At 38.6% G+C, this 72,089-nt stretch overlaps 1 pseudogene; it reads left to right on the forward strand.

The window, feature by feature from the left end:
• The first annotated feature begins 23,232 nt into the window (after positions 1-23,232).
• On the forward strand, positions 23,233-23,634 carry LOC104654638 (annotated as a pseudogene).
• Positions 23,635-72,089: the final 48,455 nt, after the last annotated feature.

The raw sequence follows: 72,089 nt of genomic DNA on the forward strand, positions 1-72,089 counted from the left end.
TAGCTATAGAGTTTTTGAATATTTATTTTTCTTCATTCCTTTATGATTCCTATTTTAACTTTATCTGTGTCCACCCTTTTCTTCTCCTGTTATAACCCCCAAAGTGGAAAGAGGTGAAAAGAAGACAGTGAAAGAATCTGTGAGAAACAATAGAAAAAAAAGTTATAAATTGGCAGAAGGAAAGAAATTTTAAAAGATTAAAGAGAAGAGAAAATACAATGATGGTATCCCAAAGGAGCATGAATAAAGAAGCTATGGGTCAATGCAAAGGGAAAAGGGTGGGAGGTGCTGGATAGAGAAAGTGAGCGCATTGAGGGTGATGAAGAAATAGCAGAACAACATCCTTGGTGCCTACTGGGTGCTGGACGTACATAGTCCTAGGTACTTTTCAACCTTACTTCCGATGTAGCCTCAACAAATGCACGGACTGTGAGTAAGTATTCCATTTGGTAAATCAATTAAGTCAGATAAGTGAAATAACTCATCCAAGATCGGAAGAGTCAGTAAAAACCAGAGCCAAAATTCACCCCAAATCTGTGTGCTTTCACCAAAAACTGGGGCAGACTCGGAAAGGTCACTCTGCACCCTCGCTGGAGCGGAGGCCAGATGCCCTACCTCTTTCTTATTTTCTTTGCCAGCTAATTACATCTCTGATTAGTGTGGGACAAAGGAAAATGCACAGAAGAGAAGCCTGACAGGGGTGAGAAGGGAATGGCTAGGAGAAAGGAAGATGATTCATTTATAAGCTCTTTGTCCTCTAGAAACGCAATAGGCCTCCTAGGAGGAAAATCTGTGTCTATGGAGACAAGTTGGGCCTTGAAGAAAGCGTCACCCAGAGGCAAAAGGGAACAGAGGAGGTGCAGCCTTTTCAGACCTCCCTACCTCAGCAAGCCACAAAAGAAGTCATAAAAGCCCTTCAGATTTCTTCCTCTTCATTCGCGGCATTGCATACTGGCCTGTCCGGTATTGCCCTGTCAGACCCTGCCTCTTTTGAGAGCAGCATATTAACTAGCCAGGGTTTCTTGAGCCTCTGAGAGGTGCATAGGACTCTGTGTCACATCTTGTTTAAGACCAGAACAACTGAAATAGGGTGTGGGCAATGCTCACCAAAAGACTGGTATCAGGCAGCAATTAAAAACAAAACAAAACAAAAACAAAAACAAATACCCTTTTCCCATGGATGATACGAAGTATCATGTAAAACAAATGCCCTTTTCCCATGGATGATACAAAGTATCATGTCTCCACGTTGCTAGTAGTGGGATGAAAGTCATGTCCTGTACATGGTGAGGGAAACTTACCTTGTCATTAAAGTTCAAAAGTCAAAATCCCCTTCCTTTTTAAGAAAAATATTTTAAAACATTCTTGCTACTTTTTTTTTTTTTCAAATCACCATTTTCATTGTGTGATTTTTTTTTTCCAGAGATGGAAGTAAAGGTCATTTTTAATTCCAAAATTCTAGTTTAGTGTTATCTCAAATCAACTCTTGATAAATCCATCATTTAAAATGGTCTATTCTAATTAGATACCAGTTTGAGGCTTTTAACCGGCTCTGTCTTAGGTGCATGTAAAGCCTGCTAAATATTTCAGAGGGTGGGTGAACTTCCCTTTACAAATCTTAACTTGTTTATACTTTTGAACTCCCCTTCCCTTTCAAGGCTACCTAGGTTAAAAATTAAGCCCCTATGGAGAAGGGCACCTGTATTTGCTCACACTATTATGCAGCTATCCTGAAATGCATTGCAGCTGTCTAAATTAGCATAATTAAATCCACATCAATTAAAAACCTCAATCACCTCTCTCCCCTTCACATGTAGATGATGACATTTGTCTAAGGTGGGAAGTAACAAAGAAACTTTTTACCCGTTGAAGACCTGGCTGAAAAGGAGAGTAATCGGATTGAGCTATTGTCCCAGGTTTACCTTAATGCTAGGAGAAGTGTCAATGAATGCTGCCCGGCCAAAGTAGGATGTAGTTTGCATTTCAATGCCACTTGCACGCAGGGCCGGCCATTGGAGATGCGCATTTTACAACAGGCCTCTCCACTAGTGCTCTTTAGCCTCCAGTAATGAAGATAAACAAAGCACCATTATGACTTTGGTGGTGCTAGTTGTTATTTTTAAACTGGGGAAGCCTAGTGACCTCAGGATAGTGACAAGACTACACCGTGTGGTGCTGGCAAAGAAAATTCCAGGAGATGAAAACTGACGTGGGGTCCAGGGGTTAATTTCTGGAACAGACAAATTTGCATACAAATGAAAAATGATGGGATTTCTGTTCTCCTAAATTTTCAATGTCATCAGCATCAAACAGCAGCCTGTGCTCCCTTGCCGTTTGAAGAATATTCATTACTTTAGAAGAAGGGGCACCTTGTTTGGTGTTCAACTCAGTGTGGGTCAATGAGTTAATTTGTGCAACGTCTTGGAGACTGTGAGGTTTCTGTGCATCTTTGTAATTCTTCTAAATATGGCTTGAGCATATTTATTTTTATAGTCATAGACTTTTCTGAATAAACACTAACGCGTGGTTGACTTCTTTCGAACATTCACCTTTTTCATCCTCAGGAGGTGTTTAACGACATGTAGCTGACTTTTTCTTTGTACGAGATTGCAGAGGAGGACAGGTTGGTCTATGTTAAAAGTTACTAGATACAAGAGATATAGGACACCACAATGCTTATGATTTTCCCCAAAGCATATGAAATTTCTTCATACTGACTTTTAGTTATTGGTGCTTTTTTGATGACACAATTCGTACCTGCTCATTTTTTATAATTTTAGTGTCAAAAGACAAAATTATAACAAATTTGGAGATCAAATTGTCTTTCATTAGTCATTCATTAATCCAGCTTCATTCCATCTAAATAGTTAGAAAGGTGCTCCAAGCAGAGGAAGTTGGCTTTAGACACAGAAAAGGGCTGAAGAAAGCAGACACAGAAACAGAAATGGGTTGGTCATTTCGAAGTTACTTTCCTTAGTGCTGAAACAGAGGGCATGTTCTTATCATGCTGGCCTAGGTAAATTAGGTTCATTCTGATTGGTTGCTGTTGCTGTGAAGTTGCTGTTTTTTTGCTTGTTTTTTTTTTTTTTTTTTTTTTTTTTTTTTTTTTTTTTGAAAACTGACTCCTTTAAAGTTTCAGTTCGATTGTGTGACACCTAGTATGAGTTTGGTCTGGTCTGCTAGGGCCTAGTGCAGGAGCTCCATTCAAAACAATGGTCTCCCCTAAATGTCATTTAACATTAGAAAAATATAAATATGAAGAAAGAAGAGAATAAAAATCCTTGAGTGCCAGTAACCTGAGATGACTGCCAGGTAACAAGTTTTAGTGTGTATTCTTTCTCATCCCCTTTTCCCATCTGGTATTGCTTTTAAGTATCAGCCCATTGAAGGCAGGGAGGTGGTCTGCTGTGCTCTGAGCTAAGGCTGTCCTCAAGGAAATGGTGCTGGTGGCAACTTTTAATGAGTCAGGCCCTCTCTCCCACTTCTCCATGGTAGCAATAGTTATCTATGAAACCCTAGAGAACTTTCTGAAACCCCTCAATGTTCTTTTCTGAAATACAGATCACTCTAGATGCTGCTATAAATTAATGATTGTATCATACATGAACTTTAGAAAATGTACAAAAGGAGAAACTCTGACTTTCAGCATCTGAAACGTTTAAAAAATCCCTTAAAGAAATAGTATTGAGGCAGCTAAATTGCTATGATGTATAAACCATAAAGGTAATATAATAATGTGTAGAACAGTAAAATGTATTTACTTTAACCTAGAACTTCACATGCGTATATAGTGGATCATATATATCTCTGGCCCAGTAACTACCTTTAACATATACGTGAAGAATTGATGCCATAAAGTTTTTCATCAGTTAAATTATTTTTACTCTTATTATGACTTGCCAAAGGGGGATTTGAAGCTAACAAGCAAAATATTTCAAAGTCCAGATGTCCTGTTGAGACAAGGCATTTTATAGTGATTCCAGTCTGTTTTCACCTAACCTCATGTAGTCAATATCACAAAGATATAATAGAAAATTGGGTACAATATTTAGCCCTGGTCGCTGTGTGATGGAATTGTTTGACTGCTGAGTAACTGAAGTGTGTTTGCATCCCAGTGTGTTGTGAAGGCAAACTTCAAAGAAAATATTCTATCTCCCAACTCCAGCTCCCGAGTGTCTTGGAAGTATAATACAGCAAGACTTAAAACTCCCCGCTAAGGAAAGGGAAATTTGACACTGAAACTACTGTTGAATTGTTATTGAAACACTGGTTTGCAAAAGAGTTCTTATTAGATAAATATAGTTAAAGCCTTAAAAAGCAGGGGGAAAATACACCCAAGTCATAGGGAAAAAAATGGGGGAGAGAAGTCTTTAAAGTTGGACAGTATGTGTTGACAAAATTTGGAGATTTTAAAACATGTATCTACACATTTATTTTATAAATTGTACATAAGACTGGCTCCTTTTCCAGTGCAAAATCAAATATTTAGATTTGCACAAACCTATGGAAGCCAGATTTTAGACAAAAAGGGATTTTTTTGTCAGACTGTCAGTCTCTGAATTTCATCACAATCTGTTCAGCTGTTTTTGTTGCAGGCAGGCGTAAAACGTACTGGGTAAGCGTGTGTTTGTATTTATTATTAAAATGGGGATGCTAAATCCTGCTTTCGAAGTCTTCACATTCTTTAAGTCTGTACTGGTCTAGAGAAGCAGAATCATGATGTGTGTGTGTGAAAGTCATATATGAAGGTGAGGGAGCGGGTGCAACGGCAAATACCCATGAACAGTGACTCTTCGCAAAATAAGTTTCTCAGCATTTAAAAAATGACCCTGGCATTTTGCCTCAATAACTTTTCCTGCACCTACAAGTACTGATTCTTGCCTTGAAGAGGGATGGGGAAATGATGTGTTGGTGGCAGATCTGAATATGTTTTATTTAATGTCATGATTCCTTTATCCCATCCTCTGCACTAATCTAAAAATAATAGCTGGGATTGACAGTTTCAACAGCATTTAGTGTACATGTACGACTGTATGCAAAGATTGCCTAAAAGAATATTGGCAATAGAACTTGAACCTCCAGTAGGTGAGACATTACAGTAAAAAACAAACACATGTCAAATCATATAGAATTTTGTTTTTGAAGCGAGTTCTTCCTTCAGCCAGGGCTTTTTGATACATAGCACTTGATGTGCAGGACCTCACCTATTGGAAATGAGATGAAGCTATTATTTCCCTTGATATTTCCTGTGGTGACTCACACCTGAAATCCCAGCACTTTGGGAGGCTGATGCAGGTGGGTTCCTTGGACCCAGGAGCTTGAGACCAGCCTGGGCAATGTGGCAAGACCCCATCTGTACAAAAAAATACAAAAATTAGCCAGTCTGGTGGTGCATGCCTGTAGTTCCAGCTACTTGGGAGGCTAAGGTGGGAGATCATCCGAGCCCAGGTAGTTGAGGCTGCAGTGAGCTGTAATTGAGTCACTATACTACAGCCTGACAGAGTGAGACCTCATCTCAATAAAAAAAAAATTAGAAAAGATATTACCCTTCATAAATGAAGCACTTTTGCAAAAAGATGATAATACAGTTGTTCCTAATCGGATTTTCTAAGACAATGTGAACATTTGTCTATTTTCATGTTTTAAAGATCTACAATAGAAATTTTACCTTTAACTTAGGGCAGTAGTAGTCATCTATGGCTTTCATAATAAAATATCATGGACTGGGTGACTTAATCAGCAGAAATTTATTTCCTCACAGTCTGGAGGCTGGAGGTCTAAGCACTCCTGGTTTGAAGACAGCACATTCTCGCTGTGTTGTCACAGGACCTTGTCTCGTGTGAGCAGAGGGAATATCTCTGGTGTGTCTCTTCCTCTTCTTATAAGGACAGTTGTCCCATAGGATTAGGGTCCCACCAAATGACCTCACTTATTCTTAATTACCCCCATTCAGGGCCTATCTCCAAATCCAGAGACATTGGGGGTTCGAGCTTCAATACACGCGTTTTGTAGGGTACAATTCAGTTTATAACACTGACATAAACCTACAGGCTCACTGGAGCTCTGAGTCTCTGCTTCTGGCCAGCTTTAGATCAACTCAGTGTAAGAGTCTTCTCCACATTCTGATCAGAAGGTCTGATTTGAATTTTTTTATGTTTATGATTAATAACATACGGGAAAAAATGAATGCTTGTTACTCTATAAATGTGGTTTGGTCGACAAATTATTTCTAAACATAGGGTCTTTCAAGAAAAAATAATTAAAGGAATTCTTGGTGGTTAAAAGGGGTTGGGAGTCACTGGAGAGTCTACTAGCAGCCTTCAGAGGTAGATGTAACCAGGGAGACACTTGAGATTACATTCAGCTTTCAGAGCTTAGAGTCTATGTCTGAGAGGAAAAAAACAGACTGTTTCTTCTCTGCTGTCACACCACAGCAATCAACACAGACGACCTCTGGGACCAAATGTGTGTGGGGTTCCCCCTCACCCCTCTACACCAAGCAAGCCATCAGTTCTACAGGGGACATCAGCCAGGTGTCCTCTAATTCAATTCAGTCCCAGCACTGTCAACCTGGAGACAGTGACAGATCCCACAGGGTGAGGGTGCTCCCGCAACACTGCTGCCACTTCCAATGCCAACTGCAAGCCCCAGGTTATTTTACCTGTGCTTCAGACCCACTGGCTATAAATTGGGGTTCCTACAACCCCCTCTTTGGATTCAATTAATTTGCTAGAGTGGCTCACAGGACTCAGGAAACACTTTACTTCATTCACTGGTTTATAAGAAAGGATATTATAAATAATATAGATGAAGACAGGCGTAAGGGGTAAGGTGAAGTATGGGGGTGGGGTGTGCAGCTTCCATGCCCTGTCCAGTGACACCAGCCTCCAGGAACCTGCATGTGTTCAGCTGTCTGGAAGCTTTCTAAACCCTTTAGTTTTGAGTTGTTATGATGGCTTCATTACCTAGGCATGATGCATTAAACGAATGTCCATTGGCCACTGGGGATCAACAGGCAGCCACAGTAAACGCAATAACATACTTTGGAGATTCTAAGGATTTTAGGAGTTGTATGTCAGGAAATGAGGTTGAGGAAAATATATATGATTTGCAATATCAAACTATGAATTCAGGTTGTACTTACAATTATATCTAAAGAACGAAGAATTATATGGCATAGAGAACCCATTGAAATAGTACAACAAAGTAGTTCTCCCTCCAAGATTTTAAAGAAGTGACTATTGCTACCAGATTTACAAAGAATAGTAAAATTCCCAAGCCTGGCTGTGTACTCGAAGACTGGTTGTCTGGATGCTCACCAATCCCATTTCCTCTTCTGGGGCACACGGGGAGACACCATTTCCCAGGCTCCTTCAGTCTGGGCCATGTGATTAAGTCCTGGCCAATTGGAAGTGGATGGAAATGATGTACGACAGTTCTAGGACTGGCTATAAAACTGTGGGATTTTTCATAGTCTTTCTTCTCCTTCAATAGCAACAATGGAGGCCATGTATTGAAATCATATGACACGAAAAGCCTGAATTTTATAGTTATCACCTGAAAGAAGAATTCAGAAAAGCTCTCTGATTTTGGGGGGAGCAAAAAATAAACTTTATTTTCAATATACTGAAATTTGGGGATTGTTTGTTACAGCAGATAACATTAATTGTCTTTACTAATATAATACTAAGAAAAAAATTTAAGAATTTTTGACAGCAACCTAAGTTTTGTCTATTGAAAGATACATACTGTTTAAGAAATACTGTTCAAAAATACAGAATGTCCATTTGCCTAATCATCTTAAGAAGTCGAATGTAGTTGCTATCATGGGATCACTTTTGTTTCCCACAGCAAGATTCTGGTCAGAATCTTTCTAAATTGACTATTAGTTAATATTTTCTCTAGGCACACTCACAAATCACAACAGAGCTTCAGACTTCATCCTGTTTCCATCTTCAATACTATCAAATGCTGGGAAAATTGATTTAAAGTTCCTGATTAGATGCCACCTATACTTTCCCCTTTCCCCTAAATTATGCCCTGCTGAAAACTCTATATCTTCTGAATTCCATATGTCTAGGAAAATCACTGTGTATCTCAGGTTGTGCCTGATGTACCTACCCTATGAGTTTGCAGTGGCTACTGAGGGTGCTGCGTTGTGAAGGACTCAGAGGTGGTGACTGAGTTCATTGGAATTCTCTTTGTCTGCCAAGGGCCAGAGAGTGGGTAGTAAAGGCTGGTATATCACATCGTTGCCCACTGATGGCTAACCCTGCGTTTCAGAATATTAAACACAGCATCTACCTTGGTTAGGGTCCAGTCCTGTTGAAAATGGTGAAACCCATCTAAGGCCATACCCTTGATCCAATAAGTACCGTTCTATTGTGCAGCAGTTGGTTGCTATTTTTGGAGCTGTGTTCATTTAGATTAGACAAACACTAATTTGTTGGACTCATCTCCAATCACCATTGAAGATGGCATTGTATAATATCTGCTACATAGAGTTTAGAGTTCACGAACATGCTAACGGATTCTGTGCCTTCTATTAGAATGCCAAAGATGATGGTAGGTGGTTTTAGTAAGTGAGCATTGTCATAGACTGTTGATGGGGCTGTACACTGCTATAAATTATCTGTAGTACAATCTAGTTATGTGCACCAAAATGTAAAATATATCTACACTTTGACTCAGTAACTGTACTTTTTGGACTTTATCCTAAAAATACAAGTGGATGTTTACATATAAGGATATCAACTACAGCCTTATTTTTAGTACCAATATTCATCATTAAAGGACTGGTAGAATAAGTTATAATATAGTCATATAATGGCACACTAGGCAGTCTTTGAATTAGATACGGCAGACCAATGTGGCATGAAGAGCTATTCTTGATGCAATGTAAAATAAAGAATGCAGGTTGTAGAACAGTTTGCACAGTATTAATTTGTCTATGTGCAGCTCATAGAGAAGTGCATATTATTATTCTATCTAGTGTATTTATAAAAGCCTTTTATGATAAAAATATCATAAATAGTAAATGCTGGAAGTACATATTCCGTATGTTAAAAACAGATTACATTTGTAGGATAGAATGGAAGCAAGGAAAGTGGCATGGTTGAGGCAGCTGAACATTACATACTTCTGCATTGTTTAATTTTTTTCAATTACCTTTTTATCAGCAAAAGCAATATAATTATTTTATTCTGAGAAGAATAAAAAAATCAGAACCTAGTAATTCCTCCATTTTCTTTAAGATAAAATCCTAATACAAGAATTCAAAACCCTATAGAAGATGCATAGATTCTCCTAATATATATATTGAAGTTTACCTTTACAGGAAAACAATCAATCTAAAGAAATTGGAAGCAATCGGCTGGGTGCGGTGGCTCACGCCTGTAATCCCAGCACTTTGGGAGGCTGAGGTGGGCAGATCATGAGGTCAGGAGTTCAAGACCAGCCTGACCAATATGGTAAAACCCTATCTCTACTAAAAATACAAAAATTAACTAGGTGTGGTGGTGCGCACCTGTAGTCCCAGCTACTCAGGAGGCTGAGGGAGGAGACTCACTTGAACCCGGGAGGTGGAGGTTGCAGTGAGCCGAGATGACGCCACTGCACTCCAGCCTGGGCAACAGAGCGACACTCCATCTCAAAAAAAAAAAAAAAAAAAAAAAAAAAAAAAAAAAAAAACCCAGAAAATAAAATGGAAGCAATCATGGTATGCACTGGGAAGTCTGGTTTTATATCCAAATTTTTGTGAAAGTTTCCTGTTTCTGGAGAATACTAGATGATGTATCAAATGAGAAGAAAATGCAACAAAAAGTAGAGAACCCAATCAAGAAGGTCAGTGTGTGTAGTGGGTGGCACAGCTATAGATTTTTACCTGCCTGGATTCTGTTTTCCCTTCTTCTGGTAATAGACATAATAATGCCAGCTGCTTCCTGTATTTGAGTGGTTCAGCGGGCCCTGCTCTATTCTGGCCAGTGGGTAGCCATGGGACTGAAGTTACATCCATGAATCTCTACTAAGAACTGAACTTTTGTACACAATTACACAGGGCATAGTTAGAGCTTCTTACATCCCCAGAAGTCTAGTTTTGTTTTGTTCTGTTTATTTGCATTTTAACTTTTCCAAGGCCTTGTCATCTGCTTATTCAACAAGTATTTATTTATGCCCAGTTACTTGGCAAAATAGTAAAATATCCTTGTCCTAATATTCTACAGAAGACAGCCAATTATAAATACAAACCAGCTAGCATAAAGTCTACAAGGCAATCATAAGTGCAAAGGAGAAAAAATAAAGGAGGGCAGGAGATAAGTTCACTGTTGGGTTAGGATTGACATTTTAAGTAGGCATCAATGAAGGCCTCTCTGAGAAGGTGACGTGTGAGAAAAGACCAGAAGTGGGTGTAGGAGTGAACCACGCAGAGATCTGAGGGAAGCTCTGGAAATGCAGAGGTCTGAGGTGCACCAGGCAGGTGTGAGTGGAACAGAGGGAAGGAGGAAGGGTAGCAGGTGGCAAGGTCAGAGAGGTCTAGGGCTGGGGGCAGATCACGTAGGGCCACATAAGACAGAGTAAAGATATGAGCTTCACCTCTGCAAGAGATGAGAGCCGCTGATAGGTTTCAGTGGAAACATGACATTATTTGACCAACATTTAAACATGATCTATCTCCATTATGTTGAAAATAGCCCGAAGAAGAGCTGGGGCAGAAGTGGAGGGACCAGTTAGGAAGCTCCCACATTCATCCAGGTGAGGGATGACAGTGGCTTGGAACAGAGCAGCAGACGTGGAGGTGATGAGTAACAGTGGGATTCTGGAAATGCTGTTGACCTTTGAACAACATGGGTCTGAACTGCGTGGGTCCATTTATATACGGATTTTTTCAGCCAAACACAGATGGAGGGATGAGAAATGTAATATATATTTCTATACAGAGGACTGACTTTTGGTATACATGGTTCCACAGGGCCACAGCAGGACTTGAGTGTGCATGGATTTGAGTGTATGTGGGGGTCCTGGAACCAATCCCCTGAGTATACAGAAGGAAGGCTATGTTGCGTTTATCAGTTTTCCTTTGACTCTACCAGAAACTCATGTACTTTCTATTTTTCTTTTTAAAGCTAGACATTTTGGATTTTTATTCTTGCAACCCAAGAACACCAACAGATTCAGAATGTCCATAAATAATGGAAAAACAAGACACTTTTACTAACTCTGTGACCCTTGGTAAATTGCTTAACCTCTCTGCATCTCATTTCTTCATCTGTAAAACAGGAAAGTAATAACAGATTGAACCATATGAAATTGTCGTTTTGGCAGGTCAGAAATGGTCAAATATTAGCACTTTCATATGGCTTACCTCTAAGCCCTACCATATTTATTGTTGTCAGGATTAAATAAACTAATACAAGTAAAACACTTAGAACCATGTCTAGTGCATTGTAAGAGCTAAGTAAGTGTTAGTTGTTACTGCTCTTATTATTATCAGTGCTTTACATTTCCAACATTTTTTCACATTCCTTTTCTAATTCAGTCCTTGTGACAGCTTAGTGGGACAGGCAGGGCAGGCAGCATCACCTACATGCTCAAAAGAGCCTTCTGCAGCACTTTAGAAGGTGTCTTCACGCATCATGCCGTTTGATTCTCAGAACAACCCCATGTTGTATGTAGCACATGTATTCAAGTCTGCTTTGTGTATTTAAATAATGAAATAATAAGAACATAAGTAATTCATATATGTTTGATTTACTTCCCCCAATAATAGGAATAAAATTGTTATGTGCTACCCTCACATGGATATTTTAATTGATGAGATGCATGAAAGCAGAGTTCAGAGCTCTTGATCTTTAAGATCCAGTTCAGTGATCATGTCCTGCAGGCTCCAGAGCTCTTTGCTCCCATCTGTTAGTAGAGGGCACCGCTCTGTGAACAGTACATGTGGTGTTCCTTCCTTTCTGTTTGTGTGTCCTACCGCCTCTGCTTGGACCCCTGTTTTTCTCTGATTTCTGCATGTTCGTAGAGTATCAGACACAAAGTGGCTGGCCAATAAATGGTTAAAAAATGAATAAGGAACTAAGTGAAGGAATGAATGAATGATTATTTGGTTTATTTATTAGGAAACCAAGACCCTAATGTGAAGTGAATTGCTTAATTTCAACACAACTACTAAATGAATTAGTCGAGAGTCATGCCCAGGTGGTGGAAAATCATGTCCAGAATGCCATCCAATGTGGCATGAAACTTCAGACCAAAATGAAGCCGTAGGTGTGCTCAGCCTGGAGTGTGCCTACAGACGAAAACCCACCCCAGATGGCATATCCAATTTAATCAACATCACCTGTGAGCCAAACTGAACAGTAAATGTTAAGACAGGATCACTAATAATGGGGACCTGGAATGTAGCCAGAATTAAAACAATGATCTGCTTAACAATCCCTCTGGGCTGGATGCATGTGGAGAACGGATAAATGCTGGATATCGAAACAGCTGCTCTATGGCAAACTGAAATGGGGCAATCATAGATAGCAAAGGGAGAAGAAACACTTGAAAGTTGTCTTAAATAAAGTAGTGCTTTAAATAATGTGTGACCTAGCTGTGGCCTTTTGAGAAGCAACCACCACACACAAACTACCCTGGCATGCATCTCTAGAGAATGAGGTGGCTTTGGGTGAACAAAGCCTATGGAAGTAGAAAAGGCAATGATGGCTGGTGCCACCTGTGCCAATACACAGATTGTATTAATCCAAACTAGCACTGGGAATCACCTCAGAACATGAAGGCCAGTGCTCTAAATGAATATCCCATGGGTCACCACTTCCTGAACTTTCCATCTTAAATATGACCATTTTCTGCAAATGTCTTGTAGTCATTGTGTGAAATCCCATGTCTTTCATATACTGTCTGTTGTCTAATTGTTTTGAAATTATAATTACATGGTGTCTTCTCATCAGGATCACAAATTGCCTTAGAACATAAATCAAAGTTGATGTTCAAAATAAGTAATCACCAGCATGGTACAGGCCAAGACCAACCAGAATGCTAGTTTGTAACACCATCCTGGCTGGTCCAGCCATTGCCCCCCTTCTTTTGGGTTGATGACTTTAAACTAGGAAGTATACTAGGACTGTAAACAAAGGACTTCCTGATTGATTGATTCCCCATGTTCATTTTTATACTTGTCTGTCATTGGGGGAAATCCCATATCAGTGTATAATTTATCATCCATACAACTGTATTAAAATAAGCATGCTAATTACAGACCTAGGAGTAGGGACTGAAAAATAAGCAGGCAAACAAGTAAAGAATCAGTTGTTCAAAATAAAATTTTCATGTATTTATTAGTCATTTTGAAATACATACTCTGTTACTGTGCTTACTCTTGGGAATACAGATAGAATATATTTACTTACAGAAGATATAGATGAGTAGAAATACACATTTCACCACTGCTACCATCAACTATAATGTGTCCAAATGTTTTAAGAATAAGTTGTTATAATCTTTTTTATTGGTACATAATATTTGGACACATTTATGGGGTACATGTGATATTTTGTTACATGTACTGAAGATGTAATGATCAAGTCAGGGTATCTGGAATATCCACCACCTCAGGTACTTATCATTTCTATTTGTTGGGGATATTTCATGTCCCCTCTTCTAGCTATTCTGAAATATACAATACATTGTGGTTAACTATAATCATCCCCTATTCTAATATGAAACATTATTTCTTCAATGGAACTGTATATTTGGACCCATTAACCAACTTTTTTCATCTCTCCCCCATTGTAATTATTTTAACAGCTGCAAGATCACTATAGAGTCGGTAAGCATAGTTGAATTTCACATATATAAACATTGGGTTGTCTCCTCCAAACTTCCCTGTGCAGGATTCCTTTCACAGCTTCCCTGAGAGGAGATTAGCAGATCTGGCTATTCACAATACTTGGGATAGGGGCTACTGCCTCGTGAAGGAAGCTACATGTTTTTAATAAAAAGAATGTTCATATTTTTAAAAAGCAGTTTGCAGTATATTCTATAATTGTGGATTTTCCCTACATGCCCTTCTCTAAACCATATACTATGAATTTAGGTAAACTGCCTCTTCAGATCCAAGAGGTTTTTAACATCTAACCAAAATGTCTTCTGATTTTGATCCTTAAATAGGAAAGAGTTATCAAGTGTAAGTTTCACTAAATCTCAATAGCCATAGGATTACATCTGATGAAAGGGCATTTATTTGTTTATTTGTTTAGATATGGAATCTCACTCTGTCGCCCAGGCTGGAGTACAGTGGCGCCATCTCAGCTCACTGCAACCTCTGCCTTCTGGGTTCAAGCGATTCTCCTACCTCAGCCTTGCGAGTAGCTGAGACCACAGGCGTGTGACACTACGCCCGGCTGATTTTTTGTATTTTTAGTAGAGATGGGGTTTCACGGTGTTAGCCAGGATGGTCTCGATCTCCTGACCTCATGATCCTCCTGCCTTGGCCTCCTAAAGTGCTGGGACTACAGGCGTGAGCCACTGCGTCCCGCCACGAAAGGGTATTTATATAGCAGAAAACCTTCAGGGAAGCAAAGGAAATTGTCATCCATCTCCCCTTGTCCTCATTTATTTCAGTCTTTTGAACCCAGTTGGTAAGTTGTTCACTAACCAGTTCATTTAGCTTATTACAACAAACTTTTTGCATTTTTTAACAATTTTGACTTGGGTAAACATTTTTTTGGGTATTTACTGAAATCTGTCTTGGAATAGATTCAGGCCTACTATCCCAACTCTCAAAGAATGGTAGAAATGTAAGCAAATAAGAGCAAAACAGTGTTGTAAACACTTGCCAGAAGGCATGAGCAGGAATCAATGGGCACCACCAAGAAAGGTGTGGCCAGTTCTCTTTTTCCATGTGCACTGGCCTTTGCCAAGATACTCATGTTCTGATGAGAGGAGAAAATAATTTTTTTTTAACCTATGAGGCAGGCATCTCTGGGACATAGCCTGTATGTAGATCCTTGTAGGTAGATCTTTTAATTAGGATGTTTTTTTCTGTAGCTTTCCCATGGATATTTTAGGATTCATAGTGATAGTTTGAGTATGTTCCTGAAGAACAATCTCTACTAGATTTCCAGCAATTCCTAAGGTCTCAATGGGTAAACTGTTGAAAATCACCTAAGTTACCATAACATAGCATTTACATCTTTGGGACTATTTCTGATATATCTGTATCTATAAATCTTTGTCTGTGGAGAGGCACTTCATCCTTTGAAGAAAAAACAGATGACAAGATGAGAGTGATCACAAATACTTTCCTCCACCACCACCACCACCACCACCACCACATTCCAGGTTATTTGTTTTGAGCCTGGTCTCTGAGATACCTTCTAGGTGACCAAAATAAATTCTCTTGTCTCTCTGACATTGTTTGGTGTTGCTACCCATTAAACTCCAACTGTAAAGCAGCTTTGTAAGAACACTGCAGTGCCACATTACAGAGAACAGATGTCAAAATAAAGGTTCACTAATTTGAAGCAACTTACATAAATAGAACCTTCAGGTATGTCTGTGACCACAAGAGGAGAAGAAGCAATTGTATTTGTGCAGTTGAATGGTACCAAGGACAGGCTCTTTCCTTGATATGCCAACAGAGAGAATTTTGTTAGCGGTATTCTGTGAACAAAACACTTAAGAGAATGTATGTATACAATAGTTTTGAAAAAAAGGGTTACTGACACAGATGCCAATTTGGTGGGGCATATGGAACATTTACACTTGCCTTTTTCTTTCTTGCTTGCTACAGCTGGTGCTGATTTAGTATGTGAAATTTTACTAGCAGGAGTGCTAATCAAGACAGAGATTCTGTAAGGATTTAGTCATTTATGTAGGGGAAACAACGGGTATCATTAAAAAGTAGAAGATCATCTTATGGAAAAACATTATCATTATCAACCTCATTTTTAAACCAAACAGACACAATGGTACTGTAAGTATCACTTTAGCAGTCGAAAAAGTCAGAATGTTTTCCTTATAATGTTCTAAGAGGATTGCACTCACAGTTTTAAGTTTTGGTAGAGGCACGTTAAAGTTTGGTGTGTCAGAGTAATGCAAAAGGGTGAGCAATTTAACAGTTAGTTGTTTAACTTTTCTGTGCAGTGTTTCGGCAAAACTGTTTGTTGGAAACATCAGTTTTTTTAAGGAATAAAATTTAGTTATGATAATATAGAAGGTGAATGCGTTTTTCTGAATCATTTCGGGGAAGTTGTGGGAAGGGGAAAAACGTGGAGGGTTTGATTTGATTTTTTTTCTTCTGTATTTGAATACAAAGTTTTGCAACATGAGGCCTGATTTTATCTAATAATCCCACTGACCATACAGGAGTTCAGAGAAAAATTTTAAAAAATCTTTTCTAAGTAGCAACAAAATCATTGTCGGTACATTAAATATGTTGTACAGGTGGCTTGGTAGAGTTGCAGACCTGAACGGCAGCTACAAGACATCTGCTGCCTGGGGAAACTTGCAATGTGGCGAAGTGGTGTTTGTAGCTCCCTATGGAAAGGTGCCAGCTGCCCAGGCCTTCGCTTCTGCAGATGAGCGGAGAGTCTTGTGGGGGCTTCAGTTGAAGCCGCGCGTCGTCCCATCCTCTTCTGTCTGAGAATTTAAAGGACAACGAGGACCTGCTGTGAAAAACCAGTGAGACGGTGTTGGGCGAGTTGTATATCACCTTTCGAATATTCCCCAAGGGCTTTGCCCATCAGTGTGAAAATGAGCACACGCCTGCAAGGAAACCATTTTAATTCTAGTTTTAGGTTGAATATCTAGGACCTATTGCAAATTTTTTATTATTATTGTGATTCATGTCTTAAAAGTCCTCAGAAGAGATATTTGAAGAAAAGTAAAGTTTGCTAAAATGGAAGCAATAAAATATTTTATTATGAAATAATTAATGGTTATAAATGTCTTAGATGTTTGGTTTGTTTTCCATTTTGACATAAATATGGCACTCTTAAAAAAAGAATACACGTTATAACTTATAAATTACTATTAGTGACTTACTAACTGGCCAATTAAAATTCATTTATGGAGTCCCACCACAGGCCAAGCACTATGTTAAAAGCACGAGGGACAAAGACTGTGTAACACAACCCACAGCCGTTGCTCATAATCTAGAATATTTAAAAATTAATTAGCAAATATCTTATCTTATTTACTCAGGTTTTAATGACATTTTTTACTATAAATAAGCTTGACCATTTGAGCTATGTCATTGAAACTGGAAAAGTTGAAGACCTATCCTTAAATACACGAAGATAAAAGGCTGAGTAGGTTTGTACTGTGTCAAAATTTAAAACAACAAATACTGATTTCTTCCTCTTTCCATGAAAAATTTCTTCCATCCATAATATTGCCTAAGAAATGACGTTTTAAGAAAGAAAAGGACAGGGCCACCAGTTAATGGGATATGTGATTACTTAAACACACTAGACAAAAGAGAATAATGAATTTTTTTAAGGTAAAAAATTAGATTAAAAAAGTATTTTTAGCCTTATGTTTACACACACACACACACACGCACACACATACACTTTAAATTGTAGTGACTTCTGAGCACTAATAAATTCCCTTTAAAAATTATGTTAGGTTATGTTCAAGGAAATGTTTGTTTCTGAAATTGTAACTGATGAATATCGTTTGAGAATTTCCTCAGTGAGGCAATCATTTAAATGGAAACCATTCGTGATAGGTCCTGGGGGAAAACCCATTCTTTCTCCCTAAAACTACCTGAGATTGGCTGTTAATCATTTATTTTGCTGTCCATACTTATGAGTAATAAGGAAAAATAAAATGTCATGTTTGAAAAAGGAACAGGTATTCGTTTTCTTTAAAATACATTGGCTTAGTCAGCTGAAGAATAAATTAGGATGGTCTACAAACTGTTAACAGTGACAGCAAGCATATGGCAAATTTGAACTGTCTGCAGGTCAACTTTTATTTTTGCTTTCCAAATGTCTGTCAGTCATTGTTAGGATCTAAACACACGTGTTAATGGATGAAATTCAGCAATACAAAATCGTTTAGCAAATTCTCGGAGCAAGGGATTTTTTTTTAATCTTTGTCTCTCAAATATACCTTCCTTGATCGCAGTCTTACAAGATTTTACTCAGAAAGAACAAACTCTTTGAAAGGTATTGTTGCCTTTTCTTTGTTCAGTTAGGAAAAAGACAAACAGTATTGTCATATGGCGTGTGTGTGTGAGTGAGTGAATGTGATATGTGCACATTGATTTCTCCAAGAACCAGTAAGGTGCCCAGGTTGGTGCCTTTGCCATCATTATGACTGTCCCTGTCACTGTAATTGTACCTTTCACTGTGGCAATGGAGAGCCATCTTTTAATTTCTCTCTTTCTATCAGAGCACCCTTGCTTTCTAAAGTCAGTCATGTTTATGGCCGTGGAGACCAACGACAGTTTGACCATAGTGGAGTGTTCTGCCAAAGGTAATGATAAGAGGACAAGCATATGCAGCTGGGATGAAAATTGAAGTGGAACTCCTGGGATAGATTGGAAGCAGGTTAGAGAAAAAGACATGAGAGAAAGAAAAGGAGGAACAGAAAAGAAGACTTGGAATAGAAAAGTCTTGAAAAGGCAATCCAGCAAATATCCAAAAGGATGAAGGTGCTGACCTCAACAAGTTTTCTTGCATGAGTATGAGAAAATGGATGGACTGCAAGGGGTGGGAGCTGCCTAGGTTTTGAAACACTTTCTTCAGAGCAAGTCCTGTGCTGCCTCTGAAAAGATTATGGAGTAAAGTGTGGGAAGCAAGAAATGCTATTCATTTCTCCAGGGCCAGAAGAATTCTGATCATATTTTTAAAATTGCTTGTCAAAATAACAGGGATGCATTGCTTTTTAAGATACCAGAGTTTTCAAGAAGCTAAGTGGTGGAATGTTCTTTGTACGTAGGGGCTAATGGTAGGAGATTCTATAAGAGAACTGAGCTCCCTACTAGCAATGGGGATGATTGGATCCTTGAAGAGCAGAAGTCAGGTGGTAGCACTTAAGTGTCAGAAGCAAAGTACAGAATTACCACACCAGGTAACAAGGTCATAATGGAGGCCAGAGGAGACCACAGCCCCTGCAGCAGCAGTTGCCCTGAGGTATGTCAATCTTCTTTGCTTGGTGGGTGTAATTTGAGCACAATAACCTTAGAAGCAGGGCTGCTGCTACGCAATGTGGAATATGTTGCTTCTCAGGCCCACTGTGACTGTAAAAGAGCGATCACAGTAACTAGGTCTGAGAAGGACATGGAAACAGAGCCTAGAGATGAGAACCTGGGTCAACACACTAGGCAAGCAGCACAAACCAGAAAAAGTGCTAACCGAAAGAGAGACTCTACCATGGGTGGTGCTATGGTTTGGGTATTTATCCCCTCCAAACATCATTTGATCCCGTGTTGGGGATGCTGGAGATGGGGTCTAGTGAGAGGTGTCTGTGTCATGGGGTTGGATCCCTTATGAATGGCTTAGTGTCATCCTCATGGTAATGAGTGAGTTCTGGCTCCCTTTGTTCCCATGACAACTGATTGTTAAAAAGAGCCTGGCACCTGCCTCCCCTCTCTCTTGTCATGTGGTGTCTGCTCCCCTTGCTTTCTACCATGAGTGCAAGCAGCCTGAGGCCCTCAGCAGAAGCAAATTCTTGTGTCATGCTTCCTGTGCAGCCTGCAGAACCACGAGCCAAATAAACCTCTATTCCTCAAGTATTCCTTCATAGCAATGCAAAGTGGACTCAGATGGGTGATTTTAAGGAGAGAGGATGAATGTCAGCTATTGCCTTGAAGTCAACTGCTGCAGTGGGGGCTGTAGTCTGTCCCCTTCCTCTTGCAAAGGTTTCCTGAAAATTCCGACCAACCAGAATCCTGAAAAAGCTACGCCTAAGTGGAAATATTTAGTCATCCATAGAAATGACATTTCCTGGTATAAAGGATTTTATGATTTCTCCTTTCTACCGCCTAAGGTTTTTCTTTTTTTGAGGCGGAGTCTCAGGCTGGAGTGCAGTGGCACCATCTCGGCTCACTGCAAGCTCCACCTCCTGAGTTCACACCATTCTCCTGCCTCAGCCTCCCGAGTAGCTGGGACTACAGGCGCCACACCTGGCTAATTTTTTGTATTTTGTTTTTTTAGTAGAGATGGAGTTTCACCGTGTTAGCCAGGATGGTCTCGATCTCCTGACCTTGTGATCCGCCCACCTCGGCCTCCCAAAGTGCTGGGATTACAAGCGTGAGCCGCTGTGCCTGCCCTGCCTAAGGTTTTTAATAGACCTCTGACTAGTTAGCCTAAACCTACGTGTCTGTAGGTCTTAGATGTGATGACATTTACAACCTTGATAGCTGCTTCATGGTAGCCAAGGTTGCTGGAGTAGGTCATGAATGCTGCCAGCTGGCTTCTCCTACAAATTCATGCCATCCGACCTCAGCTATGGACCCTCCTTGTGGGGAGTCTTTTTGTCTCTGTTTTTTTTTTTTTTTTTTTTTTTTTTTTCCCTGCTGTATTTCCCACAGCTGCTATTCCAAAACCTTTCCATTGTCCTCAAGTTCAGAAAACTATTCCTATACATTTTGTATCAGCAGAGGGCCTCAAAACATACTTCTCAGTGATTGAAGTTATCCAGTCCAAACGCTAGCTTTTTAATCCTCACTTGGCTTTTGGGACGCTGTTCTCCTGTGGGTGTCATTCTACCTTTCCATTGCTTGCTCCTATTTCTCTTCCCACCTCTCAATTAGGGGCTTTCCTACAGTTCTCTTTGGTCATCATAACCATCCTCCTAATAATATGCCAGGCACAAATTACATTAGTGTCATTGCATCCATTCTATCAGCAATTCTGTTAATTATATGTTGGCAGGTTTCTCTTTAAATCTGTGTTTGGCACTGCCCAGATTAGAATCTAATTTTCTCCCTTCTAGATAGTAGTCTGTCTTCTTTATGTCAATCAGAATAATCTTTCTAAAATATAGACTTGATTAATTTTCCTGACTCAGATTTTGTTTTCACTTTTTATTATAAATAAAATGCATACTATTTTATTGTGAATATAATACTTTCTTTTGTGAAATACAGCATATTAGAAGAATATATATATGATATGTAAATAGCATCTAAAAATAATAAAATTCAGCTTAACAAATAATTCAGCTTAACAAATAAAATACTACTTAACAAATAAAATACTACTTTTACTTTTGAAAGCCTTTGTTTTGTGAGTTCCTGCCCAATTGCACCCCCTTCCTCTATCCCATTACATCCTCTCTCCTTTATCTAAAGTAATCAGCATCTGGACTTATGTTTATTTATTTGTTTCTCTTAAAGTTTGCCATATATGTATATATATTAATCTATGTAGAGATTATATGCGTATGTTTAAATAAAAATGTTACAGTGTTGTTTCATTTTGCCTGTTTTTGAACTTTGTATAAAAGAAATTATATTATTCTACAACTTGCTATTTTCCCTCATATGTCTTTGAGAACTTATTTATGTTGATGTATATGTCTGTAATTTTTGTATTTTCACTCTTGCATGTTATTCCATTTCAAGAATGTATCCCAATTAATTTTTTTATTCTTCTTTTATTGGATATTTGGATTGATTTATTATCACAAAAATGTTACTATAAATCTTCTTGCATAGGTTTCCTCGTGTTCATGTATTCAAGTGTTTTTCTAAGATGTATACCTAGAAGTGGTTTTGGGTATGCACAAATTCACTACTTCCAAATAATTCCAGCTTGTTCTCCAAAGTGGTTTTACCAATTTACTCCATACAAGCAGTGTATTGGAGTTTCCCTTGGTCTGTATGTTAGTTTGGTGCAAAGGTAATTGTGGTTTTTGACATTAAAAGTAATGGTTAAAAACTACAATTACTTTTGCACCAACCAACCAACCTTACAAATACCTGGCATTTTTAGACTTTAATTTTTGTGGTCTATTTAGATGTGACATTGTATTTCATGGTAGAATTAATACACATTTCCTTCATCACAATTGACATTGAGAATTCTCATGTTTACTCTCTCTTCATCTCCTGTGAAAAACTATTCATTTTATCTTTTTTCATTTTTAGTGAGAAAAATGTTTGAATTTTTTTTTCCTGGCTAATTTTTGTATTTTTTGTAGAGATAGGTTTTCCCCATGTTGGCCTGGCTGGTCTTGAACTCCTGAGCTCAAGCAATCTGCCTGCCTTTACCTCCCCAAATGCTAGGATTACAGGCATGAGTCACTGCACCCGGCAGGTTGTTTGACTTTTAAATTTTAATTCACAGGATTTAAAAACTGATTTCAGATAGTAATCCCTTACCAGTATTTTCTGTTTTGGTTTGTGCTTTCTGTTTGCTTTAAAATTATTTATTACCCTGAAGTGATAAATATGTTTTCTTATGTTGCCTTTTAAAGTTCAAGTCTTTCTTTTCTTATTTAAGTTATTGATCCATCTAGAATTAATTGTTTATAGGGTGGAAGATACTACTACATTTTTTTCCATATGTATAATCAATTGTACCAGCATAGTTTATTGATAAATTTGTCCCATGGGCACTGATTTGAAATGCTAATTCTTTCATTTATCAGATTTCTGTCTAGGTGCATAGATCTGATTCTGGGATCTCTGTCCTGTTCCACTGGTCTAGGGTTTATCTCCACACTGCTGGCTTTTATGTTTACTATATGGCTTTCTTTACTGTTGTTCTTTATTTTTTTCATATGGCTTCAAGTTACTTTCTAGTGTCCTTTCATTTCAGCTTAGAGAATTTCCTTTAGCATTTCTTGTAGGGCAAGTCTAGTGACAAATTCCCTCAGGTTTTTAAAATCTGATATCTTGATTTTCCCTTCATTTTTAAAGGATGGATTTGCCAGATATTAAATTCTTGGTTGACAGATTTTTTTCTTTCAGCACTTTAAATATGTAACCATTTCATCCCATTCCTTCTGGCCTCCCTGACTTTTGAAGAGAAATCAGCTTATGGTCTTATGAAGGATTCCTTGTATGGGATGAGTTGCTTCTCTTGTGCTGTTCTAAAATTCTGCCTTCATCTTTTGAAAAATTAGTTATCATATGCCTTGGTGTGAATCTCTTTGCGTTTATCTTCCACAGGCATAGAGTTCATTAAGCTTCTTGGATGTGTAGGTTCATATCTTTCATTAAATTTGGAATATATCCCTTTTTTCTTCTTTCCAGCGTTCAAGATTTGAAAGCGAGGACGTGCTGGGTCCTCTGATGCAAAATTCTGGATTTCTCTGGGTCTTCTGGTAGGAGCTGTGATCGATTGTGCTGACAACACAGGAGCCAAAAACCTGTATATCATCTCCGTGAAAGGGGATCAAAGGACTGCTGCTGGTGTGGGTGATATGGTGATGGTCACAGTCAAGAAAGGCAAACCAGAGCTCATGAAAAAGGTACATCCAGCAGTGGTCATTTGACAATGAAAGTCATATCATAGAAAAGATGGCATGTTTCTTTATTTCAAAGATAATACAGGGGTCATAGTGAGCAATGAAGATGAGATGAAAGGTTCTGCCATTACAGGACCAGTAGCTAAGGAGTGTGTAGACTTGTGGACCCGGATTGCATCCAATGCTGGCCGCATTGCATGATTCTCCAGTATATTTGTAAAAACAAAAAAAAGCTTTAAACCCATTAAAAAGTATTTGTTTGCAAAAAAAAAAAAAAAAAAAAAAAATGGAATATATTCAGCCACACTTTCTTCAAGAATTCTCTCCGTCCCTTTCTCTCTTCCCCTCCCCTCTGGGATTACCATTTTGTATAGTTAGTATCTTGTTGGTGTCCCATAGTTTGTTAGGCTATGCACATTTTTCCTCATTCTTTCAGGTTCTCTTCTTTTTTGTTCATCTCAGTTGACTTATATTTAAGTTAATCAATTCTTCTGTTTGCTCAAATCTGTTGTTGAAAACCTCTAGTGAATTTTTCAACTCCAGAACCTCTATGTGATTTCTTTTTACAATTTTTATGTCTTTATTGACACATTTTTCTCTCTCTTTCTTTTTTTTGAGATGAGGCCTCACTATGTTGTCCAGGTTGGAATGCAGTGGCTATTCACAGGCACGATTATAGTGCACTGCAGCCTCAAACTCCTGGTCTCAAGCAGTCCTTCTGCCTCAGTCTCCCAAGTATCTGGGACTACAGCTGTGTGTCATGCTATTCTCTATTTGTTGAGACAGCATTTATCTCATTTCCTTAAGTTAATTTTTATGCTTTCTTTACTTCTTTAAGCTTAGTAATACAGTTTATTTAAAGCCATCTTCCAATAGGTCTAATGGCTGGGTATCTCCATGAACAGTTTCTATTAATTTTTTAATATTAATATTAATTTTGAATATTAAAATGTGGCAAGTCTGAAAATCAGATTCTTTCCTCTTCCTTGAGGTTTATTTTTCCTGCTTAGTATGGGTTGTGGTTGTTTACTTGTTCAGTAAATTTTCTAAACTAGTTTTAAGTCTCTCTGAGTGTTTTTTTTTTTTTCTTTATCATATGTAGCCATTGAAGTCTATGTTCTACTAGCTTAGTGGCCAGCTTGTGTTTTCACAGAGGTACCTTAGACACTTGGCATTGAAAAAAAAAAAAAAAAAAAAAGGAGGAGGAGGTAAAAAAGGAGAGGAGGAGAGGGAGAAGAAAAATAAAAAGATAAAATTATCTCAGTTTTTGTAGATTTGCTTTGTGTTTGGGTACTTCTTCAATCCTTAGCCAGGCTGTTTAAAACTCTGCCTTAGCAACCACTTCCTACATGAGTGGAGATCAAAGGGTACTCAGAGGTTAAAGCTCAGGTTTTCTCAGGCCTTTTCTAGTATGCATCCCAACTCTGGGGACACTTGAGTTGGGTGAAACACAAGGAAGCTTTTGTGCTGGTCTTTGATGAAACTACCAGACAGGGTGAAACCCACACCATCATTCTTTAAGAATAAGGTTTGTGTTGCTCCCTCTGGCACTGGCAACCTGCATCAGGAGTACAGGCTGCTGTTCTCATGGCTGCTGCAGTTTGGGGTGTGAAGGATGGTACACAGGAACTTTAAAATGCCACACCACTCCTGTACCACTCTCCTACCATATATAGAAGCTTCTTTCTTTATCAAATCATCCCTTGGTTGTTGTAAGTTTTTTAACTGGTTTTCCAAATTCTTTAAAAGTTGATTCTGACCATTTTTGCTAGCTTATTAGTTGCTTTTAGAAAAGAATGAAGCCCTGTGGTTTCCTAGTCTGACATTTCCCTGCCATTGCTCCTTTATACTATTATTTTGCTTTTCTATATTCATTTAAAATCAGTTTGTCAAGTTTCATGAAAAACCTGCTTTTTTTTCAAACGTTTTATTTTGAGATAATTGTAGATTTACATGCAGAGATAATACATAGATCTCATGTACCATTTCCCCAGTTTTCCCCAGTGAAAACTTCTTGTAAAAGTATAGTAGATATCACAACTAGGATATTGACACTGATATTCAAGATGTAAAGCATTTCCCTAACACAAAGATCACTCATATTGCCATTTTATAGTCATACCCACTTCCCTCTTGCTTCCACCCTTTCCTTAACCCTTGATAACCACTAGTCTATTTTCCATTTCTATAATCTTGTTATTTCAAGACTGTTATACAAATGGAACCATACAGTATATAACATTTGGGGATTTCTTTTTTTTAACTCAGTATAATTGTCTGGAAATTTATTGAAGTTGTTCCAGGTATAAAAATTTTTTAAATTGTTGAATTATTATTTACTTCTTGGTACAGATGTATCATAGTTTGTTTAACATTCACCCTTTGAAGGACATGTGGGTCATTTCTAGTTTGGGGCTACTACAAATAACACTGTTGTAAACACTTGTGTGCAGGTTTTTGTGTGAACATATGTCTTCATTTATCACCAGATCAATGCTCAACAGGGAAATTGCTGGGTTGTATGGTGACTGCATACCATCACAGTTTCTTAAGAAACTGCCAAACTGTGTCCAGAGAGGGGCAATGGTGAAAGTTCTGAATTTCCAGTGGACATCTTCAGATACTACCTCAGTGGGGAGAGGATGGTAGGGATACAAGTCCAGGCTCCCCCTGTGTAGTCTCCACTGTCAGCACAGTGGGGAAATCTAATCCAGCCAGTGGGAAAAATGTTGTGGTTCTTCCCTGACATGTTTTATTTTGCCAAATTGATATTTAGATTCATTATATGCCAGTGGAACATGAATTGAACTGCAATCTATACATCCCAACACAAGGTAATTTTTAAAATACTGTTGACAATAACATCTGAAAACATAAAGTACCTAAGGAATAAATCCAACAAGATATATAGGACATTTGAGTAGGATATTATAACACTTTATTGAAGAAATATAAGGGCTTAAATGCAAAGGCATACTATGTTCATAGTTAATCATAAAGATTTTTATTACATTTACTTCATTACATTTTCTTATATGGTCTAACAATTTGTCTTTAGACTTTTAAATTGTAGACAGTAATATTATTTTTGAATCATGATAGTGGTATTTTTTCCTTTTATTTCCTTTCTTATAACTTTTATTACTCTTTCTTGTCTTATTGTAAGACTCTCCAGTGCAATGCTGAATAGAAGTAGTGACAGAAAGCAATTTTGTCACATTCTTGAACTTGAAGATAATCTTACGATCGTTGTATGTGCTTTTACAGCTGTTGTTTACCAGAATAAAGAAAATTTCTTCTATTTCTAGCTTGCAGAGTTTTATTATGTGGGTATTGAGTTTTATCGAATGCTCTTACTGCATCTATGGGGGAGATTTTGATTTTCTCCTTTAATCTTTTAATGTAATGAATTAATTTTGTAATTTTCTAATGTTGAATCAACTTTGCATTTCTGGAATGATCACCATTTGGTGATAATGTATTATCTTTTTCATATATCCCTGGATTTATTTTGTTAATGTAGGTTAGTATTTTTCATTTATCCTGTGAAATTGACTCATAATTATGTTTCAGACTGACTCTGTGTGGTTTTGGTGTAAAGGATGTGCCAGCCTCATCCAATATGTTAGAAAGCAATTCCTCTTTTTCTCTTTTCTAAAAGAATGAAATAATTTTAATCCTTAACTGCTTGATAGAATGCATCAAAAGAAATATTTCAATAAGGTATTTTTCTTTGCAGAAAATTTCAATCCATGTTTTTAGTTTCTTGAGTGAGTTCTAAGGCCGTTTAGGCTTTCTAGGTTTTTGTGTATTTTGATAACATATTTTTCTAGAAATGTGTTCATTTCAGTGAATCATTCACATGTACTGTTTTTAAGTTTATATAATGTTCTCCTACCATCTCTTTACTATGTGTTGCATCACTAATTAAGCACCCCTTTCATTCCTCACATTGTGTGTTTTACTTTCTCTCTCTCTTCTTATTTTTGTCAGAGATATATTCTTTATTAGTTTCATCATAGAACCAACTTTTAGCTGTATTGATGCTCTGTCTTGTATCTTTAATTTTCATTTAGTTATTTTATCCTTGTACCTCACTGTTTACTTCCATTTTTCTTGTTGTGTTGATCCCATTTCTGCCCTGGCATCAGGTTTGTGTCCTGTCACTAAGCATGACTATGAAATTGACATTCTAGGCCACCAGAAATTAGTAGACACTACAAGGCAAAAGTCCATTCCAAATCTCTATAACTTCTTGAGTTTTTTGTCATTGGTTTCTAGAGACTCCTTTATGATTACAGAAGCTCATCTAGGCATTGCAAAATGGTGTCTTTTATATTTTGCCTACTGTTTTTGGGTGTGCTTTCCAGAAGAGGTTTCTCAGAAATGACCCTGCCTGGTGACCCTCAAATACTCTCCATGACTCTTAGTATCTAGAAACCATGTCCAAATTCCAATTTTTAAGGGCTCTCACCTCAACTTGCCTTTCCTGGCTATCTTTCCTGTCAGGTGATGCCCTTTCCATATGGAAACTTCCTTTCAATTCTAGACACAGATCAATGTCATTTATTAGTGATAACTTCCTAAGTGTTTGAATACATAAGCACTCTGTTCAATAACATTAGTAACAGGTCATACAGATATTTCTTTCTTACAGCACTATTCATTGTTTGCTGAAGGAATGAATTTATGCCCATCTTTCCTGCTGGGGTTTGAGCTCCTTGAGGAGAGGAACTGTGCCTGACACAGAGTAGCCATTCCATAGTCATTGCTTGTGGAATGAATGTGTGTAATTTTCAGTCTTTCTCCTCACTTCACATGTATTTTCTCCTGAGTCCACCTTTGATGCTCTGGCTATACAAGTACTTACCCATAAAGTAATAGGACCTTATATAGTCACTAGAATTTTTCTTTTCTGTAGATTTAAGCACCTGTGGCCCAGCTCTTAAATGGTATTAACCAAATTACACCAAGCATTTTGGTTGTACCTTTGGGTTCCGGAGTCTAATTGCTTGTAATGAAACACTGGAGTCATAATTTGATGGTCTGTAGGTTTTTCAGCTGTTTCTCTCTATGAGAAAATGTATAATGGGATATTTTGCACGTGACTGTCTATATTTTATATGCAACACATCAGTGTTGTGTAAATTTTGTGAGCAACTTCTATTATCTTTGAAACCACAGAAGCAACAAACAGTTATAATTATAGTCTGAAGAAGTGATAGTGTTTCAAATATGCCTACAGTCGTGGTATTACAATGAGAATGTTCTGTTTGCCTGCAGCTTTCACTGTGCTCAGTGACATCAAAATTATACTAAATTTTAACAGAAACTTCTGTCCTTAAACAGAAACAGCTTGTTTGAAAAGCTAAGAGTTTTCTTTCTTCTGAATTCTTTGATTCTTTACTGAATAAAAGTGGTAGAAACGGTAAATATCGTGGCATAATTACATTCTTTGTTACTTGCCGGCCGGTTTTACTATCATCGACTAATAGGTATTCTACTTTGCTCCACATGGGGAACGAATATACTTCATTTAAAACTTCTTTCTGTGCATCTGCTACTTGTCAACTCATGATCTTCTGATCCTTGAAGATTTGACAACCCTGTGATTTGCTGTAATGGAATTACTGAAAAGTTATCAACAAAGACGTTGCAATGTAAGAATGCAAAGTAAGTCCTTAGATGTTTAGAGGGAAATACACTTCAAAAGGGGTAGTGGCCACAAAGAAATACCTGAATCATCCAATTTTTGGTGTGGTTCTGCATGTCTTTAATTTTGTCAACGGGGAAAGAGGATGTTTATGTTGCCATCTCTTTCCCTCAACTGTGACTTATTTTTTCTATAGCTTATTCATTAACACCTCATATGGTACTGAATACATCTCAGACAGGGACAATAGAGTCAAAGAACATGCTAATTAGAATCAGAAAAGCTAGATTCTAGTCTTACCTTGTCTTGTCATTTTTGCCATTGACTGTGGCAGAAACATTGGATCAGTCTTCCAATTTTTCTGGGCCTTTATTTCTTTGTCTGTAAAATGTAAGTAGGTGGTAGGTTAGGTAAGTGATCCTCCAAGTCTGGTCCCTGGACCAGTAACATTAATTTGATCTGAGAACTCATTAAGAAGCAAATTCTTGGGCCTCACCCCGACTCTGAAGCTCTGAAAGTGGAACTCAGCAATCTGTATTTTCATAAACTCTTTAGGTGAATGTAATATACATCAATAAACTTTAGAAAACTTCTAACTGGAAACTTACATGAGTATCTGTGAATGTTAGAGTAATCTAGGCCTACATGGATGTTAAGTAGGCATATTCCTCTGCTTGTAATTAAATTTAAAATTTGGATTCCACACACAGATTTAGAAGCATATGTAAGAAAAAAAAGAAAAAGAATACCGAAACTGTTGTCCAAAAAAAGTAATTACTCTAAAAATGTTTTTGAATATAAGCATTTGCAGAATTTGCCTCCATTTGACACTGCAAAATGAACTTGATATTTCTGTCATACATGTATCTTGATGAGTATTTCCACTGAATGATCATCACTGCTTAATGCCCGTGATTTCAGAAAAAATAATTTAAAATTATTCAGATTTATTGTAATTGAGTTCTTATATTTATGAAGGAGAACAGTTAATAATCTGTTCTACATAAGTGCACATATGGCTAAAATTTTTGTTATTGAATATTTGGGCCTTTGGTCTCCTATATAAGAAAAATGTCCTCGTGTTTCACCACTTCTGTGCTTTGTTAGCATATGCTTTACCTAACAGCCTGTCTGGCTCCATTTTTTTATTAGTGTAGAAGAGTTTGTGGTAGTGATTTTGCTTTTTGAGGATTGGTATTATTACATTAACTATGGCTTTATGCTTTCCAAGGTCTCTAAAAGAGGGAGTTGGAGAAACTTGTATTCATAGTATAAATAAGTTAATACATATATGACAGAGAATGCAGTCAGTTTTTAAATAAAACCTAGTATTACAGTAAATTTAGAAAGCAAGTTAGGTGTGGTGGTGCTCACTCATAGTCCTAGTTACTTGGGAGGCTGAGCGGGGGAAGATTGCTTGAACCCAGGGGTTTGAGATCGGTATGGGCAACAAAGCAAGACCACATCTCTAAAGAAGTAAAATGAGAACCGAGAAAGGGGAGGAGGATGATTATTGCTTTTTATTTTGTGTTGAGGAACAAGATAAAATCTGAGGGTCTAATCTCAATAAATCTTTGCTTTTTATAAGAAAATCCAAAGTTAATCTAAAGGCTGAAAGAGATGAGTGTATGTCACATTTTGATGTGTATTTTTACAACTAATTTCCAGAAGCCTGTGAAAAAAGAGCTAAAACATTAATTGATTTTACTTTTTCTTTGCAACTGGAAATAGCCCAAAGAGGCAAACTAAAAGCAGTAAGAAGTAAGTTTCTATTACAAAATCAAGTGAAATGCAAAAGACATTTTGAGAAGTTATTCTTCACCAAATATTTATTGAACACCTACCACGTACTAGGTTCTGTGTTTGAAACTGGGGATAGGCCAATGAAGAAGATATGCTTTGCTCATTGAAGATTAGGATCTAGTCAGGAGACACACATAAAAATTTAACAGCTTCAAACAATAATAAATATTTTTTAAATCTCACAGTTCCTGTGGGGCAGGAACTCGGATAGTTTAAGCCTGAGGTCTCTCATGAGGCTGCAGTCATCTGAAGGCTTGACTAGGGCTGGAGAAGACACTTCCACAGGGACTCACTCACAGGGGTGGCAAGTTGGTGCTGGCCTCAGTTTCCCTCCACGTGGGCTTCTTCAGAAGGCTGGTCAGCCTGGAGGCCAAATATTCTCAAAAAACTGATCTGAGAGAACAAAGTAGAAGCTGCAATGCCTCTTATGACCTCTCCTGGGAAGTCATGGACCCTTGTATTGGTTACACAGGTCATGTCTGTGGAAGGGGACTCTACAGGGCAGTGGCTCACGCCTGTAATCCCAGCACTTTGGGGGGCTGAGGCGGGTGGATCACGGGGTCAGGAGATCGAGACCATCCTGGCTAACATGGTGAAACCCCGTCTCTGCTAAAAATACAAAAAATTAGTCAGGCATGGTGGCGGGTGCCTGTAGTCCCAGCTACTCGGGAGGCTGAGGCAGGAGAATGGCGTGAACCCAGGAGGCGGAGCTTGCAGTGAGCTGAGATGGCGCCACTGCACTCCAGCCTGGGTGACAGAGCGAGACTCAGTCTCAAATAATAATAATAATAATAATTATTATTTCTACAAATTATGATTAAATATCCATTTCAATATACATATCTAGTTCAATAAGTGCTATGGAAAAGATATGTATACTGCAATGATAATGCGTAATACAGATAAAGCCTAGTCAGGATAAGGGAAGACTTTGATACAGGTTTTGACAATAGTCATTCTGACTGCTATTTGGACAATGGAAGGTAGGAGGGAAAAGGAATGTGAAAAACTGGTTAGGAGACCATTGTGGTGATCCAGGTACTGTTCTAGGCCTTTGGTATAGAAATCCCTGCACTTGTGGAACCTATGTTGTAATGCAAAAGTTATACATAAAGTACCAAGAATACATAAAAAATTTTGCATAACTATCATCCTAGTTTTCTGACATTGCATAGCAAACCAGCTCAAAATTTAGTGGCTAAGGCTGATAATTTATTATGTCTCCTGGTTTTAAGAGTTGGCTGTGCTCACTCGGGGATTCTCTCAGAATTTCTCATGTGGTTGTAGTAGCAGATACTGAAGTCATCTGAATCATCCACCAACATGGCCTGTTTTGCACACAGGTCTGATATGTCAATACACCTCCATGAAGCACACATTCCTTTCAGCAGGGCAGCCTGAACATCTTACACAGTGGCTCAGGGCTTTAAAAGGCAGGAAATCAAAACTTTCAGTCCTCTTGAAGGACTCTTCAGTTGGAACTAGCATAGTATCATTTCTATTGTATTCAATTGGTCAAAGAAGTCACAGGCCAGTGTGGATTCAAATTGGTTTAAGAGTGAATTCTGTGTCGTGGTGGAGGGTGTCACACGCAATGGCAAGATGAGCCAGATGGCCTCTTGTGATCTTTGCCTTCTGTTAGCATGCCCTGTAGAGTCCCCTTCCACAGGTCTGACCTGTGTAACCAATACAAGGGTCCATGACTTCCCAGGAGAGGTCATAAGAGGCATTGCAGCTTCTACTTTGTTCTCTCAGATCACTTTTTGGGGATATTTGGCCTCCAGGCTGACCAGCCTTCTGAAGAAGCCCACATGGAGGGAAACTGAGGCCAGCACCAACTTGCCACCCCTGTGAGTGAGTCCCTGTGGAAGTGTCTTCTCCAGCCCTAGTCAAGCCTTCAGATGACTGCAGCCTCATGAGAGACCTCAGGCTTAAACCATCCAAGTGGTTCCTGATTTCTGCCCCACAGGAACTGTGAGATTTAAAAAATACTTATTGTTGTTTGAAGCTGTTAAGTTTTGCAGTCATTTGTTACATAGCAATAGATAAATAATACAGAGGCCATGCTGGAGGTAACCTGAGGGCAGTGTTTATATCTGTTTCACTAATGCATCTCATGCTGTATGGTACCTGACTCGCAGTTCAATAATACACGATAGAAAGAAGGCCACGATGGCATAGTCATTGAAGAGCCCTCCCATTGCATGGCTTCTTGGAATGCAGGTTGAACAAACACCCTGAGTGCCAGGAAACATGATGTAGTGGGGGTGGGATGCTGGGTGCAGAAGCAGCATGGTCTTCATACAAAGGCAGACCACTCCGACAGCATGGATGGTCACCTTTTGACAACGTGACAAGACCATTGACAGCCCTGACCTGTATTGTAGAATTGAGAAACCAAAAGCATCCTGAAGACTACAAAGATTGTATCAAAGACTTCCTATTTGTGCACATTGTTTTTTCTTCTTTCATAGAAAGTGATTAAACTGTTCTGCAGGAAAACTGATTTGTTCTTCAAAGAAAGCCCTGGCCTCTGCTCAGTGACTTGTATTCTGCTAGGATGGCTACCCATGGATTCAGGGCTGATTTGTTCTTGTATCCTCTCAGTATATTTATTCTTTCTTCAAATCAAAGATATGCCTACATTTTTTTCCTAAGTATTTTAAAGAAATACCAGTGGAAATCAGAAAAGAGCACTCACATGAGAAACTCTTAGTAACTTCAAAAATAGTCATAAACTCAAATGGCTGTTCTGTGTTTTATAGTTCACAATATTTCCCTGTATCTTTGAAGTATTAAAAAAGATATCCAAGAGAATGAACCTTAACCATATTTTATTAATACAATTTTGGCATAATCCTTCCATAGATCAGTATTTTTTCCAATATATAATTGTGGAATGGAAAATAATAAGAAAAATTACAGAGTTGAAGTGGTGTCTAGTTGGAACATTTTGGAAGAATGCTTTGTGATCAAAAGCGGAACTTTAAGTAAGCTATGTGTCTTAAGTTCATATGTATTGTTTTTAAATGGACTGATTTAGAAAGAAATAGAAGCATAGGTTGAGGAAGAATAGACAGCATTAGTGAGAGTACTCCAAGAGGGACTAATAACATATGAGGTGTCAGGAAAGTGGCACAGACAGAACAAGACACATTCAAAGGTCAGCAAGTTGATTTCTTTGACTGGAGCAGAGAGTGTGCTGAACAATCACCACCCGCCCACATGCCTTCTCATGCCGCAGGTTGTCCTGTCAGCTTCACTCCCCAAATGAGAATCCATTCATTCTTTTACATGTTTCCCCTGCTTCCTGGAATGAGGCAATAGAAGCCTTCTACCCGTCCTTAAAACGTACTGCTTCCATTCCCTACGTAAAACCTCTCGGGTTGACGTTGGGAGGTGGGATTGGAAAAGACACCTGCAAACTGTGCTGAGGAAGCTCCAAACAGAGTGGGCTGAGGCAAAACGCTCTGGTCACGGTGAGGCACACCTGGAAACAATAGTGGTTTATCAGTGTGGGCGGGACCAATCAGAGGACGGAAGATTTGGGGCCAGGATGAAGTCACACAAATGGCCCTTGAGTTCTACACAGAGTTCTGTATTTTCCAATCAAAGGAGTATCTTTCAGTGTTTGAAGACTGGAAACCATGGTGAGTGACAGATTGTCCTTGTTATATGTGTATTTGCTTCAGTATCTTCCAGTAAGGAGAACTGAATGACAGAATTAAATAGGCATCCTTTTCAAAATTGTAAAACAATGTATCCCCTTTGAAGAAAATTTGGAAAAGCAGAAAAGTAAGAAGTAAAAATAAGAAAAACAATGCCCAACAAAACCACATTGTTAATTTGACGTATTTTCTTCTTCCAGCCCCCCACTCCCTTATTTTCTGTGCATTGGTCTTTACATGCACATAACATAGCACAAATACTCCAAGTGATTTTGAATTTTTCTTTTTTTCACTTAACATTCTATTATTTATTTGTTTTGGTAAACATCATAAAAAATGGCTATGCTATCCCTCATTGTGTGTGAAAATGTAGCCCTTGGTTATTTAACCTTCTCTGTCATTTTGGATATTTAGCATGATCTGGTATTCACTGCTATTGATAACGTGATTAATTTCTCCATGGTTTTTCTGAATTTAGGATTTTCGTAAAGGATACATTTCTGGACATTTGATTATTTCATCAAAGGATAGGAATAGTATGATTATATGAGCATTGACTTGATTCTTTGATGAGGTATATTTCCTCTTTATGGTTCAGATACTCTAATCAAGATCTAAAATCATATAAAAGACATGATCTGTTAAGACTCTGATTTAGGTTGTGTGTGGTGACTCATGCCTATAATCCCAGTACTTTGGGAGGCCAAAGTAGGTGGATTTCTTGAGCCCAGGAGTTTGAGACCAGCCTGGGAAACATGGTGAAACCCTGTCACTACAAAAAATACAAAAATTAGCTAGGTGTGGTGGTACGTACCTGTAGTCCCAGTTACTCAGAAGGTTGAGGCTAGAGTATGGATTGAGCCCGGGAGGTTAAAGCTGCAGCGAACTGTGATAGTGCCACTGCACTCAGTCTAGGTGACAGAATGAGAGCGTGTCTCAAAACAAACAAACAAAAAAAGACTTGAGCTTCTCTCCAGACTTCTGAACTTGGTGTCACCACCTTGATGGATCTGCATCCTGAAAGTCATTGCAAGTATTGTTGGTCGCAACCATTGGATTATTGACAAATAGACACAGTTTTTTCCTGAGTGGTTTCCCACTCAAGAGGTGGGAGGGGCAGAGTAAAACAATTTTAAAGCAATATCCAAGATTATCAATCAATATTCTTTGCCAATAGCTTGAAAATGTGAGGAGATACAATAACACTTAGGACACAGAATCTGCTCTTTTATTTTCTGTTCCTAAAATACACACTTTTTGGAATGTGCTCTTATAAAGTTTATAATGACTTCTATATAGAATGTTTGGATCCAATATGAAGACCTTTATGACCAAGAAATTTGGTCATAGCAATATTGTTTACCTATTTTTCTCCTTTAGAAGCCCGCTTTTTGTAAATAAAATGTTAGTATTTTTATTCATTTTACTGTTTGAGACTGTTTGCTGTTCACTAACCTTTTATTACTGTACAAATATTTTCCTATGTTGTTATGAGTGAATCCTCCTATTAGCTTCAATTCTGTAGTGTCATAATCACACAAAAGGCTGAAGTACTGATTATGCCTCAGATAATGTAGTTGTTAATGATCAACTTAATGTTAAAAGCCATTACTGCTCATTGACATAATTCTGAGAACATTATACTGTAGAAGTGCACCTTTTGTGTGGAAACAGAATGACAAAATTGAAATGTTAAAAGTTGAGTGTCTGAATAATAGCCTGTGAAATCATTTAGACAAGACCATTGTTGCCTCTATTGTTCAAAGACTAGAGAGTGACAGGATGAGACAAAAAAGAAGAAACACCACCACAGCTTCACTTGCAGGTTTGAAGGGAGATGGAAAAGAAAGAGAATCCCTGTTTGTTTCCGTCTTCCTGCAGGGTCTTCTCCTAACAATAGAGCACCCTCCTCTGGCCACTTGCCAAAAGGGGATGCCTGCCTGGGTTTTGACTGGCAGGACCAAAGCCAGGCAGGGGGATGCTGTAAGTGCGTTGCAAGAATTTTCCCAGTACAATGTTGTCTGAGAGTGACCCGGACCAGTCACCCGTGGCTTCCTCCATGTTCCATGCTCAAGGGCTTTAGGTCATGGCATTTGAAAGCTGGAAACAGACTATGGGAAGGCGGAAGTGTACGGTCACCTTCCCAAACAAGCTGTTAGCTCACTTTAATACTTTGCCACTGGTGTCTGTCTTCTTTAGTATCATTGGTCAATTTTGATCTGGAGGATGGAGGCAAGCCAACAGAGAGTCGAGAGACAGAAGATGGTGTGTATGTGATACGGTGGGGAAGGGACATATGGGAGCCTCCATGCTTGTTTCGTGGAATCAATGGGATCTAAAACAGAGGTACAGTCCATTGCTGGCTGGGTTATTTAGCACTTTCCATGGTCAAAGACCTAATTCATGACCTTGACTGACCATTTAACAATTTTCGTATTTGGTCATAACAGCAACAAGTGAACAAGCGTAGATGGACTACAACTAGTTCTTCATTGTTACTAGAACTATCCAATCCTTATAATCTGTTTCCAGTGAGTGAGTGACAGTTATCTTCATATAATAATATTCATGTTTCCATAAACATTCTATTTTCCAGGCATGGTTCTAAAGGCTTCCTGTGTACTAACAGAGGAGATTTTACTAAAGGAAGATTTTGCTAAAATGCATACTGGCATCAGATTATCAGAGTGGAAGAATAATTGTATGCTTACAAGGGATGAAAACGTGTTCATAATGTACTTCAGTTTTACAGAAAAAATGGAATTATGCTTGAAAGTATTGTTTAAGAAAGTGGAGATATTTGTTATATACTTTAAAAAGGTTTCTATAAGATTGAATTATGAGCTGGGCAACATAAGTGGGACTGTGTCTCTACAAAAAATAAAAAAATTAGCCGGGTGTTGTGATGCATGTCTGTGGTCCCAGCTTCTTGGGAGGCTGAGGTAGGAGGATCGCTTGAGCCCAGGGGTTCGAGTTTGCAGTAAGCTATGATGGCTCCACTGCACTTCAGCCTGGGTGACAGAGTGAGACCCTGTCTCTAATAAATAAATAAACAAAATATAACAAAAATGAATTATATATAAAAATTTTTATTGACTGATTTTTTCAAAGGGAAATTTAATTTTTAGAGCAGTTGTAGAGCTACAAAAATATTGCAAAGAGAGCACAGAAAGTTGCCATGTCCCCCACGCTCAGTTTCACCTGTTATTAACATCTTACACTACTATGGCACATTTGTTATAGTTAATGAAACAATATTAATACATTATTGAAGTCCATAACTTATTCAGATTTCTCCAGATTTTTCCTACTGTCTTTTCTCTGTGGATCTTATTAAAACAGCACAATATTTAGTTGTCATGTCTCCTTAGGTTCCTCTTGGCTGGGACAGTATCTCAGGTTTTCTTTGTTTTTGACAACCTTGACAGTTTTAAGAAGTCCTGGTTAAGTATTTTGTAGAATGTCCTTCGATGGGGATTTGTTTGATGCTTTTTTTAATGAATAGACTGATTTTATCAGGATAATTTTTACTGTTACTGAAAGGACTTTTGAACTTCTGGCATATGAGTTTGTGGGGGAACAGCTTATAGTCTGTAATTAACAAAGAAAAAATCATTTGTTTAGGGCAGGGGAATGTTGAAGATTGGACTGATATATGGATAGGTCCCAATGAGTTGGCAGGTATGTAAGACAAAAATTTCAGAATTCGTTCTGAAAATATTAATTCCTTTCTTTACTCAACAGACATTCACAGAACACCTACTGTTTGCCAGTCACTGAGCACAATGAATACAAATCTGAACTAGTGACAGGAAGATTAGCTTCTCAAACTGCCATGCAAGAAATGTTTTCCATTAAAGCTTGAGAAAGAAGGGAATCTGACAATTTCTTTCCAAAACCTATAACGGTGTCTATATTGTTACTCTCTTCAATTAAAACCTACTTCTTAATTTTTCTCCCAGCAGATATGGAGATTAATAACAAATATTTATTAATACCATTCTATATCACAAAGCAAAGTTTTCCTTAATAAAAAAATTCAGTGGGTTTTTAAATTCTTGCTCACATGCACCTTTTTTGTGTGCCTTCCCAATTACTCCTTTCAAAACATTTATGCAAGTTTACCTGCATTAGACCTTATACTCCTTTTTCAAACTTCTTATTTTGAAATGATTTTAAGTGTACAGAAAAATTGCAAAAATAAAAATAAAAGAGTTCACTTTTTATTCAGCTTCCTCTAATGTTAACAATGTAACATAATCAAAGTACAATGATTAAAATGTGGAAATTAACATTGATACTTTTTTCTGAATTATAGTTCATATTTGCATATCACCAGTTTTTTCATGAATGTTCTTTTTCTGTTTCCTGATCTGGTCCAAGATCCTACACTCTGTTTAACTGCTGTGTCATCTTAGTTTTTTTCAGTCTGTGACAGTTCTTCAGTCTATGTATTCTGTGATGTTGACATTTAAAAAAATAACATTTCCATGAGCAGTTGTATTGTAGAATGTCTCTCAATGTGAATTTTACTAATATTTTGCAATGATTAGATTGAAATTATGCATTTCGGTAAGAATACCACAGAAGTAATGGTGTATCCTCAGTTATCACAGAGGGGGGTACTTAATGTTGATATGACTCATTACTCATGGTGTTAACCTTAATCACTTGGTTAGAATAGTATCTTCTGGGTTTTTCCATGGTAAATTTACTGTTTTTTCCTATAGTAATCAATAATACTTTGAGACTAGGCAAGTACCTTGTTTTTCGTATTTTTTTATGTGTCCCCTTTTCTTATCATTTGAAGGACTTGACTCAATATCATCTAAAAATCAGTCCTATAAATTGAGCAATTCCTTTAAAAGAGACTGATATTTGAGATTTTTAAATTTTTTAAATTAATTAATTAATTAATTAATTTTGAGACAGTCTCGCTCTGTCCCCCAGGCTAGAGTGCAGTGGCACGATCTCAGCTTACTGCAAGCTCCCTCTCCTGGGTTCACGCCATTCTCCTGCCTCAGCGTCCGGACTAGCTGGGACTACAGGCGCCCGCCACAGCGCCTGGCTAATTTTTTGTATGTTTAGTAGAGACGGAGTTTCACCGTGGTCTCGATCTCCTGACCTTGTGATCCGCCCGCCTCGGCCTCCCAAAGTGCTGGGATTACAGGCGTGAGCCACCGCGCCTGGCCGAGATTTTTTTAAACAGGTATTGGTGTGTTGTTACCTAGATTTATAAAATAAGTTCATGAAAGATACAGTATTTTCTTTAATCAAATTGTGTGGGGGAAAAAATAGGTTGACAGTGAAAACAACAGCTCCCATAAATTATACTTGGGATAAGTAATACTTAAAACAAACAAACAAACAAACAAACAAACAAAAAACCTACCTAAAGCCAGAGTACAATGAAGGTGTTCTGTAGTTGGCCATGTACCTAAACACATGCAGAACATATATATTAATGCTGGTGAATTTATATTCACCAACATTTAACTCCTTAGTTTTTCAGAAGTAGACTCTAAGCTTTCTTTTTTTTTATTTTTTATTTTTATTTTTATGTTATTTTATTTTATTTTTTTGAGGCGGAGTCTCGCTCTGTCGCCCAGGCTGGAGTGCAGTGGCCGGATCTCAGCTCACTGCAAGCTCCGCCTCTCGGGTTTACGCCATTCTCCTGCCTCAGCCTCCCGAGTAGCTGGGACTACGGGCGCCCGCCACCTCGCCCGGCTAGTTTTTTGTATTTTTTAGTAGAGACGGGGTTTCACCGTGTTAGCCAGGATGGTCTCGATCTCCTGACCTCGTGATCCGCCCGTCTCGGCCTCCCAAAGTGCTGGGATTACAGGCTTGAGCCACCGCGCCCAGCCTCAAGATTTCTTCTTAGAATATTCTATTCTGCCTCAAGAATTCTATTCTAATGCTATTGAGAAGAATTACTTTAAAATCAGGTCCATTTACTACTAATGAATTAGGATACATTAGCAGTAACTACACTGGATCCTAATTAGAAAAGGACAAACTGCTTTGGGAAAAAGTAGGTCTAAATCTTTCTTTTGCTATGCAATTATGTAATTTCCAAAGTTAATATTTTTCTAATGGCCCTCTGTTTTAATTCTCCATGTCTTTTTATTTAATACTCTGGATATCTGCTCCAACTGTCTCCTCTGCTGCATCGTCCTTTCTGATAGAGTTGACTTGGGTAAGTTGTTGCCATATGTCACCCCTCTTCCCCATAGACTTCTAGACTTTTAGTACCAAGTGTTTTCTTTATTGCTTATAATTAACTACTTTTTGAATGTATTGTTTTTAGTTTTTATTCACTTACTTATATACTGATGTTACCCCTACATTATTTACTAATGTATTTATGTTCTGTCATTACACTCAAATTACCCCCAAAGACACACATTGAGTTTATTCATTCACTTGCTTCAATCTGTGCTGATATAAAACATAGGCTAGGCTAGATGGAAAATGTGAAGGTAAATGAGTCGGATTCCTGTTTTCCAAAACTTATTCCATCAGAGAACATTTTGAGGAAACATCTTTGAATCTGGGATGGCTTTTGAATGAAATCTCAGATTTTTGGGGGAAGGCTAGAATGTATCTTAGCGTATATAAAATTTCCATAGAGGATAAATATATTGTCTTGCATTCTAGTGGGAAATTAGCAGATTTTATTGATGATGATGATGATGATGATGATGATTATTATTATTATTATTATTTTAGAGACAGAGTCTCACTGAATTGCCCAGGCTGGAGTGCAGTATTACTATCATGTCCTTGAACTCCTGGGCTTGCAGGAGCCTCCCAGATAGCTGAGGCTAGAGGTGTGTTCCAGACCCGACACCTGGCTAATTTTACTTTTTAAAAATTATTTTTATTTTTTTGGGTAGAAATGGGGTTTTGCTATATTGTCCAGGCTGGTCTTGAACTCCCGGCCTCAAGCAATCCTCCCACCGCCGCCTCCCAAAGTGCTGGCTTGGGCCCACCGCACTTGGCCTAATAATTAGTCAATTTGCTAGAATCTAAAGGTGTGTGTGAGTGAGGAAAGGGGGAGGGAGGATGCAGAGAGAGAATGACGGAGGGAAAGAGGGAACAAGAGAGAGAGTGAGTGGGGTAGGTAGAGCTGAAGTAGAGACTGGAAGGAAACCCAAGTTGTTCAATAGCAAATGGAACTTGAGAAGGTCAGGAAGAGTTCTGTGGAGGAGCATGAAGGAGGAGCAAATGAAATTCACTTGCTCCCTTTGATGAGGTGAAAAGAAATAGCCTTAGTTTATTTGTGTGCTTCTGAACCTTGGTGCACCCACCACTAATTCAGAGGCTGTGGGAAATCCAGATGCAGTTGTTGTTCTCTTAGAGCTCCATTAGGACCTGATCCAGCCCCTGCTAACATATCAGGAGGCTGCATTGGCAGCAAACTGATGCACTCCTAATGTACTTGAGGGGAAAACTTAATGCCTTTGCTGTGCCGTTTGAATGTTTTTGTTTGAAAGAGCATATGGATTATTTATAGTCCACCAAATAAACCTGAGGGTCTTTTAATAAACTCATAGATTAGGTTGCTCAAAGGAGTTTATTGAAATAATATCTGATTTTTTCCATGACAATGACATTCCATGAGTTTATGGCTCTATCCCATGAGGAACAGGATGTCCCACCTTACCCCATGGTATCTGTGTATCATTTCAACATTCAGAAGAAATGAAAGTGAGGGTTTTGGTCACTATACCAGCTTCTCTCACAATGTTTTTTTCTCAAAAATAAAAACACAGATTAAAGCAAGTGAAGGGAACTGATTAAAAAAAAAAAATTGGGAAGAGCCGAGTGAACTGCCTTCTAAGGCAAGTAGGTTTAAGCTTTTTGATTAACCTGTTTTGGGGAAGAATGTGAGTTTTATACCTTGTAGTCGTTTTTGAAAGACACCACATCTTTTCTGGTCAGAATATTAGGGATTTAGGGAGTTTGGCTTGGGTCGGATCCAAGAAAGAGCAACAACGACATAAAAATCCATGTCATCGGCCAGAAGCTTTGATTTCAGCTACATTTATTTATTCTCTGATGCACTGGAAGAGCTCACAGTTGTCTGAGAGTGTGGGATTATTGTTCACACCACTCACGTCACCTCTGCAGTTCACCCCACACTCCCACAGGGGACCATTTCACCATCTCTTTCAGAATTATGCTTGTTTCCCTTTTCTTAAAATTAAACCACTTCTTTACAGTGAGTTGCTTGAAATCTAAAATTTTAAGAAGTTCCCCAATATTTTGCCCATTTTACCTTTATATTTTCCCTGGTCAGTACTTTGACCCCAAATTCCCCTCATCCTTGTCAGAGGTCGTCTTTGCTCCAGCTGTCTCTTCAAATCTCACATCTCACTTGAAATTTCATTTAAAATCTCTAGCCTCTCCCTACTTATTTCTCCCTTGGCTGCCATTTATTTAACTTTATAGTGACATTTTCTAACTCCATAAAGTCTTCTGAGTTAACAATCTTTATGAAACACACATGATTCTATTGTATTATTATTATTTTTTTTCCAAAGGAGAACACAGCCAGAAAAGAACAATGAAGAACTGTTTTATTTCAAATAGGACAAATTAATAAGAAAAACATAGACCTCTCAGAGTGAGAAGGAGTTTTAAAAAATCATCTTGTCAAAGACCCTCATTTGATAATGAGGAAACTGAATCCCAGGGAGTTGGAGTTATTTCTCCAAAGTGACATATGTCATGCAGCTGAGGCTGGAGTTGGATTTTCTCACTCACTTTCCAGTTTTCTTTCCATTCCACCATACTGCTTTTCCTAGATGTTTACTTTGAATCAGGAGTGCTGAGACATAGCAGTTCACTTGGAATGGTTTCTGGAATGATTTCATTCATCGAATAGCTATTAATGGGACCCACTGTAGCCACTGGTTAGGCACTAGGGATGCACATTAAATAGTCCCATGTCCCTCTCTCATGTGGCTTACATTTAAGTGAAGGAGATCAATGACAAATAAACAAGGGAATCTGGAATGCCAGGTAGTGGTATGAGCTATGAGGACAAATGAAGAGATACAAGAGATAGAAGAGAATAGAGAGTGAACAATTGGGTGGGTGTATATTAGGATTCTCCAGAGAGACAGAACCAGTAGGATATATATATAATACATATATACATACATATATATATATATATATATGATGGGAATTGGCTCATTTGACTATGGTGGCTGAGAAGTTCCAGCCCAGGCTGCCTGCAAGCTGGAGACCCTGGGATGCCCATAGTGTGGTTCAGTCCAAGCCTGAAAGCCTCAGAACCAGGGGAGCCAAAAGCGTAAGTACCGGAGTCCAAAGGCTGGAGAGCCTGGAGTTCTGCTGTTTAAGGGCAAAAGAATAATATCCCAGCTCCAGCAGAGAGAAAGGAAATTGCCTTTCTTTGCCCTTTTTCCCCACATCTGGGCCCTTAGCCTATCAGATTGTGCCCAGTCGCATTGAGATGGTATTCCCTACTCAGGCCTTCGAGTCATACATACACCAATCTCCTTTGGAAACACCTTCACAGACATACCCAGAAATAATGCTTGACCAGTTCTTCAGGTTTTTTTTTTTTTTTTTTTTTTTTTTTTTTTTGAGACGAAGTCTCGCTCTGTCGCCCAGGCTGGAGTGCAGTGGCGGGATCTCAGCTCACTGCAAGCTCCGCCTCCCGGGTTTACGCCATTCTCCTGCCTCAGCCTCCCGAGTAGCTGGGACTACAGGTGCCCGCCACCTCGCCCGGCTAGTTTTTTGTATTTTTAGTAGAGACGGGGTTTCACCGTGTTAGCCAGGATGGTCTCGAACTCCTGACCTCGTGATCCACCCGTCTTGGCCTCCCAAAGTGCTGGGATTACAGGCTTGAGCCACCGCGCCCGGCCTCTTCAGGTATTTTTTAATCCAGTCAAGTTGACGCCTAAAGTTAACCATCATGGGTATGTGGGTTCAGGGTAGAATGACCAGGGTGGACCTCTTTGAGGAGGTAACATTTGAGCAGAGGTCTGAATGAGCTGAAGGAGAGACCCATGAGATCATCTAGGAAAGAACCTTCCAGGCGAAGTGACCAGAAAGTGCAAAGACCCTCAAGTGGGTAGGAATGCAAATGAGTTTCATTTTGAGAATACAGGCATAGCTTTTGAATTACGCTGAGAGGTTTTCTTTTTGTTGTTGTTGTTTTTGCTTTTGTTTTTATTATGTATCAACTAACTAAAATCAAGAACGCTTGAATTCTAACAGACAACACTTTTAGGACTGGTTTGTGCCAGATTCACTAGTTTTACCTTTCTTTCATTATAAAAAATCTGGGAAGTGGGGCATAACCTTCTTGCTACAAAGACACAGTAGAGAGAATCATATTTGAGTGTGGAAATTTCATAACTAAACAGAACAATCCTAAAAACCTAGGTTTAGCTTTTAGTTAAGTGGTTATGTCAAAGACAAAGTTTATATAACCGGCAGAACCAACTGTTCGTTGGAGCTCAGTGCTGACTTTCCACATTGTAACCCAAAGGGTATGCCACAGGGGATCTTTATGAAGCCGGCCAATGGTCTCACAGGAAGAGACTCAGGACGGTAAGAGGAGACTTGGTCATGAGCTGCTACTGTTTTTGTAAACTGATGCCCTGGGATCCTTGATCCCACAAGAAGGAAAAGGCTAGCCCATTGTGACCTTTATAGCCTGTTGCAAAGTCATTGCTGAGCTATTATTTGAGTAGATTGAGGTAGAATAATGTTCAACTCAGCTTCCTGGAGCTGCATTTGAAATGCAATTAATTGACTGCTGTTAGTTGTCAATTAACATTTATTATCAATTAGTTCATCAAATTGATTAGTTGGCAGGACCTTAAAGTCTAAATGCACTCCTTTCCATTATAAATATGTCTATAAGAGTAAAAGCTACTCACTAATTGATGTCAAACTGGAATTGCTTATGTCGTACTTGAGTCTTGTCCATATTGCATTTTAAAATCTATATCAAGCAAACTTGGATAATACATGTAAGGTTCACACTTTTAAAATGTGCCTCGTTGTAATTGTTTTTTTGTAGGGATAATCAGTAAATATGCCAGGTTGAAACTTTATACTGATGTCAGAAGTAATAGGACTTGTAGTTTTATATTCATATGTCTAGAATGATTTTACTTTGGGAAAAAAGCATTCTGTCTCAGTGTTGCTGAATTTTTTGTACACATTTAAGGCTTGCATAAATCAGTTTTGACATTTTGTGAGTCAACTAATATAAGGATGGAAGCTTTCAATAGCTATCTAGAGGAATGTAAAATATGTGTATATACTTTGCAACGACCCCTATTTGGAAGACAAGTATATATATTTTTATATATTTTTGATATCTTTATCACCTCCCCTCTCTCCAAAAAACTTTTCTATAATATACCCGCTTTCTAGGCTCTTCAGCACCCTATCCATTATCTAAAGTCTAATTAATAGATTTTCAATTTCCTCTTCCATTCCTCCCTTTGGTTAAAACAACAACAACAACAACCACAACAACAACAGATATGCCAATATTTAAAAAGATACATTTCTTTTTTGGGGAAAGGAAACTTACAGACAAATATTTAGCATTCAGCATATGACATTTTTCTTTATCTTTTGTACAACTTGGGAACCATGAAAGGAAACTAAAATCTACCCCCTACCTATTTAACAAAACCCAAGATACCTACAAGGGATTATTCATTTTTATTGCCTTTGTGCAAAAAGATAATTCCTGCCTCCTCCCACCCCAAATTGTGACCTAAATATGGCTGAAAGACACAACATGTGACCTGCTTAGCAGCTGCCTGCCATGGCCTCGAGCCACAGCAGGAACTCTATTAGAGGGAACGGCACAGATGCTACCAGATGGCCAACATATTGTCCAGAGATGACCCGTGTATAATTGCAGAAAGTTCAATACGTTCAGGTTTTGAATTTAATGGCATTGACCACCTTACCTACTGCTGCTGCATGCTTTAATTTATTTAAGGTGGAAATATAATTTAAGAGAGAGTGAGGGAACTCCTTACAATGTTACCTTCTGCCTTTTGCCAAGCACCAAATTGCCTAAAGATGGGATTCCAGGTGTTCCCAGCTACCTGAACTATGAGCAATGTGTGCCATATTTGCTTGGCCTTCATTATTTGAGTAGAGAGCTTTGCTTTTTAATCAACATAGCAACAGATAACATTTCCCAAATACACATAACGCATTTTCATGATTCCGGCTTTTTTGGGAGGAGAAAAGGGGGATGATGGATTGGGTGGATTGCTGCTTTAGCCTTCTCTGGGTTACTTGTACCAAAAGTTTATTGAATTTAATTACTTCACTTCCCCTATAGCAACTTCAGTTCTAACAATGTAAGATACCAGTGGTGGAGCTAGTTCCCATAAATATATATTTCCTGTCATATAATACTTTATTTTGGGGGGGGGGCATATTAAGTTGATTTTGCTGTATATACAAATACATAGTCACTTAAAAACAAGAATATGTATGGGCTTTAGTTACTAAGAATTTGAACCTTTTCTCTCTGAAGAAGAATGGCATTTGTGTGTTACATAAGGATAGAGAACCATTGTTTCAGTTTCCTTTTGCAGGCTGTTATTTCTTAAAATGTTTCTGCTAAGCAAATGTAATCACGATGGCATGCGTTATTAATTCAAAATAGCTTCTCAAATGGCTCAAGCTCTGGGATGGCAGCATGTCTGTTGCAATGTCATTTGTCATAATTCTTTGCTCTTATATAGTGCCTTTTCTCCAAGCCACTCACATACTACATTTGCTTTGTGTCTATATTCAAGACAAAAGATAAATCCTTATTTTGTTTGAACTTTCCAATCTATTGCATCTTTTCATATTTACACTGCACTATCTACTGATAGGTCTGATTGGTTTCCTTGATAAGTCCTGGAAAAAGAATTCATGAAATTGTCAAGGAAAATTATATTCTTGTGCCTTAATCTGATTTGAGAATGAGTTTTATGGTGGAAGCCATTTTACAGTATATTCAGTGATGTTTTTCTGACACTTGTCATCATTAATCGTGCTTCACAAAGTCCCACTTCTTATTTAAAATCTGAATCCGAATTATTTGTACCAAAAGAAGTACATGTTAAGTGCTTGAAATAACCTTGAATTTTTTTTGGTTAAGAGTATGTTTTCATGAAAACAGTCAAATGCTGTTAAACAAAAACGAATAATTGTAGAATTAAAAAGATATTCTAAGTTATTGTTTTATGATTTGAACTTGCTGATAAGCATTTCAGGACATCGCAAAACCTGATTGGGTAGTGTCCCTTTAAAAGCAGACTGGCAGCTGCTGTCAAAATGGAATGCACCCCCAAAACTTGCTGTTTATTCATATCCCAGTTAAAGCTGAAACAAACAACTGAAACTAATCACGCTTGAAGTTGGGTATCGCCTTTGTGAGCTTTATGAGCCTATTTTTCTGAAATTAGAAATTGCCTGAGTGAAATGTTTCTAGCTAAACTGCTTTCTACTGAAGTCATGATTTTTACAGTCAGATAAATGCCCCTTAAGCTCCATTTATGTAAGCGTCAGTGACATCCAGTGGCTAGCAGGCTGATCACAAGTGCATCTCCCTGCAGTGTGAGGGGCCCATGGTACAGAGGTAGAGATGGCACTGGCAACCACTCTGCAGTTGATAATGTTGTTTCTACTCAAGAAAGTTGGTTTTACCAAATGTGGCCCTCTGATTAGGTTGACTAAACATTCCACCCTGAACTTTGAAATAGCATTGATAGAAATGAGATTTGAAAATTGGAAATAAAATTGCATGTAAGGGCTACATAGGAAAATGCCATTGCTTGGAAAACATAATTAGCATCTACGCTAAACCCGAAGCTTGAAACTCTGCAGGTGTTATTTAGAAATGGTTATCGGGGAGCTTACACAGCTTTCAGTTACACAAAGAGGACTTGTAAATTCTAGTGAGATTGGTTCATTATGCAGAGTTGGATGATGTTGCAGCTAATGTTTCAAACACATATGCTTCATAAAATGGTCCACCTTAATTTGAAAAAGGTATTACTTGCAATTATGTCAGCTATATAAATTTATTTGCAGACAGTCAATTCATATTGATCATAACCTGACCTCACAATGACCTTGAGGAAAGGTAGTCTGTGACGGGTATAGATATTGGGATCAATACCAGAGTGCAATCGACTACACCTAGTTACTGATAAATGAAGTAAAAAGATAACACTGTTTTCAGAAACAAAGATAATAATGCTCATTTAGTCAACTGTTTGTAAAGGTTTAATATTGATACATGTAGTTATAATGACATCCTCGGGCATTTTCAAGTGGCAGAAAACAATAGGGTAAGGAGTCACTGAACACATTAAGCAGAAAGAATCATTACTTTCCAACTCCAACAAAGACATTCCACAATATTTGTGTCAACAATGCTGAGAACCAGGGCATTCTCTAAGCCATACAGAGAGAGACCACAGTTTCAACTGCACGAGGCTGTCTGCTTCAGTGTTCTTCTCTGTGTGCCAGGTCTTGTGAAACGAAGCACCGTATTACATGGGAACAAAGCCTCCAGGACCACACATTGTACGTTAGTACTACCCTCTCTTGCACATTTGCGGCGGAATTAGCTTGCCTATCCACAGGTATAACCAACTGTAATCATGAGGAAGAGAGCATTTGGTCTCAGCGCATCTGCTCCATGTTGATGCATTCCCCTCTGCTATGGAAAGTTAAAAGAAAGGATGTTAACAAAAATTTCCCCCAATTGTTCCTTTCTCTTTGCTGGGAATTCCACAGAGTGAGCACTTGGCAAGTTATGCAGAACCTAAGTAAATAGAATCCATTGGCAAAATGGTAACAGGTTGTGCAGCTTAATTGGAGGAGAGAAGTTCAGGAGCCAGCCCGGTGTCTGCTGCACCCAGTTGGTAAATTGTGCCTGTGGTGAGAACAGAGTGATTTTGCAGTAAGCTCATTTTGGGTAACTAGTCAGCCTGCTACTGTGAGCCAAGAAATATGAGAATTTGGTTTCAGTGTGTTTTTCTTTTTTCCTTTTTTTTGGTGTAAAATATATTTCTATATCTTAAGCTTTGTTTATCTTTTGCCAGTATAATTTTGAGAAATCGGTGCCAGCACTCTGATATTGTCTTCCTAAGGGAGGGAAATGCTGAGAGACATTTGTGGCTATTAAAACCTGCAAACAGAAGGAAAAGGCTCTGTTCGCATAGATTCCACTTGAATGTTTTCCCTGAATGCTTAAGTTTCTTAGGTGATCCCTACAGTTAATCTCCTGGTCCCAGGCCTCAAGCCACATGCTTTTTCACATGGTCTTCCTATTTTGCAGGCCAGCTAGTCATTTGCTACCTGCTTTTGCTGCTTCCGCTCTCATGAAGCTATTTATTAATAAACCTGTGTTTTCAATATGGCACTACATCAATAAACCTCCAAGTGGTTCCGTTAGTCAGCATTCTGGGAAATCCTATGCTATATTGGAGAACTGTAAATCTCCATTATTGCTTCCCATAGCACAAATAAAGAATACCCTCTTACCTCCATGACATCCTCTGCTCATTTTAAAGGGTGAATGCATATTCTCCCACAGGCGCTGCGAGCTGCTGAACTTGTGTTTGTCAGCAAGTGGAGTGTCGCTGACACTGAAGATACCCTGAAACACCTATAATCAAGGGACATGCTAATTTCAGGTATTAAGAACCAACTTACTTCAGCGAGCTTCAGTCTTCCGTTTTCCTGAAGTCTTTAACCAATTGGAGGGACGGGCGAATTTTGGACTTTAGATTTTTCTGTTCTGCAGCTGTGGGATCTGATTTCCAGCGTGTTATTAACTGTCACAAAGAAAATATCAGTAATTAGAAAGATAAGAATAGACTTTTAGCCTTTTTGGTATCAGACAGAAACAGTAGAATAATCTTTGTTGTTTATACCAATTAAAAAACTTCTGGTATTTACTACTTAAGACAAGGGTGATAATAGCATTTCCACACAACCGTTAAAAAGGGTTTGGCCAGTGAATGCTGTGGCTTCTCTCTATTTTTATGACTTCCCCAGGAGAAAGCACAGTGGCAGTTAGGACAGAGGGATGATAGCTTGGAGGAGCTGTCTGAAACTGTCTTCGACTCTGAGCCTGGGTGTCCTTGAGGGATACCTTTAAAACTACAAGTGGTACATATTTGACATGAGGAAACTGACTTTTAATATTTCTAAAGGTGCTTTTAATAAAGCAGATTTAGGTATCCTAAGAAAAATTTGTTTCTAATAGCCTAGAAATCCCTGACCACTCTGGAACTGGTCTCTTTATATCTGACATCCCCAGCTAACTTCATGACAGGGCCCATTAGTTTGGGGATGTCACAAACAGCTCAACTATGAGTTTCTGACCATCTTGCCTTGCCCATATCTGCTGACCTGGCTCTGGGCTCTGACCAGGGGCCTTCCTGCCTGCCTAGATACTAGCTAAGTTATTAGAAGGCAAAGGCCTATCAATTTTTGCTGCCAACCTTCTACTTTGTATTCTAATTTCATTTTTTGGTGAGAATCTCCACTAAGAACAGGTAGCTGTCAGTTATTGTCAGGGTCCTGTGAATTTCCTAGCACCCAGCTACTATTTGTTGACCTCACCTGGGCTAAACCACCTTAGCTGGTCTCTGGCCTGCTTCTTTGACTGATCTTCCACTGTCCATGGTCAATTGTTGTTTTTTCCAGATTCCATTTCGGTTATATGTGCTCTTCTGCCTCCTCTCAGTCACCACCATGGTCCCTGGGATTCTGGAACCTCCCATACTGGCATTGGGCAATCCCATGTTCCAGATTGTCCCTTAGAACCCACTTCTCCATTAAAGCTCCAGTATTTTATTCAGTCAGAGCAATTTTATGTGTCGGATTTCTTAACAATGAATCCCTGGTGAATTAATGAATTATTCTATTGCAACTACATAACATTTGCATCTTATAATAGGAATAGTGAGAAGCTGCAAAGATTTTCTCTATACTGGGGATCAAGGGAGGACATTTAGACCTGGTGTTTTTTTGTAGCATCCCTTGAGAAATACCCTAATCCAGATATGTGTAGGATCAGCTATCTACAGCATGATATCCCAATGTGTCTATGCATGCCCCCATGTAGGGCAGAAAGCCAGCAGCAGCAGAGGATGGCAGAGTGGATTTTAACTAAAGACGACAGATGGGCATTCCATACACGTGCCGTTTGATTTAGAACCTGATTCTTCTTGCTGGATTCCCACTCATGCCTATGTTGAACAATCTCAACTTGCTGGAAGTGTGTCCTGAATTGTACCTTCTGGTAATTCCATGTCATTATAAGTAAATGGAATTCCTTTGCTGGAGGCCTTTTGCTCTGACAGGGACAAATCATTCTTGGTGAGAGACAGAAGATGTTGAGGAAGATGAACTCTCAACTATGCAGCTCATCCCAGCTGTGCCAAGCAAGTGGGAACACCCAATACACAAGATCATTTTCCAGGACTCAAGGCTTTTGTTTTTCCATAACCCTGAATCCTGGGACTGGAATCCCAAATGTTTTGACATGAAAATAATTTTTTTTAAATAAGACGAAATTTCCCATTTATCACTAAATGAAATTCCCCTCCAGAGGAGAATGCCTTCATAGATTTTCTGCTAGGATCCACCTGCTAGAAAAAAAAAAATACCTTAGACATTATAAGAATTGCGAAATTGTAAAAGCAATAACACTTTACCATATTAATTAATTTTGAATTACAGTCGAAGTCTTGTATAAGTGCATGTGACATCCATGGTAATGCCAAATTAATTCTTTATGATCAGTGCTATTGCAATCAATACTAAATGAATTCATAATGATAAGATACTTAAAATAAAGAGTTACCACAAAAACAATAAAAAGACCGTCATCATCCCAACTATAGCACACTAATAAAGTTTAAGCTCAATAAGCTGGTGCTATCCATGACAATCAATGGCAGATACTTAATTTATTTCTATTTGTCCCTGTCTTGCTTTTCCTGTAAGGGCTGTGTAAGCATACTCCTTTGATTCTACTGTAAATTGTGTAGAGAGAAATAAATACAGTACTCTTATTATTCAATAATTTTGCTGTAGCATTTACTTTGCATATCACCTCTGCCAAAGAACTTATGGCAAATTATACACACCAATCTCTTTCCAAATGGATTCCTTTTTGTCTCTATTTCCTCCTCATGAGAACTATGTAATCTTTTCTGAATCTTCTCTCCTCTTTCATGGATGAAGCTATTTGTAGTATGTATAGGGTTAAAGACTAGAAGATGACTTCACTGGTCTTTATATTTTCACTTTTTCATTTTAATAATGCCAAAAGACACTGTGTGGATGGAAACTAATGACTTTATTATATCTATCCTTTACTGTGCATTAAAGAATCAGTCAATCCTGAAGATAAGAATAACTTCCTCCCTCCTCCCTCCCTCCCTCTCTCCCTCCCTCCCTCCCTACCTTCTTCCTTCCTTCCTTCCTTCCTTCCTTCCTTCCTTCCTTCCTTCCTTCCTTCCTTCCTTCCTTCTTTCCTTCCTCCCACCCTTCCTTCCTTCTTTCCTTCCTTCCTTCTCCCTCCCTCTCTCCCTGTTTGAGCATCTTCCATATGTCAGCGATATTCTGGCCTGGGCCCTAGAAATAACAAAAAAAAATTAATCCTTACCTTCTAGCTTAGATAGAATCATGAAAACAGTACTGAGCTTGGTCAGGCATGGCAGCTCAAGCCCGTAATTTCAGCACTTACGGAGGCCAGGTCAGGAGGATTCACTTGAGGCAAGGAGTTGAAGACTGGTCTGGGCAACATAAAGAGATCCTGACTCTATTAAAAATTAAAAAAAAAAATTACTGGGGTTGGCATCAGGTTGAAGCAAATCTTAGTTTTTAAATTTTATTTGTTATTTGATCTTGGGCACTGTGGCAGAAGCAAATTTCATTTCAGATCTTTTCTTCTTGGGAACATGGACAGCTATACTTCCCAAATCCCTTGCATTTAAATGGACTGTGTGAGTAGTCCTGGGCAATGAATGGTGTGTAGAAATTATGTGTGTCACTTCTGGGCTAAGCTAGTGAAACTTCCTCTGTACTAGTTCAGTCCTTTCTTGCCCACAACAAGGCCTCATGTTGGGGTGGTAGAGTCATAAGATAGAAACAGCCTGGATTGCTGAGTCCCTGTGTATTAGTCAGGGTTCTTCAGAGAAACACAACCAAGAGGATATAAAAGATGACATAAAAGAAGAGATTTAACATGGGAATTGGCTCATATAATTATAGAAACCAAGAAGTTTTATGATCTGTTGTCTGCAAGCTAGAGAACCAGGAAAGCCAGTGGTGTAATTCCATCCGAAGACCTTAGAACCAGGGGAGGTGACAGTGTAAGTCCCAGTCCACAACTGAAGTCTTGAGAACCAGGTTGGGGCTGCTGGTGTAAGTCTGGAGTCCAAAAGCTGAGAGACAGGAGCTCCCATGTCTGAGGGCAAGAGAAGGTGGATGTCCCAGCTAGAGAGAGAGAGAGAGAGAGAGAGAGAGTGTTTGGTTCTTCTTTTCTTTATTGGGTCTGCTGATTCAAATCTCTTCCAGAAACACCCTCATAGACATGCTTAGAAATAATTTCTACCAGCTATCCGAGTCAAGTCGACTTAATCCAGTCAAGCTGACACAAAATTAACCATCACACGTTTGCAAGGAAAACAACTGCCTTGGAAGGTACCTAACCTGTGGTGGACTTTGTGTGATAGAGAAACAAAAGTTGTTTCTTTCTTTAGGAGTTGCTTGCTACTGTACCATAAGTCTAACCAATCCTATCTAAAATAGGTAGGTGACCTCTGTGAGTATCCATTTCTTCATCACAAAACAGGGATAATGTATTTCTTACTTACATAATGAAGTTCCTGAGAAAATCAGTGAAGATAACTAACATATCACACACACATTAATTAAGTCAGAGTTATGCAATGGCTGAGTTGAATTATTCTGGATTCAAGAATTATAATTCACAATTTCATAAGACTCATTTGGCCCAGGTATCTGTCTGTGTATCATAACACCAGGAGATGTTGTTTAACTAAAGATTTTAGAAAGATGAAATGATTTCTTGAAAGTGATTAAAACTCATGCTCTATAATGAGAGTTGCATGTAAGCTGCACGTAAAAATATGAGTTGCCATGATAGGCTCTCATATGGGTCTCCTGTTTCTCTTCCTCAGGGCTGGTGACACTCACACACTTCTCTCATCCAGAGCTCCATGGGTGAATTCCAAGTTCTTCTGTCCCATGATCTGCATCAAGGTATCTAATTTATACTTAAAAGCTTTTGTTACTAAGCTTGGACTCTGTCCGAAATAACCACTCACTGCATGCTGTTATTGCCTACCATGATTTTAAAAAAAATACTTTTGATAATCTGAAGCTATCCTGTATTGAATGTATACTATGAGTTTCCTGCTGCTAGAAGGTAAACTTAGTGAGATCAGAGACACAACTGTTTTTTTCACTATCACATCCCCATTGCCTAGAAGAGTGCCTGGCGTACAGAAGACAGTCAATAGATATCAGTTGAATAAATGATTGACTTAGCATAGTAGATATTCAATAAATCAGTTGAATGAATGAATGAGCTGGCATATAGTAGGCATTCTATAAATATCAGGAAACAGATAAAGTGATGGTAAAGAGTGATTGAGTATGGAATGAGTGTTTTTTTTTTTTTTTGTAACAGATAATTAGAAAATACCTTTTCTGAGCAACTGATGACATTTGACCAGAACTGGAATGATGAAAGCAGGACTATTTTATCTACTAAGAATTATAAGCATAATGCCTATGACTAAGAGTTTTTCAGTGCCTGGGAAAGTGTTTCAGGCCTGGAAAAATATTACTGGCATTAATTTATGAAAAGAATACAGCAAAATTGAAACCAACAATATTTATTTAAAGGCATACAAAATGCCAATTGTAACTAATCAACTGCAACTCAACTGTTATCATTTTATATAAATTCTACTCAATATGCAATGTGAGTATATTTTAATATGTTTGATCTGATGTGCTTAGAACCCACAAGAATCTTGTTAGATGGGAAAGTGCTAGCTGTGTGAGAATATTGGGGAGGAATATTACAAGCAGAGGATGCCTCAAAACAGAAAAATGAATTCCATGTGATTGAGGAAGAAAAAGAAAGATGCGGCCAGAGAATAAGGAGTGAGTGAGAGAGACTGGTAGGAAATGAGGTTGAAATCAGACAGTGTCTGGATTGTGCAAAGTTTTACACAGTGTAAGGAAAATGGACATATATTCTCAATACACTCTTCTTTTTCTGGTTCAGGGGTGTGGGTGTGAGCATGTGTGTGCACACTGCATTATATTTTTCAAATGTGTTTGCCTTTGAGGAGTTGTTTAAGCTAGGGATAAAGGCTATTAGTTATTTTGCTATATGATCTGGCTATTCCTATACACAGATTGTTGCCTCAGTGCCACCACTCATATTCTTAGCCATTCATGGATGAAACAAGAGCATCCTATATGCTAACTAGCTTAATCATGGTAGATTCTTGATTTTCGCACTTAAATCCAATTATATTTGGCGTGTTTTGGTTTATCTCACTCAATATGACTTCAGACAGTTTCAAAGCCAAGGAGGAATGCATAAGTATTCGGGCAGTCATTGAAGGCAAGAACCCGTCACCTCTTCTTACCTTATCATGGGACCAAAGGTTCATTCCAGAGCTTATGCTCAAACCAGTTGCTCCAAGGGCCATATCATTTATATTTGTTTCATGATACTGTCCAGTTACCACTGAATATGAAAATATCTTAAAATAATTACTTTATCAGGTGTGGATCAAAACCTTCTTTTATGTCAGTTGGTGGAGGAGGCAGAGGGCAGTTTAGTGCTTTGCCATCCAAACCACAGAGTATCTTTGCTGCTTTATTTTTTCCTTCAATTGTCATTGAAAATAACTAGTCATAATGCCTTTGTAAGCCTCGCCCAGCCTCAGCTATGCGTAAATCATGCTCCCAGACAGGGCCCCTTGGTTTAGAGGTCCCATTGTGGAAGTGATTTAGGTAGAGGCAGGATCATGAATAAAGAACACTCACCCTCTTCTTCAGAGGCAGGGGCGGGAGAGCCCTTCCCAAACATCTCTTTTCAGTACCAGTATTTGGCTAAGAGCTTTAATTTCATTAGACAAATGGGGGCTGGGTTTTTCCATGCATCTCAGCCTCCTTTTAATGTGTAAATTACATAGGATTTGCCACTCATTACAATGGTGATATGATTATTGGCCTCAAATAGACCACACTGCACAGGCCCCCAGTGATAGGCCAGCTCAGAAGTGGCATGTGTGGGAAGCTTTGGACAGCATATGTCTGCTGATCACACGCCTTCAAAAGAATAGAATCCACAGACGCGAGGCTCCCACTGGCTTTACTCAGAGTGCTTCACGGGAAGTCGATTTCTGGGTGGATGTGACATCCTGAAAGGTAACGATATAGTTACAAAGTGAAAATTGCTCGGGGCCACAAGGAGTGGCAAGGAGAATGCTTTTAGGATTTGGAGGCAGAAGCCCTAGGCCTGGCTGTTTACTGAAGAAAGTCATGTCACTGAACTCTTATGAACCTTAGTTTTCCCACTCACAAAATGAGGATAATAATGCCTCCCCAATGCCTGCAAGTTGTTAAGGAACACTATTTGTTGATACTGCGCTATGTATGACTGTGCTGGGCAATATCATTCCCATTGTCTCATTCATTCCTTAAAAAAGGATGAGTTTGCGTCCTTTGTAGGGACATGGATGCAGCTGGAAACCATCATTCTTAGCAAACTATCACAAGAAGAGAAAACCAAACACCGCATGTTCTCACTCATAGGTGGGAACTGAACAATGAGATCACTTGGACTCGGGAAGGGGAACATCACACACCGGGGCCTATCATGGGGAGGGGGGAGGGGGGAGGGATTGTATTGGGAGTTATACCTGATATAAATGATGAATTGAGGGGTGCTGACGAGTTGATGGGTGCAGCACACCAACATGGCACAAGTATACATATGTAACAAACCTGCACATTATGCACATGTACCCTATAACTTAAAGTATAAAAAAAAATAAATAACGCTTATAGGTAGCTATGGCTAAGCACACTAAGGAAAATTAAAGAAGCCAGTGCAGCTCCCCCAACCCTAAACAAATGCTTCATGGACAAACAGCTTTATGGAAAAATATATAGCTTAGAAGAATCTGTAGAGTATGTCCTGTGCTCCTCAGCCAGTTCTTAGAAAACCACAGTGCACATTAGCACATTAAAGGCTCTGAGAAGCTCTTTATTAAAACAACCTTTTTATTTATTTATTTTTTAATCCAGAATTTCCTCTGAGACCACCTTCCCTCCTCCCTCACCCCAACAAATGCATACACCCAGCTGCCTAGGAGCTAAGTCTCCTGCAGAGGCAATAGCCCCAGAACAGTTTCTGATTTGGAGATGGACAGACAGGAGAAAATCAGAGAGTCCCTGTAAGGAGGCATTGTCAGCTTGGAAGGGGCTGGCAGAGAACTCTGTGAACACGTGATTGTGATGGGAGGCCCATTCTGGTACAACTTTACCACTCTTTGAGTGTAGTATGGGAGGAGTTTATTGTCCCCCCACCCAAATAAAATTTATTCTACATGGATGGAATATAATATTGTTTCTACTTTTTCCCATTCATTCATTCATTTTGTATATTTTTCTTTTTCTTTTTCTTTTTTTTTTTTTTGAGACGCAGTCTCGCTCTGTCACCCGGGCTGGAGTGCAGTGGCCAGATCTCAGCTCACTGCAAGCTCCGCCTCCCAGGTTCACGCCATTCTCCTGCCTCAGCCTCCCGAGTAGCTGGGACTACAGGCGCCGCCACCTCGCCCGGCTAGTTTTTTGTATTTTTAGTAGAGACGGGGTTTCACCGTGTTAGCCAGGATGGTCTCGATCTCCTGACCTTGTGATCCGCCCGTCTCGGCCTCCCAAAGTGCTGGGATTACAGGCTTGATCCACCGCGCCCGGCCCATTTTGTATATTTTTTATAAACCCAAATATATCCCCCATCTGTGGTCTGTATCACACCAGAAATTTAGGTGTTCAGCTACACAAGATGAATGTCTTGGTGGATGTACACCGAATCAGACTCTCAAGAGTGGCTACTTCATTCTTGGCTTCTACTTTCTACGACTTTCCTCATTTCCAACAGCATAAATCAACCATGGTACTAAGATTTTATACTTGTTTAATGCTTTGTATTACAAAGCACACACATTTCTCATACATTTTCAGAGTCTATTCCTTAAAACACTAGGTCAGAAAGATGTAAATGCTTCTGAAAGAACAAGTATGTGTGCTTATTTGTTAGGTGGCAGAGAGGTGGTTTTACTGGAAATTCTGGGCTAATGAAAAATGATTTATTTAATACAGGACATCTTACAGCTTTTAATGTACACTGTGATTCTCTAAAAGTATAAAGGAAAGGCTAAAGCATACATTTCCCAAGCTATCTGTTTAGCCTTAGAGCTCTTAGTCCGTGGAGCATTTTTTTGGGAAATGTTATACAGGCTGTTTTCCTCTAGTGTGTACAGCAAAGGCTACCTTTGAGAGTTATTATAACAAAGGAATGGGGTGTGCTGGTGCTACTGCCTAGCACAGTGGGTGCCCAGTGGGGATACAGCAACTAGTGTTCTCTAACAACACGTAGAGCAAGCAGGCCTCAGCCTCTCTACCCATCACCCTCCAACCGTGACTTGCTTTCTCATCTGGCTGTGACCTGGGTTGGTTCCTTGGCTCCGGTTCCCTGAGTCAATCCTCTCTGGAACTAGAGGCCAGCTTGCCTTCCACCCCCATCAGCTGGGCCATGCTCTTTTCTCTTTCCTTAGGCCCTGCCAGCCAGTGGGCTAGGCCTGGTCCTACTTCTACTACTTTGTCCATCATCCTCTTCGAGTGAAAACTCAGGTACTCCTAGATGTTGAGAACAACTTTCCCCTAGAAAAGGTGCTACTGTGTCTCACTCTCTGATAATAACTTTTAGATATTCATGCTGGCTTGATCTGGCCTTGGCATTTACTATCTCAGTGGACTGGGTATAGAATGTCCCAGCTACTACCTCACCTGTCTTGGTTCACTCTATGCTGCCAGATGGGAACTCCTGATTTGCTACATGGCCAGGGCTCCTTGCATTTTGATTATCTTGGAAACGTTCCAGAACTATGTCTTATAGGTGAGTAAATTTATACTTACTTATATCAGTGTCAAGTGGCAGGAGATGGCTAGAACTCTGGTCCCTAGACTACCAGGGTGATTCTCTTTCCACTATACTACTATACTTGACACACAATGATTACATTTCTGTTTTGCTTACTGGGAAAGAAAGATAACTCGGCCAGGCGCGGTGGCTCAAGCCTGTAATCCCAGCACTTTGGGAGGCCGAGACGGGCGGATCACGAGGTCAGGAGATCAAGACCATCCTGGCTAACACTGTGAAACCCCGTCTCTACTAAAAAATACAAAAAACTAGCCGGGCGAGGTGGCGGGCGCCTGTAGTCCCAGCTACTTGGGAGGCTGAGGCAGGAGAATGGCGTAAACCCGGGAGGCGGAGCTTGCAGTGAGCTGAGATCCGGCCACTGCACTCCAGCCCGGGCGACAGAGCAAGACTCCGTCTCAAAAAAAAAAAAAAAAAAAAAAAAAAGAAAGATAACTCATGCAGAAAAGTTTTGCCATAACTTTTTTTCTGGCCATTTTATGCACACTAAGTGTATAACTGAGTTTGGCCATTTTCACCAACTCTCTGTGTTAGGGAGACTAAATCCTATACAACTGATTCTTCTCAGTGACTCATGTCTGAAATCATGGTTCCTTCAATAAAATGTAGGCTGAAGTTTTCCAGGGTAACCTCTGAATGCCAGACTCACTCCCAGTAGGGAAGAGCTTTTGAGAAAGAGCTTTCCTAAATAAAGAGACTTTATTGTCTCTAATGCCTCTAGCAGTGAGCCCAGAGAAAATGTAAGGACCGTTCCAGGCCAGTTATATGACACCTGGAACTAAGGGCTAGATGCTGGAGACAGGGTTTTCTCTGGTTTGCCTGTAGGCTTGTCCACAGAGTGGGGTTTCTCACAGATGTACCTCACATTGATTGGCTTGACCATGCTCCTGCCCAGAAACTGGGGCCAACTGTGATCTCTTGGGGCTCTGAACCCTGTCTGGCTGGAGATGATATCATTGCTCACCAGCCAATGTCAAGGATAAATACCTGAATATTGGCTTGGTATGCTGAGGCCAATTAAAAAACTAGGATACTTGATGAGTAAACTTAGGATTGGCCAAGCAGCAATAAAATCACTAGAGGTTGCTAAGCACCATCATCAGTATATCAGGCATCAGAGAAAGTGACCTACTGAATCTTAAATAGCTCATGTTCCAAAATCTGAAGAAACAGGTTCTGTGAATAAGAAGATTAAGGGATTGGAGTTTAGGCAGTTCTTCATAAAATCTGGCCAGGTCTTCAAATTTCGTTTCTGTATCCAAACACTAAACAAAGGATTATGTTTATTTTGTTAAAACTAATTGTGCTCGTAATGGGAGGGGCAGAGAAAGGATGTCCTTGACCCCACTGCAAAACATGAATTTTTGATAATTTATTTTCTCTTAAACTATTTGGGATTAAGGATATACATTTGAGAGACAGGTGAGCTATGGTGAAAGCCATGGAAGAAAACACAGTTAAATGAATTCCCCAGAAAGGAAGCCTAGGACCATGGTGTTAGTTTGCACACAACTGTGCTAAGAGCAATAACTAGCAGCTGAGTTTTTCCTATCTGATTTCTGGAAACTGTACTGATTGTCAATCGTGAAACAAATTCTTTCTTCTTTGCCCGAAACTACTGATGCCATTTTATGAATCCTTCATCAAAAACTTTGGGAAAAACTACAATACATAATACAAAACATTTTTATTTCATTATCTTTGCTGAGATCAATGAGTTTAACTTTCAATCTTACTACATTTTGAACTGCTGCAGATGGTGTAGGTGGCAAATATTACACATTTGGTTAGAAAACATCATGGATATAAATACCCTTGTCTTTTTCCCTCAGATCAGTGGAGAGCTTTAAGAACAGGATAAATACCCATCTGCCTGGAAAATTGCCTGGAGGCAGGGTGATGGACTAGACGTCTTACTTAGATTCCTTCCAACCCTCTGATTCAGAGCCCTCCTCTGTTGCCAACAGTGAGTTCTGGTGGGATATGTCCAGGACTGCAGCCCCTTCTGCATGTGTGCATAATGCCCCAAGATTTTTCGTTGAGTTTAGTGAAGAATAAGCTCCCTTTTCCATCTGTTTGGAAATAGGCTGCTTCTGAAATGCTATTTGCGGACTTCATTGGAGGGTGTGGGTCTAATCAGAAATGATGAATGGATGAACACTAATGGATTTTTTGGAGACATCACTCTTTCAGGGGGCTAAGCATCTTGATTTGTGCATCTTTAAGGGGTGTGGTACAGAACCCAAAGGCATTACCTAAGCTCACCTGCCAGTGATGGCCTAGTGGGATCATCATGGACTTGGGCCAACAACTAGACACTGTTGATGGCAGTTACACCTGTGCAGATGCAATGTAAGTTTATAATGGAAGTGGGTACCCCATTCATGGCTAAAAAGTCCTATTTACAAGCCTTGTGAGTAAAGAGACAGCCATACACTTTTGTTTTTAGATATGTACATATTTATTTTTGTTCTTATTTAAGTTTTAAAGCAAGCCGTATACTCTTTAGAAAATTTTTAAGGAAGTAGAAATATATGAAGACTGAAACAAAAATAATTCTAAATTCCCCAGCCCAGAAACCTTCACTGCTAATGCTGTGGTATACAGCAGACACTTGAAACTTGTGAGCAGACATACTGAGCACGTGAAAAATGGACACATTCACCCATCCCACCATAGCCTATAAGTCATCTCTAAAAATCGAGTAAATTATAGTGGAAAATTTAAGTTCCCACTTCAGAGCACTAAAAATTCCTTTTAATTTTTTACTTGATGAGTAATTTTTGCATTCTCTGGAATACAGGCAGAAAAGTTTCATGAGTTAGTTTTTGTCACTTTCAGGGTAGAAAAAATGATGAACTCATTCATCAGGCTCCCAACTTCCATAAGAAGCATCCCTCCATCGCTGTTCTGCTCCTGCCACAGTCTCTCCACTTCCATGACCAGCACTGGCTGGTTGGGTTCTATCCAAACTCATCACCTTCTTTTTTCCTTTTTAAGATTTTTTGAAAAAGATGTCGTGTTTTCTTTTAAATAATTTAAATCACTTTGCAGAGTGTTACTTGATTTTGTAATAATAAAATCCTTCTGACAAGTGGCTGCTGGTTGGCTGCCCTGTTACTCTATGTAAATTGATCATCCCTCCACACCAGAGTTATACACTTAACATCTCAAATTCATACATCAGCAATGCAACTGATTTGTATGTTTTATAAACTTTGAGTTGCTCATGATTAGAAAAGTTACATATGCATATGTTAGAATTTTATTATTTTTCTGTCTAGCCTTTTTCTCTCTAACTCTGTATGTGGGGTGTTATATGTGTGTATATGCCTGTGTATGTACAATGTATATACAGTTCCTGCATGTTATATTCTTAAATATTGTCAGTGGAACATTTTTCTAGTTCATTATGAGTATCTATTTATTGATTTATTTGTTTGTTGTATATTGTTTATCTTACCCACCACAAAATACACATCATCAGAACAGACACATTTTACTGTTGTTCATTGTTACATCCCCAGCATCTAGAATAAGTCCTGGCCATAATAGATACTAAATAAACGTTAGTTTATTGAATAAATAAATGGCTAAAATATTCACTGGGTATATAATTTCTTTTCTTTTCTTTCTTTCTTTCTTTCTTTCTTTCTTTCTTTCTTTCTTTCTTTCTTTCTTTCTTTCTTTCTTTTTTTTTATGAGACAGTGTCTTGCTCTGTCACCCAGGCTGGAGTGCAGTGGCATGATCTTGGCTCACTGCAAGCTCCACCTCCTGGGTTCACGCCATTCTCCTGCCTCAGCCTCTCAAGTAGCTGTGACTAAAGGCACCTGCCACCACGCCCAGCTAATTTTGTTTTTGTATTTTTAGTAGAGATGGGGTTTCACCGTGTTTGCCAGGATGGTCTCGATCTCCTGACCTCATGATCTGCCTGTCTCGGCCTCCCAAAGTACTAGGATTACAGACATGAGCCACTGCGCCCAGCCCACTGGGTATATAATTTTTGATGATTGAATAGTATTTCCTAATAGAGGTGTAAACACAGTTTAGTTAACTATCCTTTTTAATGTTAATGTGATATAATATTTTTATTAACATAACCCATGTTCTGAGGAACAAAGATCTTGGTCACTAGTTTTGATTTTTCCGTCAGGATAGAGTCTAGATGTAGCGTTTACTAGGTTGAAGCATAAAAAGATACGAAGCCATTACAGCTTAATATTTTTTGCCCATTTTTCCCCTCAGAACACTAGCAAAGTTTTACACTCCCATAAGCAATTAATGGAAGTTCTTGTTTTATGTAGTAACTTTTTTCAACTTTCTCAATTCTGGAATTTGAAGGAATTTCATTTCTATTGTGGACATCACATTAGTCAAGATCTCTCTAGCTCCTGGAACAAAAACTTCCAAATCTTACCACAGTAAGTGTTTTTTTTCTCTTGTTCATGTCATGGTCTAATGTAGCTTGAGTCACTCTTCTGGATAGCAGCCCTCTAAGCAGGGACTCGGGGATTTGAACTCTTTTAATCTACCATCTCTGAGATCTCTGAGCGCTGCACCTCTGGATGAATAAGTGTGTGTGTGTGTATGTGTGTGTGTGTGTGGACAGAAAGAGAGAGAGACAAAGACAGAGAAAGGGATCAAGTGGTGTATTTATTTTATGACTAAGCTCAAAGTCAAGTATATATTTCCACCCACATTCCATTGGCCAGAACTCAGTCATGTGGTCACACATAGATGCAAGAGGAACTGGAAAACAGAGTCTCCCTGAGTACCCAGTTGATAAATAAATTGTACGTTGAAACAGATTCTAAAAACATCTTTCACTTTTTGGATAGCAGAAGAGGATAGGGTGCCTATTATTGATCTGATGCCCCTGATTCTGATCAAGTGTTCTACACCCTTCACCTCCTGTGATGGTGGCCAGCATGTGTCCAGTAGTACTCACAACATGAAGACAAATAAACAGAACAAGCACCAGTCTTGTGAGATGGAGTTGCTTGTCCTGAAATTGAGGAGAAACGCTATTCAATTTACCCACCTTTAGAGTTCTCTTTGGTGTTCTGGAACAATTCCAACTTGGATAATTGCATTCTGCTGATCTAAAATTCCCCTGTAGTTTCCTTCGGATGAGCTAGCCTTCATTTCCCTCTCTGCACATTGTAGCATAGTGTTACTGGCACCCAGTGATTGCTCCATTCTGCAAAAGAGCTGGTTACATTTCACCACCAGGAAAGTGATCCCTGGGTAAATATACAGAATCTGCAGGTTTCTTTGGTTTCTTAAGCGTAGAAACATACATTTAATGGATTAGTAAAATTAGTGACTTGAAACTCTAGGTAGTGGAAGAAGTTAATAATTTTCTGTTACGCTATAAATTTAACTCTAGAAATTAAAAAAAAGTCTTCTCAAGGATATGTAGTCTCTTTTGACCCAACAAATAATAGAGTACATTTTCTGTTGCCAAATATGAGATTCTGTGATGATGTATTCAATGATGTCTATGGGATTTTTGCTATATATTTATAGCACTATGTTTACCTCTATCCAAAATGATAAATTCTTTCTCTAGCAGATTTCAATTAGTAGAATTAACATTTAGAAATCTACTTTTTTTCTCCTAGGAATATTTACTTTGATAAGTAGTCTACATCATCCCCAATTAAATGCTTATATGTGCTAAAATAGAAAGGAATGATATTAATTTTCATCCAGAAATAAAATACTGCTTGGTGGTGGGCGATTCCGTTAAAAATTGAAGGTCAATTTGCAATTAAAGGGTCTTTTAACAAAGTATCAGAATAACGTACTGCTCGTTGGGGTGATGAAAACAGGAAAAAATATGGCTGTTGAGCAATTATTAAGGTTGAGCTTGAAACTTGTAGAAATCTTTTTTCTTGTCTAAAAAAATATTTTTAAAAAATCCAGGCTTACTTCTGACTTTCGAATTTCAAAGCTCCTGTAGCCAACGGAGGGAGATTTTCTAACAGTAGGGGGTTATCCTATTAAAATTCATCATGATTCTCCTTCCTGAAAGAAGTAAACAAGAATCAATTTTCTTTAGTAAAGAAGTTGGCTGAGATGCAAGTTGATCTAGGGTAGACTTGATGGATTCATATGAAACATTTACAAAATAATTCAGAATCAGAATACACAATTTACAGGGAATTCTTTTCCTTTCCTTTTCTTGGGCAGGAGGGAGAGGAGGAAAGGAAATCTGTATGAAGGAAGAAGAGGAAAGCCCATAGCACATACAAACAGATTTTGTAGTTTTTAATTCAGCTAAGCCATGAATGCATGGAAGATGCACAGTACTGTAATTATCTGGCTAGATAGATGTATCTATCAAACTAAATACAACACTGTTAGATGACAGCCAAGATTGGATTGCATATAAGGGTCAGACAGAAACCTAGAGTGACCTCACTCCTCTCTTCTCACCATGGCTGTTTTCTTAGTCTTTGATGGGGACCCATTTTGCTAACCATGTAAAAGCATAAACAGTAACACTGTCTTTTTGTTCTATGCCAACAGCCTTTCTAGAGACCATGTTCCATTTACTTGAGCTCAGGGGATTAAGCCTGCCCAGGCCTCCCTTGTATTTGAAATGTATGATATTGATATCAGTGCTTAGAGAGAATCAGGCCTCTGTGATGAACAGATCATGCCTGGCTCCATAAAGTCTACATTGCATGGAGAGATGTATAGGCTGGATGGAGAAGGGCCAAGTCAGGCTTTCGCTCTGGAAAGCAAATATTAGGTAATGAACTAAAGAGTTTGTTTCCTAGCTTGGTCCTTAATGTTCGATACATTTCCATGGGCTATGGAAATGTGAACTTCTGAGTAGTTCTACACTGGCTGTCGAGGCCGTTCATGGTCATCTCATAGATGATAGCTGGGCTATCAGCATTAATGTTTCTCTGCCGTGCTGCCTTTGAAACAAGCATGCCCTTCCCCCTTGCTCATTTATAAGCAGTTGGAATCTATTTTCATGGAGCTCTTCCAATCAGGATCATATCCAAACCATTTTGGTTTTTTTGAACCTTCCGTACTATATTTACTGTGTTTAATGAAAAGTCTGGATTCTCCCCATGCTAAGTAGTGAATCTAGGATGGATGAAATATTCCACTAGTCCGTCACATTTATGGAAAGAGATAAAATAAACAGAAAATGTGCGGCTCTTGAGCGAGCTACTTCATCTCCCCATTCTTGTATCCATTTTCCATCATTCTTTGGCACCCTGCTGCCACCAAGCTATACAGTTCCCATTGTTTGTGGCTTGTGCTTCAGAGGGGAACAAGGCTCTGCTGAAGGCAGGTTTGTCTTGTGCCTTAGCATAAAAATCCATGCCGCTTTTGCATATGCTGTGTGTTAAATTTAACCAGGTTAACGCCCCTCTGCCTGAGCTTTTGGAAAAGAGTCCCAAATTGTCACATGTGAAGGGACACTTCAGTGCTGATCTTTATTTCCATGAGATTAAAAATGAAACATGTAACCACAAAGCTGGTTTATGTCATCCCCCTGTCGGAGTCAGCAGTCATGCCAAAAATTAGATATTTGATAGGTTTGTGAGAGAAACAGATGCAGAAGGATGCCATTCCCACAATTTAGACTCCTTCTTATCTTTAAGCTAGAAAGAACATTCCAGATGAAGAAAATCTATTTTATTGGCTTTAAAAAATAGCAAAGAAAATGCAGAAATAAAAAATGGTAATTTAAAACTGATGTCATTCTTGGGGACTTATAAACTGCAAATTGGTATTTCTAACTAAAAAAAAAAGTCATTTAAGACATGTTTACTTGATGTTTTCATTTGTGCTGCATTCTTACCTCAGCTATGGAGTTACAATTGAGAGAAAATATCCACGAGATATGTTCACATATAGTAACATGTGGATATAGGCAAGAAAAAGTAGAAAGGGAAACCATAAACCTCCAAAAGGCTAAAACATCCAAAAAGTATTCTCTCAGCTTTTTTTTTTTTTTTTTTTTTTTTTTTTTGGAAGCATTTTGTGTCCCATTCTTTTTATTTAATTCTGCCAGCTGTCTGCTAAACAAATCTAGCCAGGTGGGGCTTACAATCCATGACTGAAAAACCTACTAGTGCAGCTGTCCAGCTTGCCCGGAGGAAGAATTCCGACAAATGGCAGGAACGAAAAGATTGTTTTGTTTTCAAGAAAGTAGCTCTTATACCTTTCTTGGGTTCAGTTTTTGTTCTGTTTGCTTAAGTTAATTCATAGCTCCTAAGGTTTTATGGTGAAACAGAAAAATAACATCACCCTTTAAAAAATCCAGGATATTTTTGTTATAGTCCAGTTTAATTTACTGTAAATTGCCCTTAAATAAATGCTTTATTTTATATTGCAACCTGGCACTGAGCTGTCCTTTTTTTTTTTTTTTTTTTTTTTTTTTTTTTTTTTTGAGTTGCTGATTGCTAACTCTCTTCCTCTTAGGTGGGTACAAATTATTAGTGAACTGCGACTGAACTTTATTTCTAAATATCGCATAATTAAATACAGGGCTATTTAAAGGTGAAGGTTGGCACAGCTTATCTGTGAGCAGAGGAACAGAACAGGCTTCTTTGCACCGCATCGTCAGTCGACCTCAACTGTGAATTTCTAGTCAGCAAATGGGCGCTTCATTTGGTGCATTTGAGCAGAGGATGGGAAGAGCTGCGCTAAAAATGATCACATCGCCATCTGATCTACAGCTCTATCGATGACAGATCAACACGTATACCACTCAGTTACTTTCCCTATTTATTTGACATTTATCGATTCAGTGAATCTCAACGTTTTTGTGAAACCTGCCTAAAATCTTATTATCTCATGAAAAAGGCTGCTGGAGTTATAGCTGGTTTAGGTCTTTGGTGCCAGCACCTGTTCGAGAGATATGATACTCATATGCAGGATTAGGACACGGTGCTGATTGTAGCCAGACTTCTGTAACTCTCCCCAGGGAAGTACCTGGGATGCCAGTGATGCCCGTCAGAGAAGCAACCGCAAACCCGGTGATCTTTGACACGTACAGGAAAGCACTTACTATGTCCATTAGCCGGCTGTGATTTGTATATAAGTTTAAAAGAGAATGAGACTCAGTGGGGCAGTAAGAATTTTCTTAGCAAGCGAATATGTCATACCATAAACTGATGAGGATAATTGGCTAAATCTCAGAGTGAACTTGGCAAAGAGCTAGAACTAGGAGATTGGCGTATTCAGTTGATTGTTCTGCCATTTATAGGGGCACAAGGAAACAATGCCCATAGTCTGAGTTGTGTGGATCAAAATGGCATCCAAAATAAGCAAGTGACATCAGACAGTTGCTCAAGTTGCCTTTTTGCCTTTAGTTATATAACATGGAATGAGTGATATCAGCCCGGGTGCTCACAAACCAAAAAGAAAGAAGGCCAATTTTTCATGAGGAAATTGAAATGCTGATGCAGAACTAAACTTCACCATTTGTTGTTATTTATTGAAGGAGAGTAATGAGGAATTTGGGGCAAAACTGGTATAGATGCACAACAGTAACGTACCACAAAACAGTAATGACATTACTTAACCCTCAGAGGATTTATAAATGCATTTAAATGTTAGGCATGAATTAATTGTGCAAAGATGCATTAACAACCAGGTTAAAAGAGGCAAAACATCACTTCCCTCTCTCTCTCCCTATCACCCTGGAAACCCAGACCAGGTTCCCCTCATACAACAACATCCATCTGTGTCTTAATTTATATTTCCTTTGGAAATTTAGACTTAACTACTTTTGGACAGTGTGATCGGCCAACATGTTACTACAATAGTAACTTTATGGGTGAGCAGAAATAAAAATGAAGAAAAAATATTCCTGAATATTATAAATAAAATATCGTTTGCTCTCAGTGCCCTACCCTGATAAGAGGAAAGAAAGAATATCCTCTTAAGAAAGAATACCCCAAAACCTACACATGTAAGAAGTGGTGTTTTGCAGAAAAAAATAGAAAGGAAATTCCATAACGTTTCCTCCCTTTTCCTTTCTTTCATTATGTATGCACGTGCATATGAATCTGTTTAAATTTAAATTCTCTTTAAATACATCTTTAAATGTGGGCAAGGATTGCTCCATAATAGAGTGCAGACAAGCAAATCCATAATATATACATTTTCTCCATTTAGAGATTGATGAATGGAGAACCAAAAGAATTAATATTTGATAGTTGTAGAGATTGAAATTCGTATATGTGTTTGACAAAAATCTTAGATTTCTAATTTCTAACCATGTTGTCAATTTAAACCAATATTATGGAGATGGTAAAGTTTTCACTGATGTTATCTCCATTAACAAAAACATTTACAGTAGAACAAAAATTTTTCAGTACAAAGAAAGTTGGTAATTAATAGAATGATTGGTGCATTCAGATATAGCATGTCTTTTTGTGAACAGAAATTTCATACAGCAAATGTTTCAATGATATAGTTAATCTGAAGCACGATGTTAGGTTTGTTGTTTTACATTTACATGGGAAAAGGGAGACCAAATATCTTCTTTAATTTTATGTCTTCTTCTTTAGTTTCCTAGGCTGTCCTTCCAAGAGCTGTATTTTAGCCTTCATGCAAATTGTTTCCTTTTTACTAGTTCTTCATCATTTTCTCAGCATTTTGCTGACTTCCCACCCCCAGGATTGTGAACTTGATTTAAACCATGTCTCTATGAAAAAAATTAACACTGAATCTTTATCATGTTTTAAGGATATTTTTCTTATAAAAATAGTGGTGTGTTCTTAAAATTATTCAATCCAAACATTCAACAAATGTGCCTTACTAATAGCATATAAAACATAAATGTACACATTCTGATTTGATACTAGAGGAGCACAAGACAGAAGAATTTTGCAAGTCTTCCATTCTCATGCATTAGTTTTGGCATCTTTTGGATTACGGCCCAGTGTACTAACAGTATATTTCTGTATCACACAGGTAGAAGTGAGAATTTGAGGCTCATTTAACAGTGTGAATTTTCCCAATGTATCACAATTACAGAGACACCTGTGCTTTCTAACTTTTTGCTGATCCACTCTGATAATTCAGTGTACTTAAATAACCATATTGCTAGTGTACCTACGTGCCATATTTTATTTTATCCTTCCCTTACTTCCCCTTCTTTCCTTTCTCCTTTCATTCCTCACTCTTTCCTTCCTTTCTTCTCCTTGTTCAGTTTTTGCTTCTTTCATCCGATGTCTCTGTCCTCCCTTCTTTTCCTTTATTTTTCCTTTTCTTCTCTATATTTTCCTTCCCTTTGTTGAAGTTTTAAAATCTGCCTTTAAGCAATAGTTTTTCATCATGCCCATGGAAGTCCTAAATTTGACAAAGTTTTCATTCATTCACTAAAATGAGGAAAAACAAAGTTCCAAGATGCTGCCTATCAACAAGCAGTCACATTATTCTATAGAAATGGTATTTATTGATTTCATTTTCTATCAAACATGTTTCCTGTTTCATAATGATAAAAATAAAACTCCTACAAGGCTATACAGCCATAAAATTTGGGTTTAAGCATCTAGTCTAATGTATAAATCTGCCTTCACATAGCAATTGCCTGTCGAGTCACAACGGAGAGGCAGACCTTCCCAAGTTTCCTATGTAGCACTGTTTACAAGGCAGTCCTGTACTTCTGGTTTACAGCCCTACATAGATGCTGTTACAGTTATACTTAGATCTTTTTTTTGGTAGAATGGAATTTAATGAGAAGGAAAGTGTGCTTTCAGTTTGCATTTCAGAAGGATTTATGGTTAAACTTAGGATATGTAAAACCACATTTTCCCAAAAATAAGCAAAGGACTCATTCACAGAAAGAACAAAATGTCCCACCTGAATTGACAATGAAAGAATTCTTGTAAATTTTTTTGAAGTATATCAATCATTAAAAAGTACATTTCTGAAGCCAACAATTTTCCTACCTTTTGCTGAAGTCCACCTTAAAGTTGGTTACAACTCTGGTGTGTTGCTCATTTGCAAATCCCACTGCTGTGACTAAGAAAGGGTGGGGCTGCATCCCGAGACATCTGTAGACCAGAGGGGCTGGCAGGGACCTCAGAGCTTTCCATTGAAGTGAGCACTTGCAGCCTGGCTGCAGGAACACTTGACCTGAGGTAACTACTTCCACATATCAACACCTTGTCAGTGGAGATCTGAAAGACACACAGGCTGTAGAGAAAAGGAAGTACCTGCTTTAGGAAG

Source organism: Rhinopithecus roxellana, chromosome 14, assembly GCF_007565055.1.
Source record: "Rhinopithecus roxellana isolate Shanxi Qingling chromosome 14, ASM756505v1, whole genome shotgun sequence".
NCBI lineage: Eukaryota > Metazoa > Chordata > Mammalia > Primates > Cercopithecidae > Rhinopithecus > Rhinopithecus roxellana.